Genomic DNA, 62285 nt, shown 5'->3' on the forward strand with positions numbered 1-62285 from the left:
CAGGAAATACTATATAGCAAACACACAGAAATGACATATCATAAATAATACATTATTAAATTTTGAAGCTATAAAAATATATCATACTATATAATTTGGGAACTATCTATAAATTGGAGCATTGTATAAGCCAAGAGCTTATTGACAAATCAAATCAGGAATGTAAGATTTATTCTAGTGAGAAAATTTAGTTAGGGAGTGAGATAGAGTAAGGCTATGGGGTTGTCTAGTACAATTTCATTTGTGTTAACACAATACCATCAACTCTGTTAAAAGTTATTAGTTGACCCCTTTAAAATAGCAGCAGAGGGTTGTTTTTAAAAGTGCTAAACTCAATTAAAACTAATAGTACGGTATTACTTTACAGAACAATTCTAACTTTTCCCATTAAACATTTTACATGTTCTAAAAAATTTTTTTAGATTCCCTTAAAAAAAAATTCCCCCAAAGCTTAACCATACTGCAGGCTTTTTTTTTCTTTTTTTCACAGCTCAGATTAAGTAAATTATTTTAACTTCAGAGATGTATAATAAAGAGCTGGATATAGATGAATAAGACTTACTAAATACACATCTGAAAATACAATGTGGCTTCCATCTGCTTCTTTGGAAGGTAATTTACCATTAGGGATGACAACCAGGTCAGGTGTCACTTGCTTCAGTCAGAAAAGTACACTTGGCAAGTTTACACTGTTAGGTCAGAGCCACAGTGATAAGGAGAAAAATGAGTGTGATATCCTGCAACCTCACCAGCATGCAATATTCATAAATACTGCATCTACTACTAAACACAAACTAGAATCAGAAAACTCCTTGACTCCATAGGAATTTTAGCTGAAGCCCCTTCTCAAGATTCAGGTTCAGATATTGTCAATTTTCCCCAAATGAATCTCACCCTATTGCCATTCTCTTATGGAAATTTCCTCCCAGGAAACATTTCCTAATTTGAGGTTTATTTTATCTAGTGCAATTATTAGGGTAGGAGCGCTTGGTGGCCTGTGAACTGGGTTGTGTAGCCAGATTTGTTTTCTTTAATGGTTAATTATGGTCTGAATATATGATTGGATTTTTATTTCTCTTATCTGTGAAATTGACCAGGTACTTGGCACATATTTCAAATTCTTCCTGCATACGTGAGCTCATATTACATCTTTAGTCCTTTTTGAATATTGCCTGAGCTACATGGCAAATCAAAACAGAGCAAGGAGAATGGTGCCAATAGCCATCTTAAGGCCATTGCTTTTGCATGACTGAGTTTAATTTATTCCATGTGCTGGAGGTACAGGACTGGCCACACAGAAGCAAAGAAGACCCTACAGGCCATACAGGCACAAAGAAGACCCTGTCTCAGGTTTTAATTCACTGTCATGATTACATTACTATTAATGTAAGAAAAAATTTACAAATGCTAAGGAGAGCTCTTGCCCAAGAGCACTGTTTCATTCCATCTATTTTTCTCATTGTGGTTTTTCACCTCACTCCACAGTTACTTAGCACCCAGTTGTGCATCTTAAATCACACTGTTAGTTTTTTGGTGGTGGGAGTTGAATCTAAATCACCACTACTGAGAACAAGTGTGCTGGGATCCTGGCTACTTCGTGTATTGTACTGTACTGTACTTTGTGATTCGACTTCGGGCTGTACTAGGGGAGGCAGATCCAAGAGTCTGGCTAAAGTGATGGTCAGAGGAGCTCCTCATGTGACCAATGGTAGCTGTGCCCCCCATGCCACTACTCAGGCCTCCACCTCCTCCCAGGCTGCTCAGCCCAATGCCACCACCACTTACTCCAGCTGCACTGCCAACCAGGCCACTGCCTCCGCTCATCCCAGCTGGGCCACTAATTCCACTTATGCCAGAGCCAGAAACAACTCTCTCTGTCACAATCACATTTTGGGTATTTGATAACTCAGGGTGTATACTTAGATTGCCCATCATGCCAGAAGCTGGTCGGATTACTCTTTCTGTCACTACCACATTTGATGACTCTCTAGGATCAGGCATGGTCAAAGAGGTGGGTAGACTTGAACTTGGTGCTATTACTCTTTCTGTGACTATAACGTTTGACCCATCTCTCAAGTCAGGCATCTCTAACATTCCATGCAAATCAGTGCCAGAGATTGGGCCTAGCACTCTCTCGGTCACCACTACGTTTGATGCGTGTCGATTATCATGAACATGGACAGAGGGCTTCAGAGTGCCAGAGGTGGTGTAAGACTCGGTCACAGTGACATTACCATAGCCCAGAGGATCAGGAATAGGCATAGGATGCTGTACACCAGGTCCTGAGGGGTAGGTGCTCTCAGAAATGACTGTGGTGGTGCCAAAATGTGGGGAGATGGGTGGGTGTCCACCACTGATGGGCTCTGTTCCCTGCTGAGGGCAAATCGGTTCGGTGCTCTCAGGTGGCCAAGAGGGATCAGGGTCTGGATATAGTTCAACTTCTTTTCCCAGGCTGATATCTGCCAACTTCTTAAATTTAGGCCCCAGTGTGTCCAAAAAGCTGTCATCCACGTCTTCTCCAATGAAGCTACAACAACCCACGGAGCCAGCAGGGGAACCTACACCTTCAATGTCATATATGAGCAAACAGTCATTGGATGGGCGTCCTTCATCTTCATCTGCATAGGCATATGCTTTCTGGATTTGTACAGGAAAGAGAAAATGAGATTATGGATACATATTTAGCAATAATAGAAGTCTTTATCATTCTTTTTTCTTCTGGGGCATTACCAAAGAGGAATATATAAGACAAAATTCTAACCTCTCCTAGAGATGCACTAAAAATCATTATATAATTTCTTGGAAGAATTTGGTTAGAAATTATTTTAACTGTAATCCTGTTAATACATTTTGATTTTTAAAATTTATTTAAATGGACTTCCCTCATCATAGTGCCCTTTGGATACAAAAACACATGCAAAAAATCACATGAATTATTTTAGAAGGAGGTACTTTAAAACACTGAACATGAAGTACACCAAATCATGGGGGGTTTTCTTTTCTTCTTCTTCTTTTTTTTTATGGTTTGTATAAAAAAGGTGGCTCACAGTTGATTTGGGTTCATTCAGGATTGCACTTTCCTTCCTCCATGGAGTGAATTTGGTGGTTCTGTGAAGATTTATTTCAATGTGGCTTTTTCAGCAAAACAACAGAACATTTGACTCTGGGTCTATGCCATTTTTGGATTCAGAACTGAAAGTTTTTAAAAATAGGATCTCCTTCAATTCAAAGTTAAAGCCCACAGACATGTGCACTTTTTTTCTTTAGGATTCATTTATTTATTTCAGAGAGCAAGCATGAGCAGGAGGGGCAGAGGAAGAGGGAGAGAGTATCTCAAGCAGATTCCCCACTGAACGCAGAGCCTGACATGGGGCTCCATCTCACAACCCTGAGATCATGACCTGAGCTGAAACGAAGAGTTGGATGCTCAACCAGCTGTGCCACGCCGGTGCCCCAAACATGTGCCCTTTTATTTCATTTTTGTAGTTCATAATATTGGTTTGTAGACTTTCAGGTTAAGTCTCAGAAATATCTTTATTAGCAAACCAAGTCATTTTGCCATTTCATTCCAAAATATTTTTGAATCCTTACTATTTGCCAGACACTCTATTAGGAACTTGGCAATGCAGTAGTGAACAAAAGCAGGTGAAGTCTCTCTCTCATATGGCTTACCTTTTAGTAGGATGAGACAGACAATACATAAACATATTTGTCAGCAGGTGTTAAGTGCAAGGTGAAGGGAAAGAGGGGCCAAGGACAGCATCTCATAAAGTGATGTTTGATCAGAGGGAAGAATAAAGCAGCAGGGTGAGGAAAGCACATAGAATGTCCTGGGCAGAAGGAGCTGCAAGGTGCAAAAGTTTTGAGGCAGAATTGTACTTTTCATGAAAATAACATGTATTTGTAGGGACATGGATAGGAAGCATTCCTGTGGATTCAGTAACAGATCTCTTACTATTATCTACTGCTATTTGAAAGGCTTTAATCAGTGTTTTTTTTCAAGGTATCAGCCACCCTCTAAACCAATAGTAGAGTCAAAGAAGGTATTTTAGGCCAGAATGTAGAAGGACATAGATCTATCAGAGACAGTTTCAGAAATAGGAAATCCCTGAAGGCTTAAGTATCATATGGTGTGTAGCCACAGACAATTCTGTCACTACCGGAGGATGGCAAAATTAATTCTTGCTGGTTCTTAGAATATTCTGGAAGTGTGCTATGGCTCTTGAATCCATACTTACTGAATGTTTACTGTGTGCCCGGAACTGAGCTAGGTACTGGCAACATGATGTAGAGAACATATGGACAAGGCACTAAAAACCACGGTAGACATATAAACATATTTTAGCAATGATAGGTTCTATAAAGTCTATACACAGAGCACTACAGAAATACAGATAAAGAAACATCAGTTCTATTTTGGATGTGAGGGTTACCGGTAAAATGTTCAGAGACACAGTGATATTTGAATAGACTCTTCAAAGACGAATAGGAGTTTATGAAAGAGATGATGGATAAAAGCATCCTGGGAGGGGCACAGCATAGGCAAAGGCATGGTGTGAATGAGGCAAAGACACTTGGTATGTGGGGCTGGTGGTAAGGAGTAACTGGAGAAAAGGGAAGGGATCATTTTATGAATAATCTTAATTTTCATAATAAGGAATTTAGACTTCATTGCTTTGGACAAATAGAGCTGGGAGCCATTGGCTATTTTTAAGTAGAGGAATAAAGTGATCAGTTCAGAATTATAGAAATTTTATCCAGCAGCAGTATGATTGTCAGGCATAGACTAGAGGCTGGGAATCTGCCAAAGCCCTGTTGAGAAATAGTGGCAGCCTGGAGTACAGCCAGAGGCACAGAATGGAGAGGAAGGCATGGCGCTTGAGAGCTTACCTGACAGAAGTAGCTTTCCATGAAGTTCATATTCAGACCTCCTTCTCTACATTCTCTCATAGAATTTCTTCTTAATGTTCCAGAATATTCTTGACATATCTCAGGTACTCCTGACGTTTTAACTCCTTCTGTTAGTTCAAATCCTGTTGTTCTTTCTCCTCCTCCCAGATCTTGCATTTCTCTGCCACCATACTCATTTGTGTAAACCCCTAAAAGTGTTGATAAAATTGTTTACTTTCTATAGTGTATTGTAGACGAAAAGTGAATAACTTTCTACAATGTGTGGTTTCTTCATTGAAGTAAAATAAAGGTGATACATAAAGCGCTATGAATACAATATTGAGTTCAAAATAATATTATTAATCAGTTTGTTAATTTGTTAGTTGTTTGATGTTAATTATTGGTTGCTAATTATGTGTCGTGCTGGAAGAGGGGAGCTGCACAGAGGTTATAAAAACCTATGCTTGAGTGAGTTTGATTTCAAATTGAGGGGGTTTGGGGGAAATACCCAAATTCTAAAAGTTAAATAGTATAAGAATACTCCCAACACATTAGAAGCACAGGGCATCCAGAGCAAGACCCGAGAACCACTGGCTTTCGGAGGAGAAGCCACGGCTGTGGTGAGGGGAAAGGTTTGCACGGAGAATCTTGGGTTTTCAGTTGGATATGACGGGTGACGAGAAGCCCGTTACCATATTTGAGGCAAGATGGACAAAATGATGGCTCAGACTATGAAAGAGCCATGGATAGGGAAAGTAGTGACAGTGGGGTAGGTGCCTCATGGCTTTAATATTTTAAAGATCTTGATTCTTAGGGACAGTGTGTTTTTCATCCTTTTATGACTTGTGCCAGATTTGTGTAAAGGCTTGTAGATGAAGTGAGGGGATAGATGCATAAGTAAATCCTGATGGATTTGATGATTTGACAAGTCTTGAGAACGGGTTGGGTGCCAAGAATAGGGAGATAGAAGAGTCAACCAGGGCTGCTGCTTTTGAGGGAGGATGTCGATGTCACTGACACAAATGGAAACATCGGGAAGAGAAATAGGTTTTAGAGGCCAGTGTGTCTAGTACTTTGAGTAAGGTGCAGTCCTACAAACATTCCTACGCCTCTCCTATTTTAGAGTTCAAAGTAGGAAAGTAATGACAACAAGTTTGAAAAAGACTGAGAGAAAAAGAAGAGAATCACTAACTTTGTTTACTCTGAGAAAAGGCAAAAACGGTATAACTGTTCTCAAAGATATAAAAAGTTTAAAAGGAATTTTTTTTTTTATTAGCGTGGTAGCTATGCCCTTGCTGTGAAATTCGAATTGTTCCCTTGTTTCTGCCTGCTAACTGGTCTAGACCCCTGTTTTAAGGCGTATTATCATTAGAGTCTTGGTGAACCGTGTGCAAGGAGAAATTCACCCCCTGCACATGGCCTCAGCCGAGAACTTGGAGAGATTCTGATACTGTTTCATCTGCTTACTTCTAATTTGAGAAATGGGACAAATCTTTTCAGGTCAACTTTATGCTCATGCTGAGAATGGATGCAGTTTTTTTCTTTGTCATGATAGCAGCTAAAGTCAGAGTGAGTTTGAATGCAGATATTTATTTTTATGGCTACAGTTCAGTAATAGAAATGTTTTTCTCCTCCTTATGATTTTCTTAATAGCAATTTCTTTTCTCCAACTTACTTTCTTGTAAGAATACAGTATTTTATATATATATATATATGGTATACAAACTATGTGTTAACCGACTGTTTATGTTAACAGTAAAGCATCCAGTAGTTAAGTAGTAGTTAAGTTTTGGGGGAGTCAAAAGTTAATACTTGTATTTTTGACTGATGGGAATCAGCATCCCTAACACCTGTGCTGTTCAAGGGTCAACTGTATCTTTTTTTTTTTTTTGGTAAATAATCTTTGCTCTATTAGACAGAAAACCTGGACCAGAGTTGACTTGTGGTTCTTCTCTCCTGTTTATAGAGGTCCTAACAGAGTCATCTCCCAAGTACTCTCTGATGATTGAGGAAGATTTTAAAAATTCGACTTGTAAGAATAGTAATTCCTATAAGTGTTTCCCTTACCACTTGATTTGCGAATTAGTCATTTAAAAACGAATGATAGAAACAATTTTAAAGACAAGATAATCGAGAAATAGTACGGTATGCAGAGACAGAACGAATTCCTTCTTAGTCATTGGAGCTATTAAAATTAAAAAGACGCAACAAAACCTTCTTACCTGAGGTGTCAATGCATTCAATTAGATTTGCATTGTCAGGGGGTATGGGTGGGACACAGACAGTGGTCACATCCTAAAAGACAAGAAACATGTCCCCATTTGTAGTGGCTCTTTTCTGTCTATCCTTATACATTGGGTTTGTTCTCAAAATAGACTCAGATTCTGAAAGAATATTATTTTCAAAACTTCTGAAATCCATTTAACACCTGCACTTCATTTCAGAAAGCCTTTCCTGGTTACTCCCATCTACTGTGGATGCACCTTTGACTTCTCTTCATTTTCCACACGGGCTGTCCCAGAACGAAGAATAGCACAGACTATGAGTGATCGCACGCATCTGGGTTCATGTGCCTGAGGCTGAGTTTCGGGGACTATCAAAGGCCATTTCTTAAAAGTTAGCACTTACTACGGGAGGCGGCTGTGGGCCTTCTACTGCCCATGAGTGAATTGCTCCATCTGAACATTCGGGGACGGGCTCAAAGCCAGCTCCCCCACCAGGGGCACCTCCACAGTCACAGCACATCAACAAAAATGGGACCACTGTTGGTGAAAGGATAGGAATATGGGAATTAGCAGCGGAACCACATTAATATAAAACAACTTGCTCTTTTATGATTAAATTTGAAACCCTAATATCATTGCATTTGACTTCAAAATTCTTATGAAAGTTTGGAAAACAAATGGAACAACGGTCAGATACCAAAGTCAATGTGAGCTTCAGTATACTAGACTGCAATCCATTTTAATTTGTTATATAGTATACATATGACAAATAGTATTATACCATTAAAACAGAGGAGTCTTTTCACTGTCGTTTCTCTGGAAAATATTAAAGGAGACAAAAAGGAGAGCTGCGGAGCACCGGCAATATGTTTGAATCTTTGTGTTCCCTCCTCCATGCCTTTACTTTTTTTCCTTTCACACATGCCTGCCTTTTTAATTTCAGCAGTAAAATCTTACTCATGCTTCAGGTAATTATTCCCTCTATTATTTTCCTCTACGTGGATTTTTTTCTTGACATGACTCCCACACAGAGAACATTACACTGTCTAACAATGTCTTTCTGTTAATCAGCTGGGTTTTCTTATTCACCTAAATACATTTCTATCACAGAGCCTATTATATAATATAATCTTGGTAAAGGATTTGGAATGAATGGACGGATGAAGGAAAGGATGTGTAAGTAGAAAATATGACAAAGGAAGGAAAGAAACAAGAATAAAGCAAGGTAGAGGGGAAGGAACATAGGATGGTTACAAGGGAGGGATGGTAAGAGAGGAAAGAAAGGAGGAAAAGAATCCTGTGTATTTTGTTTTCTTGAAGATGTGCTAGGCTTAGAGAAAGCTTTGAATCTAGAGGTATTTGACCCCAAATATATAATTTTTAAATCTTTTATTAACTACGCTACCCAAAGGCAATCAACAATAGGAAGAACAAGCTCAAAGTTAAAGTCAGATATTACTTGCATTAGACATAATCAATACCTGGGTGATTAAGTTACTTTTATAAAGTACTTAATTCTGAAGTCTTAAAATGTTGGTTAATAATTAATATGGCTAAAAGAGTGAAATTAGAGAATTATTTCTTCTCATGTATTTTATGTTACATTCTGCAAGTTTGCTTTCTCTATGTAACTGTTTCTGATTGTTTGGATCATCTCTGATTGTCTTCTTCACTCAAGTGGCAACCCGAACCTGCCTGTTATGGTGCTTTCCCATGGCCCTGAAATGAATGCAAAGAAGTTTTTATCCTCCACTGCACTATAGGGGTCAAGCAGTTTGATTTTTTTATCCTGTAGACCCAACAGGCATTTCTTGATCAGTGCACAAAATAAGAATTGGTAAAGTGTATTTTATCAAAGGATCAGAAAGCTTATCTCCTACCTATAATTTCAGGAAAGAGGGATACATATGAATGGAATTGTTAAAAGTACTTACATCCTAGGACCAAGAATCCCATGATGAGCAGTCCAATGCCGGCAGGACCAAAATGGACATTATCTGAAGGATTTAATCCATTTACCATTGGCTGGGTGCCAGGGGTGCCAGTGTTACTTTTGTCATCTGTGTTAGTATCAGTATCATCTCCATTCACACTTGTGCTAGTAACAGCAGGGCCAACTGTACCAGTACCCGCACTGCCTCCAGCAGTACCCCCGCTGCTTCCAGTACTGGTGCTATCAGTAACTTTTCCATTCTCAACCCAGCCAGAACCTTGAAGGTCAATATTAATTGTTCCAGTACAAGTTCTTCGAAGAGTATCTGCAACAAGATTCAAAAGGGAAGAAATATTTAATACAGTCAGTGTAAAAATCTTTGAACAATACAAAACCACTTTTTTTTGCATCAATATCGTATTTCAATGTCTTTATTCTCATCAATTTAGTAACTTCCCACATCATCCCTTGTTTGTGACTCAGTTTTTAAATAGAATCATGATGAAGATTAGTGCTCCTGAAAGACCGCCCCATATATTGAGAAGCATAAACAGTAAATGCCATGTCATGTGTGTGCTGTCATTCACCTTAGATAAATAAATCAGTCATATTCTGCATACTATTTAAATGAATGGAAGCCACTTGTATTTGTATTGTATATGCAGTAGTTAGTTGCTTTATTCTCTCCTAAATTACCTTGACAGGGATTCCTTCATTACATCTGCGCTATCTACTTCCCACAGGATTTGATTATATGATCATCTCTGATTAGGAACTGCTCAGGGCAGGAAACCCACAATGCTGAAAGTTCAAGGTGTGATTTTTTTTTCCTCCTTCAGAGATAAGATTTCCAAATTCTAGCATCCACTGTACAGCTATTAGGTTAGAAATGTGTCATAACTCTGAGGCTCTGGCTGGACATTGGTGATTATAATAATTCTTACTACAGTGTAGGAATGATGCTGATGGAACGTTATCCTTTTCTGTAGCCACTTGCAATTATTTATACGTAGTTATGTCTGAAGTAATTTTTAAAAATTCCATGATAAACTTTTTTTCTGCTCTCTTATTGAGATACTATAAATGACATATAACATTGTATGAACTTATATACACAGTGTGTCATTTTGATATACTTATATCTTGCAGTATGATCTCCACCATAGTGTTAGCTAACATCTCCATCACCTCACGTGATTACCATTTCTTTTTTGTGATGAGAACATTTAAGATCTACTATCTTAGGAACTTTTTAAGTATATAGCAACAGCACTGTCATTGATAATCACAAGGCAAGGCTCTGCATCAGATCCCCAGAACTTATTCGTCTTGTGACTGGAGGTTTGTATTTTTTGACCAACATCTCCGCATTTCCCCATCCCTTTGGTGGCCAGTCTAATTTTAATTTTGTTGGTCTGGAAAAGTAATATAAGCATGTTACTTCCAAATTGTTCACACAAAGTTGTACCTCAACTTTCCAAAAATTATGTAAAGTTAACTTTGTTTCTGGACTAATTATTTGAAAGTAACTTACAAATACAATTTAAAAATTTCATTTCTTGACATTAATAAGAACCAACATTGAACACCAGCACTCTTCTAAGTGCTTTACATGTAATAACTTCTGTAATATCTGTAAATCCATAATCTAGTGTCCCATTTTACAGAAGAAAAGCTGAGGAATAAATGGGTTTAATGACTTCTCTAAAGTCCCATAGCTACTAAGTGATGGTACAAGATACCAATCCAGTCTCACTCCAGAGCTCATGGACTTGGCCACTGAGTTATACGGTCTCTCATATTATTAAAAATTTGATTCTATAATACCTGATATGATTTTTTTTGTTACGAAAGGGTTATCTCAAAATATAACAATTAAAACTTAAATTTCTGAGTGTATATATAATTTCCTCTAGACAGGGATAAAGTTAAATTGATTTCTTACCATCTATAGATAAAATTGTTCCTTGGTATTTTCCACCAAGCATGTTGTACTGTTCCATGGTAACTCTATTTCTCAAAGTTATTATGCCTGTTTTTGAGTCAACATTGAGTAGGTTAGCTGGATTATTTCCCATTACATATCTGTATTTGAAGAAACAGTATGAATTAATGTTAGCTTTCTAAAACAGACAGATTTTGATTATAAAACACATGTTTCAAGTCAGGGGTCATAACCTCAGGATATCATTTTCAATTATTAGGGACTTTATTTTTTTTTCAGGGCAGGTGCCTTCTGTTTGAGGACATTCAGAAATAGAAAAGGTTTAAATGTAAGAAAAATGAATTGCTGGCAGCCATTTCTGCTGGAAAGATCTCTCATGCCCACTTGGATGTCAGAATAATCGTTGATTCTTGCAGTCTCATTTTCATTTGGTTTTGGCAGCATCGGAACTCTCCTGGAAGACCCAGATCCTGGGATCTCCTGGGCTGCTTCTAATTCTGAACTGTTCTCTTACCAAGGAAATTACTTCTCCATCAGCTTGGGGCTTCATTCTCTCCCTATTTTCACTCTCCCTCCCCATATACATACAGACTTTCTAGGACTTCTTTTGCATTTCCTTCTCATTTACGTATTTGTTAAACATTGGTTAGACAACTCTGTCTCAAGCACCATGCTAAACTCAAAAGACTAGAACTTCGAAAGGAGCAGAGTAGGGTGGGGAGGGTGGGATGGTCTGCCCTCAGTGAACTCACATCTGTGGAGTACAAGAGAGTTATCAATTTTAAATGCTGATTAAAGTGAAGGGAGTAACTGAAATTAGCTAACTAAATCTAATTGATTTCAACCTGGGCACATTTGCAATGGGAAAATCAGTCCGGGAAATCTTCTGGGGGAATAACCATGATATGTGGTATCAGCTAATTGGACAATAAAATACATAAACACAGAAATGTCAAACTTTCAAGATCCAGTATTTTCCACATTTTACATCTTCACCTTGTTTTCATCTTACTTTTTGCACAATTTTTAAAATATTTTTTTAAGGTCCAAGCTCTAAATTAAATAACAACTCAATAGTTAGTATTTTTTTGTGATTTAATGATGGTTTCAAAAATAATGAAAAATATTTTAATTCAGATACGTAAAATTTCTAAAAAGAACATATATACTTTAGTTCAATATATGGTAAAAATTATTTGGAAAATATCAGTCTTACCTAACAGTTGTTGAAGCTCGACCTGTGTCCTGGTCAATAGCTATAAAGTCTCCCACTTTATAATTCTGTCCCATGTTACTAGTTACTACATATGTCTTTGAACCTGGACGGAACACCGCACCTTCAATTACGTTTAACACAGTCACAGTGATTGCAGTTGCTGTGAGTTTGTATTGAGACATAATTGAATGGTGAAATTCAGCTTTATTTCTGACACCGAGACTAAGTTGCAGATTCTTCACATCTTCATAATCTAGTGGCTAGAAAATACAGAGTGAAATAGTTTTACCCTAAGGAAAAAAACCATTCTGGAAGAAAAACAAATCCTTTGATAATGGGCAAGAAAACTCTTACATCTCTTTCTTTAATTAAATATAAATACATACTCTATGTTTTATCTTTAATTCAATATAAATGCATGAAAATGTAGTAAGAAAAAAATCCAACTGCCCTAGATACTTCGTCAAAAAAGTTGAAAATATATGACATGAGTTTTAATTATCCATCAAAAGAACGTAAAAACTTAAAATAATATAGATGGTCAAATCCATGCATTTTGTAGTGCAAACACAGTTTATGTTAACTTCTGGGATTTCGGTTTTCTCACAAAGTAACTCTGTTTATTACAAAGTATGGGCCGAATATATAGTAGGTTCAATCATTTGGCTGGTTTTATCCATAAAGAACTATTTAGAAGAAATTTTACTTCTGTAAATGTGACTTCTTTCAATAAGCCCAGTAATTGAACAAAGTATAAAAATAATAAAAATCCTTATCTTCTTCAACATATTCTGGAAAAAAAATTGTTTCAAATAGCCATTTTTATTATGAAAGTTGGTGTCAATATCTACTACTTATGAAATTCACAAACAAGTACGCATTATGCCCATAAGTTCCAAATATATTTTTCTAAATTTTCACATGAGAGTAATTTAGATGACTCTCGATTCACACATCATACTCTCCACTTAGTAAAATCTTCTATCTTGGCTCCAATTTTGACTTTATTTGTAATTCAAGAATGGCTATCAAATCATGTATACATATACGTTACACATGCACACACATAATGAAGGAATTAATATATGATGTCATGCTTGGGAGAAAAATCAACATTACTCCTATTTTACAGATAGAGATATTGAGAATAAATAGACTACTCTTTTAAAGTAATATAGTAGTTTGGGGTGAAATGGATTAGGACTGTTTCCCCACATGCAATCAGATAGAATAGTGATGACAATATGAACTTAATAGCCAGAGAAACATACATTTGAATGTCAGCTGTACCACTTACTAGCTATCAGAACTTGAACGGTTACATACTCTCTCTCTCAACTTTAGTGCATTTATCTGGAATATGGGCATAGAACCTAATTTGTAAGGATGCCGTGAGAAAGAAACTAAAGCATCTACACCCTGCCTCAGTAAATGGAAGGTATAGGCATGGGAACACATTATGAAGACCTGAGATAAATGATCAGACATTCTTGTGGGAACAGAATTCCTTAGAAGTCTATTTCCCAGGACTATTCTTAAGAAAGGAAATGGTTAAAAAAGGGCTACATTTTGCCATAAAGAATACATATTGCATGTATCACACAGAATCCTTGCGTAGCTATTGCAGATTTAAAAAAGAGACTCCACAAGTCTTACAGCACAGGCTGAAACCTTTGCTATCAGCTGCCTATGAGTCACATTTTTTTTTCTCAAGTCTTAGAGGAAATTCCACCTCTGGTTCATGAGGTGGATCATTAATGTAGGGGGGACATAGGAGAATTCTGTTCACTTGGACCATATCATTGTTATATGGACCAAAGCTCTAGTATATTTATGTTGATGATAAGCCCTGGTCAGCAGCCACGGGGAGATGGGAATGTCATAATCCTATAATTACAGTAATTTAAATTTTATAAAAACATGCCAGAGAACTAAACTTTTAATTTACATGAGAAATATTCTCAGTGCATAACAATGTACAATGTTGACAAAGACATATTTTTTAAGGCCATGTGAAATCTGCTTAAAAAATACTCTTCAAACATCTAAAACAAAACCTTAAACGTAAAATAAGATTGATTTTTAGAAATGCTCTTAATTTATATGATCTGTGAAGGAGTAGTGTATTAATAGAAGAGAGTTTCAAGTTTAATCACTGTTTTCATAAAGTCACACAAGTGGAAAAACGGTAAAAAGCCCCCTAATCCTATATCATTTTAAAACACGGTAATTTTTATTCTTTCACCCCCTCAATTTTGTGACATGTTAACATTTTATCTTAAGACCGACATTTTGAAAAAGACCAAGAAAACAGAAATATTTAGGATAATTATACCATACCTTAATAACCTTTAAAATTCCCACATTTGTCCTTTCATTCATTTCTATGTCAAACCAACCTCCCTCATTTCCAGAGATAAAGAAAATTACTCCCATCCAGTTAGCTGAGTACTCTTCATCCAAATCGATTATTCTAATCTGGAGCAAATCTGAGTATAGAGCATTTTCTTCAATACTAATGGATTGCTGAAATGAGAAGCAAAAAAATCTTAACACCAACTGTGTGAGTGAGAGAAGAACTACCCTGGACTTACAAACAATGTTTATAGTCATTCACTATTTAGAAATGAGATTTGTGTTTATAGGCTCACGCTTCATTGTCCAAATACATATATTTTTCCTACATAGTATATAAACAAACACCAGGCAAAGTACTTGTCTACATTTGGGCTGTATGTGACTAAAGATAACATGGACCTCTGTAAGTAGAATTGTTTGAACAAATTTTAGAATGTAATGAACTGAAGTTATTAATTTCAAGGACAAATACTTACCGAAGGCAGTTCCATGTATGGGATGTTATCATTAACATCAAGGATTTTAATGTTGCACTCACACTCTGCTGACATACCGTCTGCCCCACCATCTCGGTCTGAGCCTCTCACAGCAAGGGAATACTGGCTATATTGCTAAAAGCACACATTACAAAAAAAAATATCACAGTTGATCCAGACAGTCCTTATTCTATCTCATGCAAAGTTCTTTTAAAAATGTTGGTTCAACATTTACTTAAATCTATGATCAAGATATGGGTAACACAGAATATTGAAAATCCACAGATCTCACATGAATCAGTATGGCAGTTGCCTCTTCTATTTCCAGCAATGCTTATCCAGCATCATTCAAGAGAAAGAACACGTTTAAAGGCCTCATGCCTTATTATATGTCCAAGAGCTGAAAAAGTTTATAAAGGGTAAAGTGGACCAAAATGCTTAGGAGGAGAGAGATTAAGGTTTACCAAGAATTTATGGCATGAAAATTCCATACCATAAATAATCGGCCCTATAATGTGCAAGAAAAATAGAGATAACGAATGGTTTACATTTCTGGGAGGCGAGGGTGGTGGGCTGAAGCAGTGGACTTATTGATAATCTATCTTCTTGATTCTACTCAATGGTGCTTAAATTTTTAGAAGTTGGCAAAAGCAATGAAGCCTTTCCCAGACACATGCGTACACACATCCTCATTCAAAATCGTGGATATAATTTTAGAGGACTCATAGTTAGAGACATCTTGAGGTCTCTCCATGAACTCCAGGTTAAAAATATCTGCTTTGGTGGCTTGCTAGCGACTTTAATTTTTAGAGCTCTTCACCCTAAACCTCATTTGACATTAAAGGACTCCCACTGGGCTCTTTAAGGAAGTTTGAGCGAGAAAAGTTAATAGTCAATTTCTTCGATGATTATTTTCAAAGAAGTGAAAAAGAAGATATAGATCACTTAGGAACTGCTAGGATTTGGATCATTAAAAAGTGAAAATCATCTGATTTATTCTAAGCCTAGGAGTCATTAACAGGGGAACTGTCATTTCAAAATAACTATGATAATTAAAATAAAATTTAATAAAGTATAAATTCAAAAGTGAAACTTCTTCATTTATATCCCTAGAATACACACAGGTCGGGTACATCCTACCAATATTTACAAAACAATGAAAAAGTTGATACTGTTATATTAAATAATGGGACCATATGTTATTAATAGAAACCATGCTGAGTCTAACTTGCTAACAATCACTAATTATTTTTCTTATTTGTAAATGAAAAGATTGGTCTAGATGTTACTCAGTTGCTATCCATCATTCTGATTCTGTGATACATTTCCCAAAGTGATGAGGAGGCTGTCAGTAGGTGAGATACAGGAAGGAAAAAGAAGAGTTCTGTTGTCAGATGAGCTTAGGATATTCTGGGTTAAAGAAAGAGAAACAAGTTACTTAGCCGGTAGGAATTCTTGGAGCTTCTACCATGTTCATGCATTGTGTCTTGCCAAGATGGGGAACATAATAGCAATTGTTTCTTAAATCTATTTCAATATAGATCACACTTTTTATTTTTTTAATAGAGCTTCTGCCTCTGCCTTATGGATATTCTTGTGTATTTTCAAGAACATAGTTTTCTTAAATTGACGCAAATATTAAGTAGGATTGAATGAAAATGACAGTTTAAAATGTATTTGAGGAATCCCCATTTTTTCATTCTGAAGATATTTATGTCATTACCATTATGTGAAAAAGTTATATAATTATATTGTTTTCTATTTTCTTTCTTTCTCAGGTACTCTTGCTTTTAGAATCACTTGCTTTGAAACTAACAAACCATTCAAAGGAAAAAAAAATTACCTCTCTGTCTAGAAAATTATTCATTGTTCGAATTTCTCCAGTGTTTCTGTTGATAATAAACATTGGTGAGTCAGAAGGTTCCTGTCTTATGATCTTGAAGGCTATTTTTGAGTTCAAATTATTTGGTTCATCTGCATCAGTAGCATTGAGTCTCATCACCAGCGTATCTAGAAATCAAGGAAAATTAGTTGCAAGTGGACAGTTTGCATTTTCATTAGAGTTTAGTATATTTGCTTTTCTTTTTTTTTTTTTTTAAAGATTTTATTTATTTATTTGACAGAGATAGAGACAGCCAGTGAGAGAGGGAACACAAGCAGGGGGAGTGGGAGAGGAAGAAGCAGGCTCATAGTGGAGGAGCCTGATGTGGGGCTCGATCCTAAAACGCCGGGATCACGCCCTGAGCCGAAGGCAGACGCTTAACCGCTGTGCCACCCAGGCGCCCCAGTATATTTGGTTTTCTAACAAGGTGTTGTTAGGGTTGGTTGGTCCATATAAAGTATGCACTACCATTTCTCCTTTCTACTTCTTCAACATATCATTAACTTACTCCTTTTTTTACCTTTGCCTTGACAAAAATATCACATTTTATCAGGAACTTATACCTTACTGATAATTAGAAAACAAAGAAATGTTTTAACTCTGCCTTTCCTTTTCTTAATCTAGTATAATACATTTTTTTAAGGCTGCTGTGGTGAAATAAAATGTTATGTATATAGCCAGACCAACGCTTTCCCAACTATAGAACTTTCTAGCTCTATGATTTTGGCTTCAGTTTCCACATCTGTAAATGTCCCCATTTACAGTACTGATAATAGTACTGTCTTCATTGAGTTCATGAGAGACTTAAACACTTTAATGAGAGAAAATCACAGAAAATTCAGTTTGACTAATGTACACTCCATAAATATATATTATTGTTCTGTTTTGCATGGTCCCCAGTGAAGTGCTAGGTAACTATTAGGCTGAAAGAGATGCTTGTTTAACTACATACTTTGTTTTATCCTTTATTTTTTCTGTGAATCTTATAACCCATTTCAGTGGAAACTGGGGAAGGAATAGCTGCCAGTGTTCATAAACTAGAAATCTCTACACTCAAGTCTGTTTCAAGCACAATTGTCCTGTCTGTAAACACAAATGTCACAGAGTATCTCCCTTCTCCCTTTCATTTTCTCTCTCAATCTCTGTGTGTATTTGTGTAATTCATTTCAGCATTCTTTTAAAAATATTTTCAGTAGGCAATTAATTAGGGCACATTCATATAGTAAGATCCAATGCCGCTGTTAAAAGGAATGAAGACATCTTCATTTCCTAATATGGAAAAATGTTAAAAATATATTTAAATAAAAATTTACATCATGGATTTGTTTGTAAAATATCTTCCCATTTGTTTCCGAAAGTATGTTTATATAATCATAAAACATATGTATCTCAGTAACAAATGATGGTGCTTGCCTCTTAAGAATGGTACTAGGGAAAACAAACATTGGATTTCTATTCCATTTTTACTTTCCATATTGTGTGAATTTTTACAACAAACATTTAAAAATGATATTTTAGAATGGATACCTAGTCAAAGTATAGGTATAGTATTTTAATGAATAAAAGTAAAATGTAGGAATTTTTAGAGTTTATAAGAAATTATCCCACTTGGGGCACCTGGGTGGCTCAGTCGTTAAGCATCTGCCTTCAGCTCAGGGCGTGATCACAGGGTCCTGGGATCAAGCCCCGCATTGGGCTCCCTGCTGGGAGCCTGCTTCTTCCTCTCCCACTCCCCCTGATTGTGTTCCCCCTCGCGCTGGCTATCTCTCTCTCTGTCAAATAAATAAATGAATAAAATCTTTAAAAAAAAGAAAGAAATTATCCCACTCAAAGGTTAAAAGTAACTATGGTAAGTTGAAGTTTTGAATTCAAATGAGAAATCATCTCTGTTATTTTTAATATATTTAGAACAATCTTCACTGGTGTGCTGGGCAGTTAATTTTCTCTAGTGACTGAATATTTGGCAGTTGAAATGTTGCCATATCCATAAGGAGGACCTTAAATCACCAAAACTCTTAGGTAAATGCTCTATCTAGTTTCTAGGTTTTCTAGTACCTCTCAACTAACTCCACTTGAGACAATCAGCTTTCAATATGGATGGTGGGCCAAACAGGATTAAGTTTATAGTACATTCCAAATACATACAATTGGTAACTTGAGTAAAAAGCAAGCAAGGCCTGTATTTATTTCATCATATATAAAAAGGGAAAACAATGCTTGCTTGGTGTTTATTTACTGTCAACAAAAGCTCTTGAAGATTATGGTCACAAAACAGATAGCCTGGGAGTGATTTCTACTAATGACTTTAAAGTAGGTTTTAAAAAAGGGTGGGGACGCCTGAGTAGCTCAGTCGTTAAGCGTCTGCCTTGGGCTCAGGGCGTGATCCTGGCATTCTGGGATCGAGCCCCACATCAGGCTCCTCCGCTGGAAGCCTGCTTCTTCCTCTCCCACTCCCCCTGCTTGTGTTCCCTCTCTCACTGGCTGTCTCTATCTCTGTCAAATGAATAAATAAAATCTTTAAAAAAAAAAATTCTCTCTCTCTACCTCTCCCCTCACTGCCGCCCTCGCTCTGGCACTATCTCTCTCTCTCTCTAAAATGAATAATAATAATAATAAAAGGCAGCATGAACAGAAGTGATGAGATTGTCCTTCAGAGCAGCCAGGCTGGGAGGCTAAATCTCCCAGTGCCCCTGCCACCACTTTACAAAGTATTTTGATTTTTCTCCTTAGGAATCTAAAAAAAAAAGCTGGTGTGTGAGGTACATGAGAAAGCCCTTCTCATTTCTTTGGAGTTGCTCCTTGGTTGTGCCAGATTGGACCTGCCACCACAGTTGAAGGGAAAGCCGTTATGGAGACTTCTCATGCCTTTCTGTTCTGGATGCTTTTCTACACTTCATCTCTTACATTCATGGTGAAGTAGTACCTTCTTAGTTTGGCCTTTCATTGCTTGGCTAAGAGTGACCTGGAAGTCAGTATATTCTTGTTTACTTAATAAAATGGATTACTTACTTGCATTAGAATTTTCTTCTATTTGTCCTACAAAAGTAGACATAGAAAATACTGGAGGGTTGTCATTTATATCCAAAACCCTGACTCTGAGCTCAAGAGGCCTCTCTAAATCTTGACCCAGTGAATTAAGAGCTCGGCAATAGATCTAGGAGAGATGATAAGAATAATTACTTGGTGCAACAGATATTAATTAAGTTTTTACTTCGTTTGGACACTATCCTAGGCACTGGGGGTAACCAAAAAAAGTAAGGCATATTATTTCCTATTAGGATGTAGGTACAAGCAGTACTTAAAATCAATAAAGGGAGGCAAACGCAACCTCAAAATACCATTTGAGGAAAAGGAACATAAGTTATTTAAAAGAAGAATAAAAATACTATGACATCACAGGAGAATGTAATGATTGAGAAAGATCTTGAAAGAGAATTTCAGCAAGTGGAACTGGTATTTGGCAAGATGTTCCATGCAAAGAGATTTATATGAAGAAAGTAGCAGAGTAATGAAAATGCATTGTTTGAAATTAGGAGTAGGGGCTGTTGACTTTGAGGGTGGGGTAAAGGAGAGTCACATATGGGCTTCAAAGAAAGGTAGTATTCATAAGCTAGGTGGTGACTGTGTGGGTGTTCGTATTTTTATTGTTGTTGTTATTATTTATATATGAAGCATACATAAGTATAATGTATGCTGTTTTACCTGTGTGGTATATTCATATAAAAATGCATTGTGCTTCAAGAAAACCTAATAGATTGGCATGCTGACCTCGAGAGTTTGTGGGTAAACATGGTCAGAGATAAGACAGGAATATAGATTTGGAATAGAAGACTAAGGAATTAAAGTAGCTTAGGCAGTATGACTGAAAACACAAGCATCCATTACTACTTGAACATGTTTGGGGATATGGATGGATGGGGCTTTAATTGAAGAGCCTACAAGATCAAGGAAGGTTTTCTGTATTTCCTTTTTATTTTAAGTATTAACAAGTGTTGACCGTGATGATAAATGGAAATGGAAGCAGGTAAGGAGCAAGCAGAAGAGAGATGATAAAACAAAGTTGATAGAATAATGTTCTTGAAGAAACAGGTAATTATGGAACAATGGATACCTCTTGGGGGTAAGCTGTGGGAAAAAGCAGAAAATTAATCCTGTTTTTGGATTTAAGGCAGAACATTTCTGAACCAGGGGAGAGAGAATTGTGGGAGTATGTGATGGAAGGCCTCAGACTTTTTAATGAAGCTGGCCATCAGGTTAGCTGCTTAAAGGGGAAATGAGGTTGAGGGTTTGAAGTTTTGTCTCAGCCACTGTCAAGAATGGAAGTGTGATTCAGTTAAGGATGGATTAGAGTATTTCCAAAGCACATTCTGAGCTCAGGTGAGCTGGAGCAATGTGGATTTATAATAAAGTATGTTTACTCAGAAGAGGCTCCTTACTAGCTCAAAAATCATCACTTGACATTGAAGTTAAAGAGAACCAATATTCTCAAGTGAATTAAAGCAAAAGAAGTAAGAGTTAGGTCCTTGCCCTTCCAAACAGATATTCTAGCTTGCCACCAGGGACAGACCAGAGGCTAAAATTTTTGCTAAAGCGTTTCTCCTAATCTCTTTGTTTCTGCTGGGTCATGAGCTGCTCAGGAATTGAGACAACCAAAAATAATATGGGGATTTCTGAAATCAAATCAAATATGATCTGAGCTTAACATATTCCAAAAACAATGTAAGCGGGAACATATATTTCGACGTGGAGCCCACTTACAATGAAAAAAGGGGTGACCTCTCGATCAACTATGGATGTAATATTAATTTCACCAGTTTTTTGATTAATGATGAAGATTCCATAAGGTGGCTGATCAATTCCTACTCCAGAGATGCGGTATGTAACTTGCTGGTTTGCAGCACAATCTGAGTGAATCTGCAGAGAGAGCACAGGTGAAAATATTACGGAGAGCAGATAGAAAGTGCAGGTTTGTTTAACAACAGCTACCTTTCTCGAGAACTGTCCAATGTGAGTGCTTGTTATCTTTTGGGAAATCCTGGAAATAGTTATTTTTCTAGTTACAACTCTAGTATTTTCCATGATTACTAGCCATAATAGAAGAAATTCAATTTCTATTTCTACCAAATAAGAAAAAAAAATCACCTTAATAAATCCAGGACTATGCAGTCATCATTCATTCATTCAACATTTACAATTGATTGCATTATTTTCCTGCTCTGTGCTAGCACTGGCACTAGAGTAGGGAACTCCTTGCCCTCTTAAGGAGTTTATCAGTGTTGTCATTATATAACTTTGACCTCCCGATCCCAAAATTTTTAAAATGTAAAGTTTTGTAAGAAAATTTTAAGTAGATTTATGTAGGTGACAAGAGTCATCTGAAATGGGGAGGATGTATTATCAGAAAAATAAGGAGATTGCCCCAAATAAGTGGTTTATAGAAGCTGGGGTTCTTTCTTTGAAATGAAATATTGTATGACTCTAAGCAAATCTAACTGGGGAGTCTCTGTATATCTGTCTGAATAGGTGTGTATATTTGTATATCTATATCTATATCTATATCTGTGTGTGGGGATGTATTTGTGAGTGTATGTGTGTGTGTGTTTGTACAAAGGAAGACAAAGGGAAATGAAAGGAAAAGAGATTATGAAATAGGGTACATTGTGAGTTCTTATTTAAAAAAGTCAAAAGTAGGAATTCGATTCTAATAGATCAAGGCAGAAAGAATACAGATTAAAATAGACCTTCTGACTGTTCTGTTAAATTCATTATTTAAATCACTATATTTTTCTACCTAGAATTTGGGGTAAATTATGATCATGTGTATTTATTTTACCCATGAGGTGCATCAGTGTTTAACTGTTTACCCCAGTGCCTAAATTTCTTAATTTATCCATTTAATGGCTTCAGTTTTCATAATCTGAGTGACGATAGTTTTGTTTTGTATCATAACTGCTCAGTGAGTTATATTCATAAAATATTTAAGAGATAGGTTCTTTTGATATTTAAAGCCATGCATTCTAATTTTTGATTTTACATTTGGTGTTGATACTTACTTTGGCAATTGGGTTCCTCTTTGAATTGTCTTCACCTTCACGACAGGCTGCAGCAAACTTGATCCATTCACGTTTTTGCCTCCTGATTGAATGCCACTTGATGGTACCATTTTTGGTGTTGTAATCTCTTACCTTGAATGGGCACGATAAAGTAGTGGTATCTATTAACTTTCATTCATAATTCACATGCCACTGAAGGTTTTGGAGGAGAGGGTAATTGTAATATGAGAAAGAGACGATGTTTAATTGGGAAAATTCGTGATTTTGATAATCTATTAAGTTTAGCATAACATTATTTTTTACTTATAAGGATGAATTTTCTTTGGAAAATGTGTGGTTACTTCCAAACCATTTTCCTTGTTTTTAATTTGGAAAAGATAGATTTGCTGTATATTATTACCTGGATTCGAAATTCACTGTTAACTTCCACCACCACCTATAAAAAATAAAATAATCACAATGGTTAGTTTTTATTAAGGGCTTTATAATTCATGTTATCCTATCATTTTAAAAAATCAAATAAATCTTGTGAGTCATTAGAATTATTTTATCAGTCTGGATAGCAGATGGATCTGGCTTCTCTCTCCGGTCTAATGATGATGCTACAGATTCCTTTTCTTTTTGTGTTTACTTTTCAGTTATGCCCTTCTTTTAATTACTTTTATTTTTAACCTCTTTTTCATTCTTCGCCTATGCAAATACTTGTTATGATATGAACTAGGACATTGAACTCAGGGGGAGTGAGGTTTGCAAATGTAGGCTTTCTTAGTAAATCTTGTGTCTAAGGAGCTAGAGATGATCTGACGCTATTCAGTGATATTCAACAGTAAGTTATGGTACTTAAATTTTTGACTATAGTTTCAGGATCTGACTAGCCATAGATGGAAATAGAAAAAAAAGTGTTTTGGAGTGAAGAAAGGATATGGAACAGAGAGTGTCTGAAAAGTTTCAGAATATTTGCTCCTTCATATTCTAATTCTAAATGAAAGACTTTCTAGTATTTTTGAAAATCTTAAGATGATAGATTTACTTGGAAATATGAGAATAAAAAGTTCTAAAATAAAAGCAAATAATTTCCTCTGTAAAAATGAGTTCCTGCTTGATGTTTTATGCTAGCCCTAAAAAAAAAAAAAAAAAAAAAGCGTCCTTCTATAGTTCCATAGCAAGGAGAAGAAATTGTAGGCATCTAGGAACAAATTAATGGGTAAGCAACTTACATTAGTCTCTTCTCCAGCATTAAACAATTTCCCTGTCCAACAAATGAGCTACTCAAGCAGAGCTCTGCCTTGTTTCAGCGTGGCCTCGATCTTTACATATGATTTTGTAGTGAAAGATCAGGATACTTAAATTACTTTTCTCTAAAACCCAAAAGCATTTCTAAAAAGACAGATATCTGTATATTAAGTTTAATATGTCAATATACTTAACACAGAGTAAAATACCTATCTAAAAAATGAGATGTGGATGTGAAGGTTAATTTGCATTTATTAAGTTTTAACGTGCACTTAAAGTCATTAAAGATGGTGTAAATCCTTAGTTTTTATTTCTCCCCAAGTACAAAATTTTCAACTATTTTAATTTTTTTCAGAATTGCAAAGTATGAAGATTATTATCATAATTAGACTTCAGCTGTATCACTGATAAAAGAAATTATAGCTTACATTTTAAAATTACTAATAATAGTAATTTCAAAATATAGTAAGTTACTTTTTATAGTTTTAATCTCACCATTAGATAAAAATAAAATTTTCGTTTTCAAGAACATATTTTTCAAAAATTGTTATAATTGATATTTTAGGAAATATATATTTTTTGGTTAATAAGAGTAGTGTAAAGAGATTTTTTTATAGGAATTATATACTCAAGGTATATATTTAATGTTGATTATTATTACCGCTGTTATACTTCACTGAATAGTAACTAATTACTAGACAATGTGTTTAGAGAAATCCATGTATTCAATTTTCACAAATACATGTGGTCAATACTATAATTTCATATTTCCATTTTACAGCTGAGGAAATTGTGTTTGAGATACTAACTTGTGGCTAAATATTACCCAATACAATTCTTCCTAAATTTGTGCTTGTGGTATGGGTTTTACAATAAAAATGCTAGATAGCCTATTCCAACTAAATTACTAAATAAAATATACTATGGAGAATTGACATTACAACTTTGAGAGTTCAAAACATTTTAATCTCATCTCACATTAGCCTTATAATTAGGATTATTCATGTATGACAACAACAATAATAGTCATTCCAGGGGGGAAAGAAGTAGATGGCGCAGATGGTTTGGATGAATAACTGAAATGTTATTGTTGAGTCCCTCTCGGGTGCAGAATTAAGATGATGTTACTTCTTGCTACTTGTGAACTCATGAGCACCCTATTGTCTCTCTCATTTGTGGTGTGGGGATACCTTCTTTGTCTATTTGGAAGCCATTTCTTCATAGCTACAGAGTTGTGTAGGCATCTGTTATCTGTTTTGCGCTTCCCTTCCCCACTGAAGTGTCAGAGCCTACTGTTTGTTTTGGAGAACTATGCCAGATGACTAATAAACCTTCCAACTTTATGAAGCTGGGTCATTCTTTTTCCCATGAGAGGCAATTTAGGCAGAAGACCAAGTCAGTTTCACCATAGTGTCAGGCTCCCAAATGAATTAGTAATTAAAAAACTGCCAAGTCTGCTTAAAAATATGTTGTGTTGACATGGCTTTATTGTCTTTTGCTCAGAGTCTAGAATAAACGTTAAAACAAAGTCACTCTTAGACTTTCAAAGGTAAAATAATGGGATAAAAAGAGTATTTGGTAGAGTCAGAAAGCTTTCAATGTACTTCTTAAATTCTCAAGCCTTAGTTTTTTCATTTGTAAAATGGCAGGGGTAAACTAAATTATATACAGTTACCTTTCCAATTCTAACACCAAATCTCTGTGTGCAGTAGGAAAATATCAAAGTTATTTGATCATGGAAAAGGCATGATAAAATTGTGATTTTAAAAGATTACTCTCACCACAGGTGGTGTAAAGAGGCAGGATTATAGGCCATAAGTAGTGGAGTGTTCCACATCAAAACAGACCAGAGATGAGGCAGAGAAGAATGGGAGCAGTGGCAGTGGTAACAGGCTGGGAAGATCAAGGGAGGGATTCCACACAATTGAAATTGATGGGGCTTGAGAACAAGTAGGACAAGGAGTCAAGAAAAGGAAGACTCTCAAGTGTTGGCAGTTTCAAGCTAAGAGATGAGGAGCAAGGCAGTAGCAGAATTTAGCAGGTTAAAGCACATTGACTTTGAGATGCTACAGAAATGGCCAGGTGAAGGTGCTTAGCAATTTGAAATACGTCTCAGCACCATGAACAATAGTTCAGTCCTCATACACAGATTTGAGGGACATCTGCTCAGGTAGAATAGTTTAAATCATGGGAGAATTTGAAGACCATAGTAGGGAATACAACAAAGAAACAGCCTGTGGCTGAACATGAAACTAGGGGAATTCCTACATTGATAGAATAGGGAACGATGACAGAAACAAGCAACAAAGAAAAAGAGAAAAGAAGTGGCCAAAGAAATGGGAAGACAATATAATGCAATGTCAGAGATGTCAAAGGAAGGGAGAACTGAAAGAGAGATGGGATGTGAACAAGTGTCAGATGATATAAAATACTTGAGTAGAGTGAATCCCAAGGTTTCCTTTGACCTTCAGGAGAATCCTTTCAGTTCTATGGAACAAGTCCTTCCTGACTGAAAGGGATTGGGGAGTAAAATGGAGGGGAAAGGATATAAAGATGGCCACCTTTCCAGGAAATTTGATTATGAAAAGAAACAGAGATGGAATGGCAGAATGAGATCAGGCGTCCAAGGAAATTTTCTAGGAGAGGGAGACATGGATATTTGAAGGTGAAGAAAGAAGAAAGTAGGAGATTTTGATTGGAAAGAGAGGTTCAAAAAGAAAAGAAAGTACTTGGAAGTGTGATGGAGAGAGCAGAAGGGAATAGGCAGAAAGAAAGGACTCTGAAGACAGAGGGTAAGGAAGAGAGGAAGGATAGAGATTAAAATCAATGGACTATGAGAGGTAGTTGAAGGACATCATTCGATCGATCTACCCTGTCTGTAGAGTAGGGATAAAGTCATTTTCTGTCAGCCAGGGGAGCAGTTTGGATTCCTAAATCAGTTGGAAATATGTACTGTGGAGAGTAGTGAATATAATTTACTTGAAGTGCATCCTCAATGAGTCCTTCCTTCATTTCTATTTGAAGAGCCAAGCCACATATAAAAAAATTAAAAAGCCACAGGACACAAAATTGCATGCTAATTTTAATGATTCTTTAATTACATTCATTTTTAGGTTTTTTTCCTTGGATACTGAGATTTACATTTCTTTGCAAATAATAAAATGGTCTTGAGAGTAGTCAGTAATTTCTATGAGGAAAACCTCTTGTATATAATAATTGGGAGGTGGTCTTCCATAGCCACTTGTCAGTTGTTAAGCATCAAATGTGGACGTATTTGATAACTGTATTTTACATCACAAGGATGAACTTGAGACAGAGCCAAAATATAATAATTTGCTTCTTTTAAAAAACCTCCTCTTTTGTCTTTGTGTTACTATCAGTTTGGAGTTGACAACACCTCAATAGGTTGATTTTTCTTATTTGCTCATTGGTTTTATTTATTTATTTGACAAAAATACATATTGAATGCGTATTATATGGATTCAAGACTGGATTAAAGGGCTTAAGCCCTAAAAAATACTATGGTAAACCTTAGATGAAATGTAAAGTAAATGTAATAAAGCACCATAAAAATAAGTGGTTTTTTTTTTAAGATTTTATTTATTTATTTGACAGAGATAGAGACAGCCAGCGAGAGAGGGAACACAAGCAGGGGGAGTGGGAGAGGAAGAAGCAGGCTCATAGTGGAGGAGCCTGATGTGGGGCTCGATCCCATAATGCCGGATCACGCCCTGAGCCGAAGGCAGACGCTTAACCGCTGTGCCACCCAGGCGCCCCCATAAAAATAAGTGTTAAGGAAATTCAACCTGATTATTTCTATGTTTAATTCCTTGCTGATTTTTTGGAATGTGTAGGGGAAGAGAAATATAAACTATCCACAAATTGCCTTCTCAGGCCCCTACATTGTGTGATTAAACATCTACTGAGCAATCTTGCACTGGTGGAAGGCACTAGGAATGATACAAAAGTCAATCACACACGGATCTGCCCTCAAATAACTTACAGTCAAGTAGTTTTGTGAGCAACCGGCAGCCATTAATTTGTGGAGATGTGGTTTTTCATCAGACAAGTGTAAAAGGCTGCACCCTATTGTCACAGACCGATAGAGAATATAGATCAGCAGCCAATGGCATTTGAACTACTTCGACCTGCCTAAGTCCTTTAAAGGAATTTGCGTGGCAAGCACAACCAGCGAGAGTGGCATGTCCCAGCACTCTGTAGGGCGTTCCCTCATTGACAGAAGCATAATAAGTAACTGCAATGTCGAGCATGCTTTCTGCTTATTCGTTAGGCAATACCTGTTAGGACATGGGGATACTCGGCACCAACGTCCTTGAAGCATGTATAGTGAAGAAAGAGTTACCTGAGATTAAGGGCTCTGGGTATAGACAAGAGTGTTTTCTTTTCTACATTCATAAACCTTGTTAAATAGGTGAATCTTGTCCCTTAGGGGCCAAGCCTTCAAATTTATCAAGACAGCATTTGTCAGCGGTTTAGGATTTTCTACTACCTAAGTCAGGCATTGCAAAATGTTTCACTCTGTGGCAACTCAAACTAATTAAATGATGGTAAATTCGTAGTCCCTGTTTTCACAAAGGTGTAAGAAGATGCTGATCCTAAATCTTCAGTGAAATAATAAAGTTTTTAAGAACACATAAGTGGAAATGATTTTCCTTAAATACAAATTGTAAATTTTGCTGGAATAGGTGAACAGAAATGTTTCCATTTTCTGTAAAATATTTTACTGATATACTTTTATCTATTATATATATCACTATAATATATGCACAAGAAAGCATAAAGAATCCTCTCTTTTGCTTGTCTTCTGTTTGGTCTGTACTAGTTTATAGTCCTTCTCTTGCTTTAAGCATCAATGAACACAATTATGGGAGTTCAAGATGTCTGGTTCAAGTAAGTTGACGAACTATGTAATGAAGTATGTATTTTTTTTCTGTGTATTTTAGCCTGAATGCTGAGAAATACTCTGCAAACTCCTGCTTCTATCCTAAACTATTTCAGCTAAGTCAAATCGTGGAGCTGGTTTGTCAGGTGGTCAGAGGTTTTCTTTTGAAAGAAAATATTAACCATGGAAAGAGAAGAAGCTAAGGTGCTATGATCAGCTGTACAAATTGGATTCTTGGAAATCAGTAAAGACAGGTTTACTTGTTCTTTGAGGATAAGCTGCAGAAGTTAGACTTTATAGAAAAAGACACTGTGAGTTTGTATTGATTTGTGTTGACTAACTGAACCTGGAAAATTTGCAAGAAATTTTCAGAAATCATTAGAATTATAAAAATTCTATTGCTTCTGTTTGCTTTCCTAGAGTGGCCTGGCCATACATTATCTGATTGTCACAACCATTCACAAAGATTTCTTGTGTATGGTACCTAGGTGACATTGTTCTCCGGTCTAGAATACATTCCACACACCCCCTCCCCAATATACTAATTACATGGAGAGAGAAAAGAAAGGAAAATAAATGAGGAGTCAATACCATTTCTTTGGCTTGCAGTGCTGTAACAGGTATAAGCTCTTGTCATTCTAGGAGGCTTGTCTAAATAATGGAATAGTCCTGTGGCCATCCTGCTTGTTTTAAGAGCAGGTTCTTCAGCTTTTTTCTCTCTGATCTAACTCACTAATCTGAACATGGCCTAAAACTTTCAGGTATATTAAGCAGACTACACAATGTACCATGTAAATAGTTGGCTGCTTAGCTCTCAGATGGATTTGCATTAAAGATGTCACCAGTTTAAATGTCTTAAAGGTCTTTAAAATTGTCCAAGTATACTCCCTAATGTAGATTTTCACTTATTATAGACTTTAATCAGAGAAGAATAAAGGCTTTACATAGATTTTTTTCTTTTTCTTTCTTTCTTTCTTTCTTTCTTTCTTTCTTTCTTTCTTTTCTTTTTTTTTTTTTTTTGGTAAAATTAAACATTCATAGTGAGGCTAGCAGAAAGGTAAGTGGAAGAGTTTGCTATAGTGGTAGCTTTCAGGGAGCCCTGGGATCATGACCCAAGCCAAAGGCAGATGCTTAACCAACTGAGCCACTGAGGCACCCTAGAAAAAAAATATTTTGAAGCAAAAATAGGTTGTATAACTCCAAAGGACATTTATCCAAATCATCTGGTAAAATCTGTGGTAAAAATAAATGATGATTTTTCAAACCTTAGAAGTAAATGTTTTACAAAAAAGTTACAATAACATGAAAAAGAAACATTTTAATTCATTATAGAGTAAGTTCTTTGAGAAATAATTTTCATCAGACGAATGAGAAACTTGTGATTGATTCCAAAGTTAAATATGGCAACAAACAAACGATCCACAAACAAAAAAACCAGAACTAGCCAAACTTAGACAATAAAGTACAAGTGTCCAGAAACCTCTCTACAAAGAAGAGAGGTCAATGAGGCTACATGACTTTGATAAAACAATACATTTTATGAAGAATGACTAACTAGACAGTGACTAAAGAAATTTCATAGGATGTAATTAATTAGAAATAATAAAAAAATAAAGAAATAAGGTATTTTTATACATTTAATGAAAGCACGTGAGCATCTGAATAAACTGTAATCAACTGAAAGTATAATAGGTCTTAATGGATCAGATTTATATGAAATTAAAAGTATTTGATTACCTTGCAATATACAGATGTTCCTATATTTACATAACACGGTGTACGGTGCTTGTTAATTCTGACCACATCCCAAATTATGATATTAACTGATCCTAAAGATCCATTAAAAAGTCCACGATAGAGGGCTTGTCTTTGAAGGCAGCTTGGAACTGCTGCTACCAGCTAATTGATGCTTATTGGTAACAAATCCACTGATATGACCTGTCTTACTTAATAAACTGCATTCAAACTAACCAGCGTACGTTGAATCAAAAGTCTAACTTGTTATTATAGAAACCCAACAATCCAGTTCAAAAATTAAGCAAGTAGAAACAAATATGAGCCACAGCACTACCTCCTGCCAAACTGGAGGGCGATTTACCTGGCACTTGCCTCTTTAGATTACATTAACCTTACTGTGAGAAAGACTATGATTTTAAAATTTCCAACCTATGTGAAATTTGATGCAGCACTTTAGTGTTATCTTAGTTATCTCTAAAAAGAGAAAATTAATGATGTGTAAGGAGGACAGTGATAAAGCATCGCATTACATTTGTCTAAACATCAAATATACAACTTTTATATCACAGTCATTACTCACTTTCCAGTAGTAAGAACCAGTATCATAATAATTACACTTACTCCTTAATTATAGCTATTCCTTCACTTATTATATCATTTATAAATCTCCCGTACCGCCATGTTTTTCGAGATTAAAAAAAATGTTGTTTTAAATAAAGTCATAGTTTAGCAGTGTGGGGCTTTTGATATTAGTGATATGGACCCCAATCACATATGGAACCGATGAGATTGTTTGGGTCGTGAGGCCAGTCACACATTGCTATGATTTAAATTTGTATGTATCCTATTTTTGTGTTTTAAAATTTCAGTCAATCTGCCAGCAAAGATACCCAAAGAATGGGAAAACGTTTAGGGTAAAGATCAGGACACACCTGTGATACTAGTTTAAAAGCCCACCTACAAAAAAGAATTTGAATAACAAAACACTAGTAAGTGGTGATAAGACTTCCCGAATTCAGTATTTTCCCAGCGTGACTTAGCCCTGACTTCAGTGTCAGAGATGTGATATGATGAGTTAACTCTGATGCGTAAATATGCTCCAGTCTTCAATTAAAGAGAGAAACCCTATTTAAAAATCTAGTTCATAAAATCACCTTGTCATTAACATAAACTTTTAATGGGTTTAGGTTAGAAATAACACTAAATAACACTTTCTAAAAAGTTCTCCCTTGTTTACAATGAGCATGATTATGAGGGTTTGGAACAGAATCCACTTACCAGAAAAATGAACAGCACTGCGGCTGTTCTAACAGAGTGCCAGTCCATTGCAGCTGGGTTCTCTTACATCCGAGACCGAGGGAGTTTTGTTTGTTCTTCTCTGTTCTTTTTCTTTCCCCCACTCAGCTGGTGTCTGATTAAAATAATTTCTCAGTAGATGTTCTTACATGCAGGCTTTGAGGTGTTTCTGCCTTCTCTGGGAGAAGAACTGAAGCTACGTATAACCAGTCTAGATCCCCACCCTAAAAACTTGGGCTGGTCTCACTGAAACGCTTGACAAGATCATCATTGCTCCCAGGTAAAAGCTCAGGGACACACCCTTCTTCCAGCTGAAAGGCAGCTCTCTGTGGGGCTGGAAGATTCGCTCCTTTAATGAAGATTTTCAGTGTCAGGCATTTAAAAGGATCAGATGTATGGAGAGTCGTACAATTGATAGGGGCTTTGCCCCCCTATGCTCTATTTACGGGTTGTTCCACTTCTTCTCTCTTAAAAAGGCAAGTGTAGTCTGGATGCAGATAGTATTCAAAGAGGATTATCCGGTTCATACTCACAGCCAGACACTCCGGTCAAAATCGAAAATCATAAACTTTCCATTTCAGTGGATGTTACAAAATATTCAGTCATTTTCTAAGCTGTTATCAAAGAAACAGGAAATTTGCTGATGTTAAGAGTGAGGATTTTTTTTTTAAAGTATTCATTCAAACAAGCAAAACGATGCTACTTACAATGATAAGGTCCCCTGCGTAAGTCACAGTTCCTTTAAGTGGACAGCCTGAGTCCAAGGAAGCCTCTATTTTTTCTCTGGGGATATTCTCTTCCCAATTATTTTTCTCTCTTTGAGATTCTGCTCTTTTCAAATGTAGTAAAACAAAATTTAAAGTATCTCTAAGCCAGATTAAAAGTGAATATCAGAGCCACCAATTAAAATCTTGTTGATCATTTTACAAATGAAGATCAGTGTCTGAAATGCTAATGGGAACACGGAAAGCTGCTCTGCAGGTGGGGTGGGTGAAAAGTCAATGACGAGTCCCAAGCACAGAGCCAAGAATCTGGATAGTGAGCCAATTAGAACATGGGCAATGCACTGAAGAAATGGCAGCCCACATACCTGCAAATGGAAGACTGAATGCAGCCCTGAGATTTATGAAAAGAGTGACTCTCACAAGGCAGCATTTGAAAGTGTTCTTGGGTTATCCTCTCTTCACCTGGCTACATCGAGTATAAGCATTGTGAGTGGTGGGAAGTCTTGACATGGCGATGTGGAACAAGAGAACCATCTGATAAGATGTGGATTATGGTTAAAAAGATCCTAACCACATTCCAGAAAGGGAAGATGTCCCTGAGGGTCAGAGGCTCTACAAAATGCTGTATTTCACGACAGATGTGTGGCAAAGAAGGTGACTCAACAGTGGTTTGAAATTTCATGCTCTTCCTCATGGAACTTAGAGAGAAGGAGCTACGATGCCTATATGTAATTTCAGTGAGTAAGAATGCTTATGGTAAGAATTGGTTGATATGAATTAATGATATAAAAGGAGATGGTGGGGCCAAATTTCTCTTAGTGGAGTAAGATAGAATGTGAGTTTCGACCTATGACTTAGTCTGAGCAATTGATTAGTAGTAGGATCCTATGACCGTGAATGACTGTAGACTCACTGAGCGCTGGAGATAAAACAATCTACTCCTGCAGCTTTCCAGTGGCAAGTGAACGTTTTATCCACCTTGAGTTCTGGGCATGGTGCTAGGTTGTACACAGGCCCTCTTCATCCATTGAAAGGTCCTTCCCCAGTCCCAACCCTGGCTCCACCCTAACTCAATGCCCTGCTCCAAGAGTCCCAACCACCTAGAGCATTTGTCAGGCAGCAGTCTCCGGCGGCTCTCTGGAGAGGAGGTGTGGCAGAACCTTAATATAGTAAAGCAACGGCTGTCTTAAGTGTCACCTGAGGACTAGTGGCAGTGAGGACAAGTGGGAAAGGGAGTTTAGGAATCATCATTCCTTCTCCGTCACTTCTTTTCCTGCCTTTTTCTCTTCCCTACTACTTTAATCTCCTTAGAACAGCGTTGTCCAATAAAACTGCTTGAAACGTGGAAATGTTCTCTATCTATGCCATCCAGTATGGTAGCCACTAACCATCTGTGGCTACGGAGCATTTGACATGTGGCTTAATATGACTGAGGAGCTGAATTTTTAACTTCACTTAATTTTAGTTAATTTAAGCTTAAACAACCAGATGTGGTCAGTAGTTGACATATGGCACAATGCAGAAGGTTAGAGCAGCATTGCTTTTGTTATCTTCTATCTCGTTCTAAGCCTTCACTCCTTTTGTTCTTTATAAATTCAACTCCCTTTAATTAAATCTACTCTATTCCTTTTCTCAACGGAGGGACCTCTATCTTGCAGAGTTTCCAGGGAACGCCTTTGATTCCCTTTCCTTTATGTGCACTTGTTATATGAGTTGGCCCACTCCCTCTTCCTGACTCCTCCCTGATCGTATTTCCTAATGCCAATGAGTTAAGATACTTTAAAACACAGGCAACACAAACCCCTCACATTTGCATATTCACATTTTCTCAATTATTTCTTCCAGCCATCTTACCTGTAATTTCATATCCCACAGTCACATAACTGTGCGGCACAGTTGGCTTCTGGGCTCCCTGGACCCTGTTTCTATCTGAACATCAGTTGGTGTGCAGACCTCCACGTACATACCAACAGTTTTCATTTCATAGACATTTTGTGAAATTTGGGGTGATTTTTCTGTTTGGAATTTCCCTGATAAGCAACAGATTTTCTCACAGGGATCAAAACGTTCCTGGGAAGGGATTTTCCTCTCTCTTATAAGGTACTTGCAAACTCCAGAATGTCATCTCCAGAATACATTTCTATATTTGTTCACAGCGTGGGATACTGTAACACCTTCTTATAGCACAAAATAATCAGCACCGTTCACTAAAGGTGATGGATTTTACTGATCTAGATTTTCTTTTTTTTTTTTAAGGTTTTATTTATTTATTTGAGAGAGAGAGCGAGAGGAAGAGAGCATGAGCAGGGGGAGTGGCAGGCAGAGGGAGAAGCAGACTCCCCACTGAATAGGGAGCCCCATGCGGGACTTGATTCCAGGACCCTGAGATCATCACCTGAGCCGAAGGCAGACGCTTAACCGACTAAGCCACCCAGGTGCCCCTGATCTAGAATTTCTTTAGCCTAATTAAAATACCTGACCATTCTACCCACTTCATATACATAGCATGAATTCATATATTTCAGAGAAACCCAGTGAAATCAGCTTTTATGTCATATGTGAAACTCTGCTTTCATATATGTGTCAGATTACCCTAATCAGCTCTACAAATTGTTCAAAAAAATAGGTGAAAGATGAAAATAATCTTGAAAATAGAAAAATTGAGATGAATATGTTGAGGAGAATATAAACAAAAATTTTTGTATTTGTCTCTATATTAATGTTCCTATGAGATGTATTGATTCCAGATCTTGTTTACATTGTTTAAAATCAGTCTGTTTCTCAGTGAGTCACAAGAAAGTCTGGGGGATGGAGGCTGTTGTTTCAGATTAAAGGATACTTTTCTTTTAATATGTAACAACCAAATATAATGTCTGATCCTTAATTGCATTCCTGATTTGAGCAAAACAGCTGTAGAAATGATTTTAGAGATATTGTGAAATTTAAATATAGACTATTGGGGAATTATTATAGATTTTATTAGGTTATGTAGCAATATGTCTATTTTTAAAGATACATGCTGAATTATGCAGAGGCAAAACTGGTGACAGAAGTTTTCTTAACGGTAATTTAGCAGTAACATAGATAAAGTAAATAAGGCAAAATGTTAATAGCCAAATCTAAGTGATAGTATATGGTCTTCTTTTTGTTTTTCTGTATATTTGAGAATTTTCATAATAAAATTTAAAATAATGGTCTAAAATAGGTGTTGGGAAATTATAGCTATGGGCCAAATTGGGCCCACTGCCTTGTTTGTTATTTTATTGAAAAATGACTGTGCTCATTTGCTTATGTATTGTCTATGGTTACTTTTCCTCTATAACAGTGGAACTGAATATGACCAAAGTGGCTTGTGGAGCCTAAAATAACTACTTATCTGGTTCTTTACAGAAGTTTGCTGACTCCTGCACTAGGTGAACAGATTATAATTTACAATACAAAATATGACTCATTAGGAAATTAGTTGACCTTTGGAGAATCCACAAAATTGATTGAAAGTGTATGAACAGAAATCATGATGACTTAAAGTAACCACTAAAATTAAAGCAGTTAATCACTGAGGAAAAGATACATCTTTATAATCAAAATATATTTTTAGTTTTATATTTTCAGAAAGACTGTTTAATTGACTAGAGTAATCTATGGCCCAACTCTTCTGCCTTTCTTTTAAACCAGATTTAAGGGACAACCTTAATTTTATTTTTCCCCAGTCAATTCTAGAATAAGAATTTGATAGCATCACATTTTAATGTATTTTTCTTTATATAAAAGGAATATTCAGAAATAGGGAAAAGTCTCAGATTATTTTGTGAACCTGGGCTTTATCTTCATGCTTAAATATTTTAGGATAAAATAAGAGTGGTCAAAGAAACTAAACTATTATTGTTGATTCTTTTAAAAAATTTAAGAATAATTCTGAATGAACATCCACTGCATTTTCATTGCTGTGCTAGGCATTGTGGAACATTCAAAATAATTTTGAGCTTTGCCCTTATAGAGGTTACTCTGTAACTGCAAACATATTGTAATAGAAAAATTACTACTCCCTTCTGCTTCCACATTTATTTATTACTCACACACCTATGTCAATTAGCTACCACCCCTGTGTATTATTTGGATTTCATGTGCAAACTCAGTCCTTCCTTTTACTTATAGTAAATTACCATCAGGGCAGTCCTATAGCATTTTTTTGTTGGTTTGGTTTGGTTTTTTGGGCCTACTATATGCTTTGACTATACTAGGGACGGGGGTTCTAAAGATGAATATACCATGGTCCTTGCCCTCAAGTGGCTCCAGTCTAGCTGTAAAGGGAAAGAACAGATTTTCCCCTAACATGCTAAATAGAAGCAAGCATGGGGTGTGTTGGGAACCCTTAGCCCTGTTTTGTTGGAGGGGACATTGGAGAAATCTTATACTGTCAAAGAATCTATAGGATTCTAAAATGCTGGATTTTTTTCTTCTTTTCTTTGTAGTTTACCTAAATCAACTCATTTATGCATTCAAATTTATATCTTCTTTTGTCTCAACGTTGCGTTTCTGTCTTCGCTTCTGCTGCTGTAGACCCTCGCCACCAAGCACCGCTGTGGCACACTTCCAATTGCACCTCAACACTTGCCCTTTGAATCCATTTTGCATTCGTTTTCCAGAATAATGTTTCTGAAATATGGCTCTCCTTATATCACGCCTCGTTTCAAAACCACAGTAACTTCAAATTTCCTCCCAGATCAAAATATCTTTATACTGGAACTTATCAGCAGCAAATGTATGTCTCCAGGTTACTTAGTGTCTCTGGTGAAAACAAAATGAAGTCACCCTCCACATTCTTAAGATTTTCCACCATTGCTTGTCATTTTTGAAGACCCTGCTTTTGGTGATGATGATGATACTAATAGATTTCAGAATAATATACTGATTGATACTTGTCTGGAATATTTTCCATTTAGAGGTGTATGTATAGTCAATGAGCAGGTAAAAAGTTTGTCATTTTCAGAAACTATTGGTGACTGTAGTTTTAAAAATTCTATTCCACCAATATTTCTTGAGGGCTACTAGGGACTGTACTAGTTGTCAGCAGAGATAAAAATAGGTAATAGAAGTTTCCATCTTTAAGAACGCTATGACCTTGACTGGATCTCAGAGGCTTGTCTCTATGATAAGACACACTGACGTATGTGCTGTAGGAAAGGCCTGTAGCCCTGCAAAAGGGGAATAATTTCCACATTAAGGGAATTGGAGAACTCTTCATGGAGGAGGTAGAACTTGAAATCTTCCAGGTGACCACATTCTCAACAAATGGAGCTATAGATGAGAAAGAAGGCAGAAAAGAATACGAATTTTTCAGACCAAAAAGGAGTCCATTTGGACCTACGTGTACCCTTTGTGAGAGGTAGCAGAGATGACGTGTTAACAGAATGTGGAGGACTTTAAATGCCCTGCTGAGGAACTTGGATGATATTCTATGGCACACAAAGGACCACTGTGGGCTTTGAGGAAGGTATGGACCTAGTCAACATTGTGCTGTGGGAATTTGGAATGGATAGAGAAGAGACACCAGAGGGAGAAAGATGGATTTGGAGGTCACCAATAATAGTTTAAGTGATGAACCTGAAATAGTGTGGTGTCAGTGGGAAAGGGAAAAGGAGATAGAAGTGTTAACAAAAGTAAAACAAACAGTACCTGCTGGCAGACTGGATGGAGGGCAGAGGAATAAGGTGCTGGGGACTAGCGGGAAGCACTTCCTTCCTTCTCGTATTAGGTGCAATGAAAGAAAAAGGAATCTGAGGTATTGGTGTAAGAACTAAGCAGTTTTTAACATTTTATCTGTGTGTACTTTGTTTCATTCCTTTTCTGCTTAAAAAAAAAAACTCGAACCTTCATTTGGATTTAAAATTTGCTAACGCTTTTCCAAATTAGCTCTCTCTTCATGCACGTATACATTTTGGGGGGTATATTTTGTATAATTTGTGTATTCATATATTTTGAATAATTTGGAAGTAAGTTGCATATATCATGACACTTATGATATCATGACAGTATATATCTTCTAATAACAAAGACTTCTGCTATATAATCATAGTTTGTGTCTTTGATGCAAAAAGCATCAAAAAGAATAATGATGCAAATGAGTTATGACACATTGAATAAAAAAGAATACATGAACCTATAGCATTCCTTATAAGGGCAGTGGGGTGAAGAGTAAGCTCTTCTTTAGGAGAGATTGCCAGCTAATAAATATAGGGAAAAAAGCAGAATTAGATAATTTTAATAGCTCACCCAGCAAAATAATAACTGATTCAGGTAAAGATCATCAATTGGTGTTAATACTATTGAATGAAGATTTGTTGGGAAATCAGGCATTTACATGATCTCAAAATATCACGTCATCTCACCAGCTGATGAGACTTAGCATTGGAACAAACTCACAATGTATGCTTCCTTGCATGATGCTATAAAAACTACACAGTGTCGCCCTTATAACATTCTTGCCCAGAATGTTCAACCTGAATCAATAAATGAGAAAACAATCAGAAAAATATCAATTTGGGAATATTCTATAATAAAATGGCCTGGATTCTTTAAAAATATTAGTTACGATATAGAAAATAAAATGAGGGGTAGTACCCGATTAAAGGATACTAAGGAGACATTAAAACTAAACATAAAATGTTTGATTCTTTATTCTGAATCATAGAATGTTTGATGGCAATGAAGATTAGTCATAAAGAACTTTTTATGGGACAATTGAAAAATTTTGATTTGGGGCATTTTAACCCTAGAAAATATCATGTTTTTAATGTCTATTTTTCTAAATATTTTTAATACAAAATAAAAAGTAGGAATAGTATTATAAATTTTTGGAAAAATATAATTTAATTGAAGCAAGATTTTTTTAAAAAATAATAATTAAATATCACAGAGAATATTTGTCATGAATATTCAATAATTGTCATGAATATTTTTTCATCAAGTAAAAAAAGCATAGCATGCCCCAAGGGAACAAATGCAGGGGAAATAGAACTAAAAGATTTTCATTTATAATTTTAGTCATTGACAGATTATAAAAATATGATTTTGAAAATAAGCTAGACAAAGACAACAAAAACAAAAGGCAACAACAATAACAAAACCAAAGGGAACGATCTCATTCATTAATATAATTGCTGAAATTTGAAATGGTGTATTGACATATGGATTTGGGGAGCATGTTAAAATCATTATGACCAGTTGAAAGGCTCTCTAGGAATGTAAGGTAGTTCAAAATTAGAAAAACCTTTTGCAGTTTCTAACCATTGTAATAACTCAAATTAAAAAAATAACTTACAGGGCCACCTGGGTGGCTGGTTAAGTGTCTGCTTTCGGCTCAGGTCATGATCCCAGGGTCCTGGGATCAAGCTCCATGTGGGGCTCCCTTCTCAGTGGGGAGCCTGCTTCTCCCTCTCTCCCCTGCTCCTGCTCTCTCTCCCTCTCTCTCTCTCAAATAAATAAGTAAAATCTAAAAGAAAAAAGAAAAATAACTTCCATAGATGCTTTGAAAAGCTTCATTTAATTCATCTATTTTTAAATGAAGGAATGAATATGAAGAAATAGAACAGTCCCTAACTTGATAAAAATTGTATATCGTACAAAAATCTACCATTCTACTCAATGTCAAAATGATAAACACATTTTTATTAAATTCAGGGAAAAGTTTCCACTGTTATATTACTTAATATTTTCTGTAATGAATAGTCAAATAAAAATATTGGAAATGACTTAAAATTATGATTATTCACAGATCATACATTTTTCTGCATGAGAATTCCAAGAAAATCAGTTAAATATTATTGCAAACAACTTGAAAATTTATTAAGTAGGCTGAACACCTAATTAATAAATGAAATTCAGTAATCTAAATAAATATCAGGGATTATAATGAAAGAAATATAATAGTTTATAGTAGTAACTATAAACATAAACTATCTCATTGTGAGAACCTGCATGATAAAATTTTTTTAATTTAAATTCAATTAGTCAACATATAGCACATCATTAGTTTTTGATGTAGTGTTCAATGATTCATTAGTTGTATATAACACTCAGTGCTCATCACGAATGCCCTCCTTAATGCCCATCACCCAGTTACCTCATCCCCCCACCCACCTCCCTTTCCACAACCCTCAGTTTGTTTCCTGGAGTCAAGAGTCTCTCATGGGTCTCTGATTTCTTCCCGTTCAGTTTTCCCTCCCCTCCCCTATGATAAAATAAGGATTTCCTAAGGAACATGGGGAAGACATGAATCAATCAAAAGACATACCTTTTTTTTTTTTTTTACAGAAAGACACCATATGATAATGAGACCCCCCCAATAGTTTTTTTTTTTTGGAATTTGACTGAATGATTTCATATTCATGTAGGATAAAAAATAATCAAGAATAGAAATTAAAATTCTAGTATTTGAAAAAGCACAGTAATGAGTGAAGTCAAACCTGGGAAAGATATTAACCACAATTCTACAATGATTAACATAATCTGGAATCAGAAAACAAATAAAAAGTTCAATGAAATAGATCAATGATTCCAGAAATAGATTTAATGTATGGATGAAGAAAAAATCTCTAGTGTGAAATACTGATGTCTTTTCAAATCACTGAGAAAAATATACATAATTCAAAAGATAATGTTGAGGCAGGTGACTTAGAACAAAACTAACCTACTCCTTGTACCAGAAAAAATTTTAGATAGAGAAAAGATTTAAATTGAAAGGAAGCCATTCATAGAAGAAAAGAACTAAGTAAAAATTTAAATACCTTGAAATGGGGAATATCTATCTAAATCCAGAACCCTTAGAGTGAAGGACTGATTAATTCTAGTAACAAAAATTAAAGCATGTATGTAGCAAATAAGCATAAACAAAAAACAAACAAAAAAAAAGTAGTAAACTGGAAAAAAAGATTTTTTACATATGTAACAAAGTCCAGTTCCCATAATATATAATGAGCTTTTGCACATCTATAAGAAAAAGTTGGCAGCCCAAAAGAAAAATAGGCAGAGGATTAAAAAAGGGTTTTCACTTAAAAGAACATAAAACAGTTAATAGGCAGAAAAAAAAGATATTCAACCTTAGTCGTAATTGGACATATACATAACAAAAACAACAACAACAAAAGAAAGATATTTCACCAATCAGATGAACATCTGATAACAAAACATTTTCTAAAATATTATCTAATATCCATTGTTGGGGAGGAAGTAGAAAAATAGGAAATCATCTTCTTGACTGAAAGTGGAAGTGCAAGTTGGTAGAATGTTTTGGGAAGGTAATTTGACAATAACTGACAAAAATTTATACATACACTTTGATGCAACAATTTCTATTCTCAGAATTTAGCCCCAGATACACTGATAAAAAATATACATACAAGGACGTTCATTGAATTATTGTAATAGTGAAAAACTGGTAACAACCCAAATGTCTCAGAGCCTAATTTGTTAAGTGAATTAGGGTACATTTATAAGTGGAATTTTTAAAAAATGAGACAAATCTAAATATACTGATATGAAAAGAGATCGAAGTTACAGTAAATTTAAAAACTAAGGTGTAGAACACTGCAAAAATACATGCTGCATATACACATTTTTATATCTGCATGGAAATTTTCTGAGGTTGTTCACAAAAATCTGTTTATTGGAAAACAAATTGTATGCTTAGCTTTGTATTCTTCTGATCCAGATCTGTATTTTATTGTCAGCAGGCCTTTATTTTATAATAAAAGGTGAAGATATTTGAAGCTTTGTAATTGACCTTTTAAAAATAGAAGAGATAATCTTAAGTGTCCATTTGGAGACAGATGGAGAGATAAGGATTAGAGATATATACAAGAAAGTTGTCAGTTTCAAGATGACAATGAAACTGTGTAAGTGGTAGAATCACCTAGGGAGAGCATGAAGAGAAAGACATGAAAATATCTGAAGAGAAAACTTACATGTTTACGTTTGCTCCGTAAAAGGGAAGAAGAGTTAGCAAAAGAGATGAAAAAAGGTGCTTTAAAGATGTGATCTCACTCATATGTGGAATTTAAGAAACAAAACAGAGGATTATAGGGGAAGAGTGGAAAAAATAAAACAAGACGAAATCAGAGAGGGAGACAAACCATAAGCGACTCTTAATCGTAGGAAACAAACTCAGGGTTGCTGGAGGGGCACGGGGTGGGAGGATGGGGCAGCTGGGTGATAGACATTAAGGAGGGCACATGATGTAATGAGCACTGGGTGTTATATAAGATTGATCAATCACTGATCTCTACCTCTGGAACCAATAATACATTGTATGTTAATTAATTGAATTTAAAATAAAATAAAATAAAATAAAATAAAATAAAATAAAATAAAATAAAAAATAGTGTGTGTGGGGGAGATGTGGTCAAACCGATTCAATCCAATGTAATTTAAATTACAGAAAGAATTTGAAGATGAGTAATTTCCAGAACAGTCCTGAAGATAAGAGAAAAACAGAGCACAAGCATTCTCATGATTGATTTCCTAACGCCCTGACTCTAGTTTCCTGTTTGCAGGCATATTCTTCTCCAGCCATCCATTTGATGCATAGTTGCATGAAGTTTGGTCTTGTATCCTGTTCCCCTAGATTGGTTTCATGCAATAACAATCTACCAATCTACAGGTGGATTTATTCAGTCCAGGCCTTTATTATTCAGCTCTAGACCTGTATATCCAAATGCCTATTTGACATTTCCAAGAGGATCAAAGTGTTGAAAACTCTGTTCTCCCTCTTGGAACGGGTCCCTTCACTTTGTTTTTGTTTTGATTTGTTTTAATTCCAGTTGTTAACATACAGTGTTATATTAGTTTCAGTTGTACTATATAGTGATTCAACAATTCCATATATTACTCAGTGCTCATTAAGTGTGCTCTTAATCTGCTTCACCTATTTCACCCATCCCCCCACCTCCTTTCCTCTGGTAACCCTCTGTTTTCTGTAGTTAAGAGTATGATTTTTGTTTTACCTCTTTCTTCCCCTTTGTTCATTTGTTTCATTTCTTAAATTCCACATATGAATGAAGAAATCATATAACATTTGTCTTTCTCTGTCTTATTTCACTTAGAATTATATTCTCTAGGGGCGCCTGGGTGGCTCAGTTGTTGAGTCTGCAACGGGCTCAGGGCATGATCCTGGAGTTCTGGGATCGAACCCCACCTCGGGCTCTTCCGCTGGGAACCTGCTTCTTCCTCTCCCACTCCCCCTGCTTGTGTTCCCTCTCTCGCTGGTTGTCTCTCTCTCTGTCAAATAAATTAATAAAATCTTAAAAATAAAAAAAGAATTATACTCTCTAGATCCAACCATGTTGTTGAAAATGGCAAAATTTCATTCTTTTTTTTTTTTGGCTGAATAACATTCCCTTGTGTGTATAGATGTATATGTACATATATATACCACCTCTTTATTCGTTCATCTATCGAAGGACACTTGGGTTCCTTCCATAACTTGGCTATTATAAATAATGCTGCAGTAAACATAAGGGTGCATATGTCCTTTTGAATTAGTGTTTTTGTATTTTTTTTGGTAAATACCCAGCAGTGCAATCACTGCATCATAGGGTAACTCTGTTTTTAACTTTTTTGAGGAACCTCCATAGTGTTTTCCACAGTGGCTACAGCAGTTTGCAGGGTTCCTTCACTTTGACCAGACAATAAGACCACCATCTGTCTAGTTGTGCAAGACAGAAGCCTGAGAGTTATTATCAACAAATTTTTCTTTTTAGCCTTCCATTTCCAATCTGTCACCAAGTTCTATTGATTTTACATCTAAAATATCTCTCAAATTCGTTTCCTTCTCTCCATCTTGACTCTACCACCATCTTAGCCAAACAATTATGGTGCCTCACCTGGATTGCTGTTGTAACTTCCTAACAGATCTGCATCCCATTCTGGCTAGCTTCTGATCTGTTTACTACACTATTGCTGGAGAAAAGTATTTCCAAGAGCAAATCTAAACATATCAATCTCTTTAAAAAACTTTTAATGGCTTTTAGGGTAGAGGGGAACAAAAGTCAAGACCTTGTACATCTCTTTTGCAGTTATAGTTACAAGTTTACACGTGTTTGTGTGATTGTGACTCTCTGTCCTCACCACTATACTGTTATGTTCATGAGAATAGGAACCATGCTGTTTTTGTCATCAAAATTGTATTTCTGGAATCTAGCACATGGTACTGGTCAATAAATATTTTTAATTAATAAATGAGTGATAACAAAAAGGAGTTTCAAGAAGAGTGTGTGTCTTAAACTTTGTTCAGAGATCTAAAAGGATGATGATAAAAACTAAGAAGAAGTAGACAAATTTGATGATTTGATGAAATAGATGATTACCAGTGAAGGTGAATATTATCAAGAGTATCCAAAGAGATAGACTATGGAGTATATCCTGGGAAGTGAGGAGTAGATCCCCTAGGTGATTAATTCTGAAGAAAGGCAAGGTATAGGAATCTAGAGATCTTACTAAGGTCAAAGACATATGTATTAGAAGCAAAAGAGTGAGGCCATAGGAACTTAGCTGTGGCCGTAGGAACTGGTGCTTATGATGGTATGAATTGTATTCTAGATATCATGTATATGCTTCTTGAGAAAAAGCTCTTTAAAACTGGGGATCATGTCTGCCCTTTGCTTTCCTAGAGTTGCCTGGGAACTCATATATGCCCAATAAATATTTTAAGTTAAGTCGAATCAAAGCCCCATGTTTCAGAAATTCTGCCACCTTAATTCTTGTAACATTTTTTAGACTTGATGTCTTACAGTTACTTCCATGTAAATTCTACTTCATTTCAACTTCTTGAAAAATAATCTGTATTTGTTGTATCCACTTCCTCATCACTTGATCTCAAGCAGTGATTTTTTTTTTAATGTTCTACTAGTGGGGATTTTAAGAATAAGTTTTCAATTGCAGTCAGTGAGCAGTGCGTATTTTTTTGGCAGTTATGACAGAGTTACAACAAGAAACCTGGGAACAGGTTTTTAAAACATGTTTCTGGTTTTGGGGAGGGTTTTTCAGCTCAAGCATCTGCAAACATCATCAGAATTCCATGATATAATCTACTAGCTACTATGAAATGCTGATGACTAACCTCTGGAACTGCACATCCAAGCAGTCAGGCTTGTATATTGTGAGTCACAAAACTGTGCATTTAGAGTCAGTGAGAAGAACACCCAGGAAAATCTGCATATATTCAGAGATACTGATTGAGAAGTATGAGAGAAACACCCAATTCTATTAGGAATCTTGTGTCAATATTATATCATCAACTCATCTCAGACTAATATCAAGTTAACTACAGAATCTTAATGCAAGTTTTTACCATCAAACAAATTTACTTCGTTCTAGAGGTACTAAATTTCCTGGTAATAAATGCCTTGCACAATAAGAAATATATGGAAAATTATTTTTCAAAAAGGTCTTACTGTTAATTCTTAGGTCTTATCTTACATTTACTAAATCCTTATTTTTTTAGAGTATAAGGCCCAGAAAACTATATATTTAGTTAGTGCCCAAAGTGGATTGGCTGTATCTTAAAGTTTGAAACCTTGATTTTATTCCTAAATTGTATTGGTGTGTGTATCACAAATTACAGAGACACAGTGATCCTGAGATCTGTTATTCCCAAGATCTGTATTCTGTTATTTAAACTGTTAGTGTCAGTTTCTGACATTACCCACAAGGAAGAACAACCCAAATGCTTCTGTTAGGTGGGAGAAATTAGCTTGACTTCAAAGACAGACAAACTGAGATCAAATCCTGACCTTCCACAGTGTGACCTTGGCCAGATCAACCAATGCCCATGCGTTTCAGTTTTCTCATTTGAGAAATGGAGAGAATGAAATCTGTTGCATAGCAACAGTTTGTGGGAGTTAAATGAGGGGCATGAGAAATCATGATGAGTTGGTGGGTCTTCAAGTCGTTCAATAGCAATGAAGTATGAGGGAAGTATGAGAGACAAAACCAGAGGGATCAGCGGGAGCCAGGTTATGAATGGTCTTATAGCCTTAGGGAGTCATTTGAGAGGGGTGATAATAGTTTTCCAAATCCTAGCATGTGGTCTTATGGGCTTTATTTTATTCGAGAACCTAAGTAACTCTTCATCCTGCTCCCTGAACAATCTCTGCTCCATTCAACCCAAGCCTCACTGTCTAAGAATCCTGAAGAAGATTATAGGGATGTTGCTTCAAGATTCCTTGAGAACATGGAGGGGAAAGAGGTAGTGCTAGTCTCCTGGCCAGCAAGAAGGGTTATCAGTGACAACTTTGGTACTCTCAGTGGAATCTGCCAGGGAGTCAGGGAGAGTTACACTCACTGCCATTGAAGCATCAACAGAATTATTGAGCACACGTCGGGCTAGGATTTGAGGATATGAATATAACTGAGGTATGCGTGCTGTTAACTAACACACAGCGTTTTTTGTTTTGTTTTTTTTAATATGCAGGTAAAAAATAAATTAAAATGTTACACTGCAACTTCTGTGATAGAAGTTTGTATAATGAGCACTGGGATTTATATGAGACTGATGAATCACTGAACTCTATCTCTGAGACTAATAATACACTATATATGAATTAATTGAATTTAAATTTTTTTTAAAAAGAAAAGAATTCTACAAAGAAAACAGTAATCTGCTTTAAAGAGTGAGAGGAGTCTTGGGGCACCTGGGTGGTACAGTCGGTTGAGCGTCTGACTCTTGGTTTCAGCTCAGGTCGGGATCTCAGGGTCTTGGGATGAGCCCTGCATCAGCCTCCATGCACAGCACTCCATGTTCTCTCTCTCTCTCTCTCAAATAAATTAATAAATCTTAAGGAAAAAAAAGAGTGAGAGGAGTCTTCACAGAGATGGACCTTAATGGGATATGGGGGATGTCTAAAGATGGAGAAAGATGTGGGCAAGGGGAGTGCATTGTTCTAGAGGGAAATTGTACCAATGTCACAATAAGCCCCAACCTGTAGAGTTGAAAGAGATAGGATCTGGCAGGATTGTTCTTGGGGTTAGCTCTACTGTAACTGGCCATGTTTTATTTTAATCCGAGAGGAGATACAGGTGAAGTTCCTTTTCCTGCTGTTGAGTAGGTTGCAAAGGGCCTTAGGATGTCATGTCAGAGGGTTATCATTCTGTCTTTCCTCCATCATTTCCTCCTTAAGACACACCCTAGCAGATACCTTTGCAACCATCACTAGCTTGCTTACATCAGCTCACATCAGAATTACTTTTCTGAAGGCCAAGTACTACTTTCCCAGTGTTTGTTCAACAGTCGATTTATGTTACTCATCTGCAAAGCATCTTGGGATACTCCATAATAAGCTGCTTCTCCTCAGCACAAGTTGAAAATGAGGCTCCTGATGGGAAAGTTTCATGTTCATTTTGTGTATGTAATGGAATCCAAAACAACTCTCTTAAATGCTAGGTATTCCTCTCCAAACATTTGTCTAACAATTTATTACTGTTGCTTATCTTCTTTCCAGAGGATGACCTCAGTCCCTCTGTGCGTATGTGTGTTTATGTGTGTGTTGGCTCCTGTGTGTGCATCAGGTATGTCCTTTCCGTAAACCCCTCACAGTATACTAAAGATCGCCCTCTTCTTGCCTTTTGTTTGTCGTCAAGACTTTTGGAATTGGGGCTAGATATCCCATCGTAAAATCTCCATGAGCCTTTCTCCCTAATTCTAGAAATGAGGGCTTTTTGGCATTGAATAAGACATTATATGTAAAGCCCTGCTTGGGCCAGGGTTCCTCCAAGCCAGGATTCTTTGTGAAAAGCAGTTTCACCATCAGCAGTTAATTACTCTTTAAGAAAAACATTTCCCAGAGACCTTCTTTATTTTGAGAAAGGAGGTGCAAATAGGGCTGCACTACCATGTAGTGTGGGCCATAGTGTGGTCCTGTCCATAGTATGGTCTACCTTGCAGCAGGAATACCCCTTCCTGCTCACACTGTCCCTTCCTCCACCCACCCTCAGATCCCAGCAAACATTCATTCGATTTAAGAATACCCGTTGATTATTAAAACAAAAAGATCCTGTCAGTGGAATACTAAGAAAGTGATGGAGGAAGTGATGGAGAATGAGTTTGTAGAAACCTGACAATTAGTGAAATTAAATAACTTCTTTGTTCATGGGGATTGAGTTCTTAGTATGTGTCAAATGCTACATTAGGAGTTGGAGATCCAAGATATCCATAAGGAAGTCACAGTTCAGAGAGCATGATGCCCTTGTGGAGAAACTGGCGGTATTATCTTTTATTTATATTGGTACTATTTATTTTCCTCTGGTCAGTGCAGCCCAGCCTATAAGCCAGGAACTTGGCAGGTTGAAATTATTGCAAGGAGCCTTTGATATTTTACATTTACCCATCATTTACTGTAGATTAAATAGATAGATCCAAATTTATATATTTTCTATTTACTAATTAGTAATATTTGTAAATATTTATTCAAATTGTTGAATATTTATAAAAATGATTCTATTTGTAAAATAAAATGAAAGTAATAAAATATAAATTAAATTGTTACTTTAGTCATTGAGTATTTTCTTAACAGATATTAATAGTAGTATAAGCTAGTAGTATAATCTAGAAAAAGGTTTTATATAAATACAAACTACCTAAATATTTAAAAGGAAAATCTAATATTTTCAAAATAGAAATCACCTGTGAACCACTGACCATTTAAACTTTAACATGAATGAAGCTAAGACATATTTATCTTGAAACAAATAAAAAGTAATAACAAATAGTAATAATGAAAAGTAATAACTAAACAAATAAAAAGCCATAACGAATTTTCCAAAAGCTCTTGAGATTTAAAATTATTCTACCATTTATTCCACTAGTATTTATTGAATATCTACAACTAGATACTGTGTATACCACAGAATATTGCATAAAAGCCCGATAAATATTTGTGAGATTAACCATTTAATAAAATATATGGATAAATTTATTTCTGTGCAGTGAATCTACTTTTCTCATTAGTTTTTACATAAAGTTGTTAATGCTTCAAATAAAATGTTATTGACCCCCCCCAAAATAATATGGTCTTCAAGTATGAATGCAGGAAAAAAATGGATGCAGCAAAAATGTTTTTTACTACACAAATTGGAAAGGTTTTTCCTCTAATTGGCTCTCTGACTTGATTCTTGAATTACCTTCTTATATCCCATGTTTGATGTGAAACTGTTAAATAATTTTAAACTTTCCAAAGTTCAAAAATTAGTAAATGTATTTGAAATAATTCCTGATAGTATTGTTTTCTATTCAGGATTAGTAACAGAATAAGTACTGAAAAACAAAAGCAAATATAAAATCAGAACTTCTGGTAGTGTGGTTATCGGCCCGATGCCCTTTACTGCAACAGACTAGAAGACCAAAGAGTGTCAAAGTTAATGAAAGCCCTTGAAAACTCCTTCACTCCTAAATTTAAAGTGTATGTTAAATGAAATGTTCATTTCTTTTGCAGACACTATGAAACGCATCAGTCACCATCTTCTGAAGCATCTTTATATTTAAGAACCTTATATATAGTTTATTGTCCTTGAATTTCAGGAATTGTGGCCCTTAAAACTGAAGATTATCGGAATTTGCTAAAAGATTAAGTGGCTGCCTTTGGGGCCTGGGTTATGTCTAGAACCAGCCAATATTTGTCAGCAAGGGACAGACGAGTAGATCGTGACAGTTTATCCATCTTCTCAAATAACTGTGCGTGTATTTAATTAAGGGACTGTTGCTTACTAGGGGCTATTAACGCATCAAGATGGAATTTTCAGAGTCTAGCCAGGTAATGACGTTCCTGAACTTTGACGGTGGATAAATTGTGAGGTTGATAACATGCTGCAGTTTGCTAGATCCCCACCTTCCCAGATCCCCCAGATCCCCAGATCCACCCCATGAAAGCAAGAGGGGGACAGTGGTGATGTATGATTGCCAGATTCTCTAAGTTGAGGTGAATATTTGATTTAAAGGGTAAACCCTTAATTTCAAAATGATTTTGAAATTAGAGCCACTCCTAGAAGCTGAATGGACTTTTACTGCCTGATGGCATATCTGTTCCTTTAGAGATACCTCCCAGATAGAAACAAAACCATAAATGTTACCTCACACTCACGCACGGGTTGTGTTGGAATCTAACTGGTGAACTGTGGGAGAGATTTGACCATTGTCCCATGTCCACTGCTATCTCATTACCTTACCACCTACTGCAGTTGCTTTATAACAATATTACTATTATTTTACTAAATTAATGGGTCTAGTAAATGTATGTTCTCAGCAAGAACTTGCTAAACTTGTTTTGTGTGTATGTGTGTGTGTGTCTGAGTAGGCGTGATCCATTAGCATAACTTCACAGTCGCCCTGTTATTTCTCTGTACCGACTCACATAGACCTTAGTTTGAAGACAAAGCACTCTAAATACTTCAAAGACATGGAAACATTAAGAAGAGCAACTGATTATTTTTAAGTGCCATTTTAAAAGCTCTGACATGAAAAATGGGGTTTTCTTGGCAATATTCAAGGGAAGTTGCGTGTGGTTAATGTTTTTAAAGCCTTCTTACCATATCTTTTGAAGTAAATTCTATCTTGAGCTAAGTTGCCACCTCTCTGGGTCTCAAAGCTTTTTTTCCAAAGTGGTAGGTGAAATAAGCCTCCTACTTTTAAGAGTTTGTGATTCTGGGAAATAAGTATTTTGTAGTAAATACATTTTGTTATAAACAAGAGAAAGAAAACCTTGGTATTGCATTTAAATAAAGCTGCAGAATTAGTTCTTACCGTAATGTGTAATTAATTCCCCGATGATTTTTGCATAGCAAACTTTCTATCCAATATGATTGCAGATTACTACTTTTTATATCCCAGAATTTACCATATAGTATGTACTCAATATGTTTTAGAATAATCAGATCTGGCAAAAAAGGGCTTGCTAAGGTCAGCTCAGGACTTCTGCCTCCTCTAGAGCTTTCTTCCACATTGGCTTAGCTTCTCAATGTGAGATTTCATAAATTTAGCCATTTTTATTGACAGAAAAATAGCATTCAGATATAAGATTGTAATTACTATAGTCTAACATGACAATTGGGATGACAGATAAATACACTACCTGGGTATTCCTAGAATTAAAGGAACCAAAAAGAGTTGTATTATCTGCACAGTTAAAAAAAAAAAAAAAAAGTAAACTTAAGCCAATAATTGAAAAATAGGATCAATAATTGAAAAATAGGTCCCAGATTTGGTATTGTTTTTTCTTTTAAGTGAAACACATTGGCTTTTATTTAGTTTCCCAATGTCTGTGATTTTAAGATTGCTTGGTCACTAGCACTTGGTTATGGTTTTGTAGGAGTACATTTTTCTAGTTTTTATTCAATTTATAGTAATAGCATTAATGTACATATTTCCCCCTTTTTTGTTTAAAGAAAAATGGAAAGATGTACTAGTAAATTATTACTGGAAGTCTTTTGTATTCTGTTCATGATATCAAACTGTCCTGAGATATAGAAATGTAACTTATTAAAAGTGTTTTATATTGAACTAGAAATATTATACTAATTAACATTAATTTATTGTATTAAGATCTCCATCTCCAAAACTTGAAAAAATATGTCTGTTAAATGTATTTACTGTTAATTTCATCTTGCAGGGCGTAAGATTATAAAGTAAGTGAACAGAAGCAGAATCACACTGATGATGATAATCTATAAAGACCCTTAAATCACCCATAAATAGCAATATGCTTTGTTTTGTAAACACTATGCAGTGATTTAAGCTACATGTCTAAATGTAGCAGGAGAGAGTAGCTGGGCGTGAGTGTGGCAGCCCGGATTCAAATTCTGGTCCAGTCATTTCCTATCCATGTGACCTTGGGAAAGTTAGTTCACCTCTCGGTGCCTCAGTTTCCCTATCGGTAAAATAGGCCTGATACAGGGCCTACCTGTAGTGTTAGGGGAATTAAGTGATTTAAAATATGTGCCAACCTGTGGTGATGAGCACTGGGTGTTATACGCAACTAATGAATCGTTGAACACTACATCAAAAACTAATGATGTATTATATATTGGCTAATTGAGGATGATAAAAAAATTAATTAACGTTAAAAATAAATAAATAAATAAAATATGTGCCAAGCACAGAGCAAGGGCTGCATCATTGTTACCTAGTATCGTTACAACATAGAAATGTACATAATAGAATAAAGAGTTCATGTATGCTGTTTGAGTGTACAGTTTTTCTAAATGTGTGCTTTTTCATGCAAGTTAAGTCTGTGCCTTACGTAGTTGGTACATCCCATTCTTTCCATTAGTGTTGTGTTAATTTATTCTTTCTTCAGTGGATATGTGTACACACTGGGTCAGAGCGTAAAAATGCATTTCTCGTGATGGGTTATGGTTAAAAAAAGGGGGTTCCCCTTTTGAAAGTCACTATTCTGGAGCATCTGAATTCCTCCGCTGCTGCCTCAGTTTTGTTTTGTTTTGTTTTGTTTTCCCTCTCTGGGAACAATGAGTAGTAAAACTGGCTCTTGGGAGGGGGAGTGAAGATAATGGTCTAAGCAGCTTGGGAGAGCAGGCGATTGCCTCCAGGTGTAGACTGGGCGGGGGACAGGGGAGGTGGGTGGAGAGCTATAACAGGGTGGAGGTGGAGAAAGCCCAGAGCATGCAGCAGCCTGTGCTCAGGCTCTGGGTTGGGCTGTGAGGGGCGGAGAGCTCCGCTGAGATGAGACATGTTGGTCCTGGGAAGGAGAGGACGCAGGTTGGGAGAAGGCAGAGAAAAAGTTTCAGTATGCTCGGACTTGCATGGCATGAGATGCGGTTCTGAGAACAGCACAGTTGAAAACTTGGCAGGGAAAAGATAGAGGGGTAGTGGGGCGGGGTGGAGGGGTAAGGTGGTGAAAGAAGTTGGCGGGGAAGAGGTAAGGAAAAGATGGAGTCGATTGAGTGAGAATCTCGACATGCTCCACTCCTTATGACTCAGGGTGACGGCTTAGCGCTCTCAGGCCAATTAAGAGCTAAATCCAACAATGGGAAATGGAAGTTAGCGCTGGATGCAGCGGTGAGAATAAAAAGCTGTTGCTGCATTAATGAGGTCCAAAGTTTGGTCTCTGAGGCTGATGAGGAGCTTTTGTCTAATTGTTGAGTTCGTGATGAATTGCACAAGCACAAAGGGTGATGGGTGTGGTTTTCAGTGTGATCTACTTCGGGGCTTTTCTAAGGAGGTAGTGAACCCCCAGGAAGTGAGCCAGAGGTTACAGTTACGCACTCAAATTGGTAAACAAACTGTAGGGATCCAATGAAGGACAGTCTGCAGGGGGGAAAGGAGGTGGATAAATCGTTGGGTTTTTTATTTATTTTTTATTTTTTATTTTATTTTTTTTAAAGATTTTATTTATTTATTTGACAGAGATAGAGAGAGCCAGCGAGAGAGGGAACACAAGCAGGGGGAGCCGGGGAGGAAGAAGCAGGCTCGTAGCGGAGGAGCCTGATGTGGGGCTCGATCCCAGAACGCCAGGATCACGCCCTGAGCCGAAGGCAGACGCTTAACCGCTGTGCCACCCAGGCGCCCCCGTTGGGTTTTTTAAATGGTGATTGATGTCATTCTCTTTTACTTTGGGTGGGTACCAAACTGACCAATGCATTGTTACCTTTCAAAGATGAAGATTTTTGTATCACTGTCTTGGCAAATCTCAGGCATGGGCGGGCCAGGACAAATTCTGAGAGATACACATCATACTGTTCTCAGTTGTGTGTGTTTCACTCTCCCAGAACCAAGGCTTTACTCCTGGGCCAAACTAGGCTTGTCTTTTCCCTTTTTTTTTTTTTTTTCTGCTTGTCTCTTTCCTGTACATGAAGTCTGTACCTCCCTCCTCACTCCATAATGATTATCAGTGTAACCTTTTGTAAATAACTTTACTCGATTATTTTAAAACAATCTTCATAGTATAATAAGGGGAGATAATTTTTTTTTTTTTCATTTTAGAGCTCCTAAAGCATTTCTTTTTCATACAGCATTTGGTAATTGCAGTGAATAAATAGCTACGTAAAATGTGTCCTCTGTTTCTGTGGCTCTTCCTAAAAGGCAAGGGCTGGCAACACGCAGAAAGCATGAATTGAAGGGCAGGAAAGGCTTCTGTCTCTCGCTCACCTGTTTGCCTCTGGGTTTGGCATGTGTGAGATGGGTCTACCAGAAACTGAGGTATGCATGAAGGATTGGCGAGCGGCCTATGAGAGAATGCCCACCTGAGAGGAGAGTCAGGAAGATAACTTTGGTCCAGGAAACAAAACATTGGTTGTCAGAGGGGAAGACTCGCTCATGAATACACTATATTGTTCATCATATCGATTTGTCTCTTGACTTAAATGCACGCCTAATTCCACTGGGAAAGGAAGTGCTCTTATAAAACTGAAATGATATTTTCATGAAAGCCTATAAACACTGATTACCAGCAGCACTGATGCATGGTTCCCAGTTGGAAATAAAAGGTCTAATAATTGTTCATTGTGGAACCCATTGTAGCGTCTACATTTTGCGGATTCCAGGAGATGGTAGTGTGTGGCAGAAGACGATGATAATACTGTAAAAGTGCTCATCTCTGAGCACTGTACCCACTGGAGCAAATATCGCCAGAGGGGTAGAGAGGAAGGAAATGGCAGATATCATGGAATGTTCGAGTGAACATGTTCATGAGCGTGCAAGAGACATCCTACAGTTTCTGCTTATTCTAAATATTGCTGGCATACAGGATAGATTTTGTAGGGACAAGAGGTCCTCTCATAACAGCTGGGAAATAAGAACCAACAAAACTATATCAAAGATTCATGTGCAGGGATGCTCAGGCCATTTACCCTATTGGGTAGTCATTTCAAGGTGTAGATTAGTCAAACAGGGTTTAAATGTGCTCTGTGGGTCAATTAAAACCACATGTACATTTATAAGAAAGAATATGTAGGATGGCTGAGAAAGGCGGCTTTTATGAAAGCAGATACAGGGTCCCTACATAATAGAGCTAGCGACGGAAGCTGCACCAAAACCCCTTCTATATTGTCCTGCTCTCTTACCCTGAGAAACATGAGTTGAGAGTGACAGCTATGGATCTTAATCATTTCTACAGTGCCCAGTGTGCTGCCTGTATGCATGCTTAAGTCAGGCTGCATTTCTATAAACTAGTGAGGATAGGAAGATTGCTAGCCAGAAGAATATTGTTCTTCATGTGCTGTCTAAAGTCTTCAGATCTGCAAGAATCAGACTCTTAACTATAGAGAACAGACTGCTGGTTACTAGAGGGGAGATGGGTGGGGGATGGGTGTAATAGGGAATGGGGACTAAGGGGTGCACTTGTGATGAGCACCGGGTGATGTATGGAAGTGGTGAATCACCATATTGTACACCTGAAACTAATATAACACTGTAAGTTAACTAACTGGAATTAAAATAAAAACTTAAAGTCTCTAGAGTTGACTGAAACCTTCCTTTTAGCCCAACACCCAGCATGTAGTCCACGGAACTACTTATCCTTTCTCCAAATGCTCCAAAAAGCCCTTTCACTCATGTTACTTTGCTCACGTGGTTTTAACTTCTTGGGATGTCTTCCCTTTGCCCCTGTCTCCTTTCCCAGCCTGACAAATTCTTTCTTGTTCTTTAAAATGCATCTCAAAGACATACAAATGGACAACAGACATATTTAAAAATGCTCAACATCACTTATCAGGGAAACACAAATCAAAAACCACAATGAGATATCACCTCACACCAGTCAGAATGGCTAAAATTAACAACTCAGGAAACAACGAATGTTGGTGAGGATGTAGAGAAAGGGGAACCCTCTCACACTGTTGGTGGGAATACAAACCGGTGCAGCCACTCTGAAAAGCAGTACGGAGTTTCCTCAGAAAGTTAAAAAAAGAGCTACCCTACAATCCAGCAATTGCACTATTAAGTATTTATCTAAAGGATACAAACATGGTGATTCGAAGGGGCACGTCACCCCTATATTTACAGCTGCAATGTCTATAATAGCTAAAATCGGAAAAGACCCCAGATGTCCATTGACAGATGAATGAATAAAGAAGATGCGGGATAGATAGATAGATAGATAGATAGATAGATAGATAGATAGATAGAGGGATATTACTCAGCCATCAAGGAGGATGAAATTTTGCCTTTTGCAATGATATGGATGGAACTAGAGGTTAAGTGAGCAAGTCCGTCAGAGAAAGACAATTATATGATTTCACTCATATGTGGAATTTAAGAAACAAAACATGAACATTGGGGAAAGGAAGGAAAGTTAGATGAAAACAGAGAGGAGACAAACCATAAGAGACTCTTAATTATAGGAAACAAACTGAGGGTTGCTGGAGGGGAGGTGGAGGGGGGATGGGATAACCGGGTGATGGGCATTAAGGAGGACACTTGATGGAATGAGCCCTGGGTGTTATACGCAACTGATGAATCCCTAAATTCTACCCCTGAAACTAATAATACACTATGTGTTAATTAAATTGAATTTAAATAAATAAATTAAAAATAAAATAAAATAGAATGCATCTCAAATGGCTTCTCTTTGCAGGCTTTCCTGACTTCCTAGGAAGAACTAGTGTTCAAGTACCCATTTCTATTCTATTACCTAACACATTCTGTTATGTAATTACCTGTTCACCTGTTTCCATGCTAAACTGTTAACTCATAAAAGCAAGGTCTGTTTCCTAAATGCCTAGCAGAGAGACAGGCTAATAGGGCTCATGAATATTCAGTGACTGACTGACCAACTGAAATAAGAAATATAATAAATAATTTGAAGATCTGTATTTTTTAAATCCTGCTTGTTTTTTATTGTAGTTGTTGTTTTGTTTTTATAACATCATTTTGAGACTGAGATGATTTGACAGGAAAATCTGATTACACATTTTCATTTCAAATCGTGATTTTTTTTTTAAAGATTTTATTTATTTATTTGACAGAGAGAGACAGCCAGCGAGAGAGGGAACACAAGCAGGGCGAGTGGGAGAGGAAGAAGCAGGCTCATAGCAGAGGAGCCTGATGTGGGGCTCGATCCCATAACGTCAGGATCACGCCCTGAGCCGAAGGCAGACGCTTAACCACTGTGCCACCCAGGCGCCCCGTGATTTTTTTTTTTTTTAAAGAAAAAGGAGATTTCTTCTCTGCTTTGTAATTCCAAACCTTTGAGGAACAGCCTATTAAAAATAGATTCTTGGGGCGCCTGGGTGGCTCAGTCAGTTAAGCATCTGCCGTTGGCTCAGGTCATGATCCCAGGGTCTTGGGATGGAGCCCCACCTCGGGCTCTCTGCTCAGTGGAGAGCCTGCTTCTCCCTCTCTCTCTGCCCCTCCTCCTGCTTGTGCTCTCTCTCTTTCTCTGTCAGATAAATAAATAAAATCTAAAAAATAAATAAATAAAAGAAAGAAAATAGATTCTTGGCTAAGTGCGTAAGTACAATTATTTTTTTCTGAAATGATATATTTATCACTTTAGGGAGTAGGGCATGACTCTTTCCAATCAACATTTTGCTTTGTCTTATCAAATTCATCTAAAAAAGGATTATGGGGAAATGGCTTAGGAAATTAGAATAATGAATAGGTTTTTTTTTTTTCTTCCCGACATCTGCTAATTCTGCAGTTGTTGTACGTGTTGTTCAGATGGGGCTGCCCTTCCTCCTGGTTCAGTGTGGGGCAACATGGGAAGTGCCTGCTCAGACAATGATGCTAAGAGCAAGGACAGCGCAGAAAATGGGTGATAGGCAGAGGAGGGGTGTTTGGGGGGCTGGAGATAAGAAGGGGAAAAAAGGAAAAGGAAAAGAAAAGAGAAGAGAGAGGCTGACAGAATACTTACTGATGATGTCACTCAAGTCCCTGTATCCAAGACAAATCAACCCCTGTATTTCTTAGTATTACATGAGCCAATGAATTTGGCTTAAGTGATTTGAGTTGTATTTGAGCTCATTTGAATTGTATCATAACCAAAATTTTCCTGCCTATTAGGTTTAGGAGTTCAAGGTGGAGATTAGAGTCAGAAATCTTATAGTCTACAGACTGAACACCATCATAGGAGGAGATGGAAATTGTCCTTGAGACCACAATTGGAACAAGAAAAAAGAATAGTGATAGTTTGCCCTTAACATTCGTGCCTTTCCCACATGAATTTCCCCTAAAATGTTTCAACTGACCCAATACTTGCTGCCACACACATATACACACACTGACACACATGTGCAGAGATACAGGAAATGGAAGAAATTATAACAAGAGGAAACCAAAGTAAAGAACCCTCTAAATGTTTGTTCATTTATCTAGAAGCAGTCAATTAAAAAATATAAATTATAAATTTATAAAATTATAATATACATGAATGAACATAGCATTCCAAATGAGGGATATCTTTTGCAACTTAGAAAGCATGTGTTAGACAGTTAAAGGAAGTAGAACCATAAGATTTTGCAAGCATAAGGGGACTTTGATGTCATTAGATAAGAGTCCTCTCTCTCATCCTCTCTATGAAGCAGATCCAGGCAATTGACAGACTGGCCCTTTTCTCCCCCCAGTTTTGAGATAGTGCCAGGCTTACTCTGTTTCAAGTATTCGATCCATTATATAATAGAACACTTCAAAAAAGAAATTACCTCCAAGAGCCAATGTGTGGCTAGACACTTAGTTTGTTAAAAAAAAAAAAACACCTAAATTCATTAATAACAAATTAATAATGAGGGGTCTTTCAGGCAAACCAGCGCTATGTGTAAGCCCCTAATCTTTGAAGCTGATGTCATAAAGATCAATACTTTCTTTTATCCACATAGCCTTTGATGACACTCTCAAGGAGTGGAACACCAGATTGGAAATACTTTGTGCAACCATGGTTAGGCATTGCCATGTTAGGTAGGAGGATACCGTTCTCCTTAGAAACTGAAGTACTGTCTAAACACTTGACATAGTTGTTACATTACTTCACATAACATATCTTAGCTAAACGCCCAATAGCACTGTTAGGTTTAACTAAAGAGGTTAAAATTGCAGGGTTTAAACTCTGTGAGAACAGGAAACTTGCGTTCTTTTTGAACTATTTATACTGAGAGTGCAAATGAGAATTGACATAAAATGGATACTCAAGAGATATTTGCTGAAAAAATGAAGTGAGGCAGATGGTATTCAGATAAAATTCTGAGTGACTGTAAAGCCCAGATTGATTCCAGGATGACCTATTGACTCCTAGGCTCTGGTGTGAACAGAAGTATCTTAACTATGGAGTAAAAGAAGTTGTACTTTAGCTCCTGTCTCTGAAAAGATCTTTTGTAAAATCTTAACAGGGAAGACTAATAGGTACCTTGAGCCAGGTAAACGGAAATTTATCATCAAATTTTTGCTGCCAAAGCATCAAGCTCTATAATACAACAAACACCAAAACAAAACAAGGAACAAACCTTGCCACCAACTCTACCCATCTGTCCACCCAATAAAAAAAAAATGTTTTAAGAAACTTTGATAGATAATGATGCTAATGTGATATCAAGGTAAAAGTCATGCTAGACGCCAGGCTGCATTTGGTTGGCTCATGTTCGCTCTAAACTCTGGTCACATTCAGTTCTTTAACACCACTGGATTATAGTTATTTTCAAATAACAAATAAGACCCTTGTGAATCTTCCAGAGTAATGCAGCTGTTGCTGGCTACAAGAAAAGATGAAAGGAAAGAGTCGCTTGTCATCTTTGAACCACAGATTCTATAATATGGAATGGTACATGAAGCCAGTAGATAATTACTTAAGGTTTTATAGTATATAAAACCATAGGGTTTCCTAGTATAGCGGGAAGAGCCTATAGGAGGTCAGGAAGATGTTATACTAGTGAGAACATAATCTGCCATTCGACTCATATGATTATCAGAAGTTAGGCATATTAGTCACTGAATAAAAGCTCAGGTTTATTGTTTCTTCTTCTAAGATAAATTCGTTTCTAATTTTTGGAATAACATCAGAAATCAATTAGCACCCCTATAATAAATATGGTAGAATATTTGGAGAATTTCAATGTGAATATTCTTCTACTCTCAAACTATATCTGAACTTTATTGCACTGTGGCATTCTGTTGGATACATAACATGTACAAATATTCGAAGAATATTGAGAAAATCCAAATAGAGTCATAAAAATAATTTATAGGAAGTAGGCTTAATATAATGAAATGTATTTATTCAGTCTAGAAAGTTAAAGCTTGGGAAGGATAGTTATTTTCATGTCTATTCAGTCAGCAAACATTTATTATTGAAAAATGGTTACATTTTTCCATCATATTCAGTTTCTCAGTTTTTAACATTCTCTTTTGAGTTTATTTGCATCTACTTTTTGCTCCCTCTGCTTGACTACTTCTTATCTTCAAAGAGTCACCTTGGGCTGAGCTCTGGAATCCTTTCTGAATCTCTAGACGGACAGTAAATACCCTTTCTATAGGCTCCTGGAGTGCTCTGGACTTCTGACAGAGCTTTTCTCCCTTTCAGGTTTTAGGCTTTAGTTTTCCCTAAAAAGCAAAACAAGACAAAACAACAACAAAAAACAACAAAACTCTTTAAATTCCTTGAGTTCTCAATCAGTGCTCAGAACATAATATGCCATTTATGATGTAAATGAGGAAATCAAGTGAAATAAATGATTTTTAATCCTTTCAGAAAAAATGTGCTCAAAGAGTAAGAAAGATAATATGGAGAAAGTGATGTTGGGAATCCACAGAAGTCAAGGAAATGTCTTTTAGATCCTCCCCCACCCCCCAAAGTAATCCTGGGAAATCCACCTGAAAATTTCTGGAGGGGGGCGGTCTGGTGGCTCACTTGGTTAAGACTCCCACTCCTGGTTTCACCTCTGGTAGTGATCTCAGCGTCCTGGGATTGAGCCCCAAGTCAAGCTTGCGCTGAGCCATGAGTCCGTTCTCTATCTCTTTCTGCCTCTGCCCTTCCCCTTTCTCGTGCATGCTCTCTCTGCCTCTAAATAAATGTGTCTCTCTCTCTCTCTCTCTCTCTCTCTATATATATATATATATATATATTTTCTGGATTTCTGGATTGAATATTATTAGCTTTGAGGGTTTTTTTTTTTAATGAGGATTTAAAAGTACATAAAATTAAAGGCTCAAACCACGTGCAAAACATTATCTTCCCAAAGTCTAAACTGAATGTGAAACCTTAAACTACAAAAAGTACCAGTCTTGGATGAGAGGCTACTTTGTGACAGAAATGAAATCCAACCCATTCAGGACTAATGTGTATGTGGATTAACTTGATATTATGTGTGGTCATCAAGGACATCTCTTGGAAACATTCAATTCCCTGGAGATAAAAGCAAATGGGAATGCACTAAATTACCGAGAGGCAACTCAGCTCCCTCACCCAGGGCCCTCGCCATCCCCCGGCAT

General features: G+C 36.6%; 1 protein-coding gene across 1 annotated transcript; it reads right to left on the minus strand.

Moving 5' to 3' along the window:
* Positions 1-1590: 1590 nt before the first annotated feature.
* On the minus strand, positions 1591-32228 carry DSG1 (desmoglein 1). Its single transcript, XM_008690939.1, has 15 exons — positions 32130-32228; positions 23379-23414; positions 22979-23110; positions 21684-21839; positions 19935-20079; positions 16887-17053; positions 15044-15178; positions 14550-14735; positions 12210-12469; positions 10994-11133; positions 9050-9373; positions 7519-7652; positions 7113-7185; positions 4891-5099; positions 1591-2637 (listed from the first exon to the last, which is right to left on the minus strand). The coding sequence occupies exons 1-15, from the start codon at positions 32175-32177 to the stop codon at positions 1591-1593; spliced, it is 3192 nt and encodes a 1063-aa protein (XP_008689161.1). The 5' UTR covers positions 32178-32228.
* Positions 32229-62285: the final 30057 nt, after the last annotated feature.

The sequence above is a fragment of the Ursus maritimus genome, unplaced genomic scaffold (genome assembly GCF_017311325.1).
Source record: "Ursus maritimus isolate PB19 unplaced genomic scaffold, ASM1731132v1 scaffold_18, whole genome shotgun sequence".
Taxonomy (NCBI): Eukaryota; Metazoa; Chordata; class Mammalia; order Carnivora; family Ursidae; genus Ursus; species Ursus maritimus.

What these genes read in the sequence shown, in the direction of transcription:
- DSG1 (XM_008690939.1), bottom strand. Translation starts at nt 32,177, where the DNA reads ATGGACTGGCACTCTGTTAGAACAGCCGCAGTGCTGTTCATTTTTCTG. An exon ending in ATAATTTTCTAGACAGAGAG is followed by an intron (nt 15,179 to 16,886) that starts GTAATTTTTTTT and finishes GTGTGCTTTTAG; the next exon opens with CAATATAGCCAGTATTCCCT. An exon ending in CATACATGGAACTGCCTTCG is followed by an intron (nt 14,736 to 15,043) that starts GTAAGTATTTGT and finishes TTCTCATTTCAG; the next exon opens with CAATCCATTAGTATTGAAGA.